Source organism: Physcomitrium patens, chromosome 15 (genome assembly GCF_059467195.1).
Source record: "Physcomitrium patens ecotype Gransden chromosome 15, ASM5946719v1, whole genome shotgun sequence".
In the NCBI taxonomy this organism is placed as follows: domain Eukaryota; kingdom Viridiplantae; phylum Streptophyta; class Bryopsida; order Funariales; family Funariaceae; genus Physcomitrium; species Physcomitrium patens.
In genome coordinates this window covers 4,005,448-4,077,536 of record NC_143424.1, presented here as the reverse complement: position 1 = coordinate 4,077,536, position 72,089 = coordinate 4,005,448, and the positions used below count along the sequence as shown (strand labels likewise).

Sequence of the window (72,089 nt, the reverse complement as noted above, 5' to 3'; positions counted from 1 at the left end):
AATGAACTTAGGGTTTATGGATGAACTTAGGGTTTTTGGATGAAATTAGGGTTTTTGGATGAACTTAGGGTTTTTGGATGAACTTAGGATTTCTGGATGAACTTAGGGTTTCTGGATGAACTTAGGATTTATGGATGAACTTAGGATTTATGGATGAACTTAGGGTTTATGAATGAACTTAGGGTTTATAAAAATTGCGTGTGAGTGAAGTTAATCCACTTGACTACTAAACGCAATTAAGGGTGGAGGAATTTAGCTCACATAAATGGTGCGTTTGTCGGAAGCCGATCTTAGAGACGTTGTCTAACAATTTTTTTTTTTTTTTTTTTTTTTTTTTTTGAGTTGAGATGATTGATTACATGGAGGAAGGAGATAATAGGAGCAAGATGATGGGGTCGTGATTGGAAGGAGCACAGCAGAAGGTATGTGGGTCCTGGGGATATCTAAGGTAGTTTGTGCTAAAAACCTTAGCATGTGATCGAGAGGCCGGTGGTATACTAATTGTGCAGGAAGTTGGAATTGCATGAGGTAAGCCATCATACATTGAATGATCTATGTTAACTTAGGATTGTAATTCGTCATTGTCGTTGCTTTGTTAGTGGGTAATGCCTTGGCAGTGAGTTGAATTGAGAACGAGGGGGGTTCTGGCCGCGAAGGCAGAATCACAGTGTCTCGTTTACTGACCGGATAAGCCCCACAACATAGGTTGTATCGTATGCCAAGATTGGACTAGCGGGCTGGTTTGCCTTGGTGAATTCCATGTCATCGCCCGTAAATACTATCTTGGTGGTTTGCATTCCCTACCCACCTGAAGGTAGGCTAGATTATTAATTATCAATTTAAAAATTTCAAAAAATAAAAAATAAAATGTGTTGGTAGGTAATGAGAGAAGGTCAGTGAGGACGTTTAGATGTTTCCGAAAACTAGAACTCAAAAACCTACTTTGAACCAAGGACTTGAACGTATTGGAAGACGTGGGGGCAAGGTCGTGGATAACAAAGAAGCAGCCCCTTCTCGGAATACACTCATTAATAGTAGAAACAATGAAGAATTTCTTGCAGGAGACATTAGAAGGAATTTAGAAAAGGCTTTAGGAGACGTCGGGGGCAGCGAGCTATTGGAGGAGTTGGAAGTGGAGGAGTTAGAGATAGAACACGTAGACCCTGAAGACGGAGTGTTTGGAGACGTGAACCTTAGGAAAGTAGGAGAACAGGATAGGACCTTGGACTTTGTGCCTGCGGTCGAAGGATTTGTTCACAAGATGGCGACGGAGCGGCTTCCAGCTTTGGATCCCTTAGTTAGGCCACGAGGTTTGCCCGTGGCTATGCCAGCAGGGCTATTAGCGGCCACAGTTCCAGGGAATCTCCCCAAGTTCTATGGTACCAAGGACGAGGATCCAACCCTACACATGGAGAGGTACATAGAGATTTTGATAACATCCCTCATTGGGAACGAGGGGTATTACCTGGTTTGGTTCCCCGGAACCTTACACGGTGAGGCTTACAATTGGTACCGGGACCATGATGAGGGACATTTTACCGCGTGGTCCCAGTTGCAAGTAGCCTTCTTAAACCACTTTAGGCCGGAGGTTGGACAAAGTACAGCCTTGAGAGCACTGGGAGCGGTACGACAGCAAAGAGACGAGGAAATGGCTAACTACATCAAGAGGTTTGACTTGGTCTGCATGCGTTATGTAGGAGGATTGTTGAATGGCGATACGTTAAAGCAACTCTTCATTGAAGGATTTGCTAATCGATCTACAATCAAGGGAATATTAGAGAGAAACCCAGCAACTTTGGAGGAAGCCAAAATAGCGGCGCGCGTTGTAGATTTAATCGAGAGAAGTTATGAAAGGCATTGGAAGAAGAAAGATGAGTCTATCCCGGGGTTTATTCCAATTAATTCCGTAAGCCAAGCGGTAGGACCAAGTACGTCAAGTACACCTCCGATAGTCGACAATGGTGCCCAATATTACAATGTCATGCCCACGACCACCAGAGCTCCGGTACCCTTATTGGCGTTACCAGAGCCACAATTGGAGAGGAGAGTGGAGGACTTGGAGAAGAAAATACAGGCCGGAAAAGAAGGTTTTCAAGACTCCATGATGAAGCAGATCCAAGCCTTGACTGAGCAGATGGCATTCATGGTAAAGAATCAAAATTCAAACACCCCACCTCCTCGGATAGAGTCTGGTAATCATAACTCGGGGGTTTGGTGCACTACTTGTGGCCAAAATGGGCATTCATCTCTTCAGTGCCGAGTAAGGCCTCAAGGTAATCCAAATCCTCAACCATACCAGCCAACACAGGGCTATGGAAGAGATAGAGGACCTCAGCAGTGGCAAGGAGGTTATCAAGGTGGTCCTCAAGGATATGGTAGAAGTGGCAAGCCTCGGAAGGAGTACCATAAGCTTTGCAGGAGATGGCATGAGCCGAGTCAGTGCTGGGATGATGGCCAACCACGGCCGTGTGGCAATTGTGGTGGCAATCAACCTACCCATGAATGTAGACAACCTGATAAGGTAATTCAACTACCACCACCAATAACAAATCCTTATGAGAACGCGCGGAATAACATGAGTGATCAGAGACGACCTCATGGTGATGATTAGAGGGGCCTAAAACCTCCTAATCTCTACTACAACTATGAGGATTTCAGACAAAACCATCAACCTCCGGAAGGGTTACAAACACGCCAAGGTTATATCTCAGTTGCCCAAAATCAACAAGGCAGCTATCGAAACTATGCAAACCAGAAACAAGGTCCATCTTCTAACCAAGATGTTAGAGTAGCAGAAGAGGTCTTATTGAAGGGTCCTGCGCCATCTCTAGCAAAGACCACAGTGGTGATTGAAGAACATGAAGCACCTTCTAATTTAGTGACTCACGAATTGAAGAAAAATGGAGGCGGTGGCCATGAGAATGCTACTTTGGCTGTGATTACCCGAGGGCAAGCTCATAGGCAATCATCAATCGATGAAGAAGACTCAGATAGTAATGAGTCTGAAGAGTTGTTGGATTTAGTAGCTCTTGAGGCGGTTGCAAAGGAGGCGGCAAGAATTTCAAGGGAGGTAGGCGCCGCGGTAGGTGCTGAAAGGTCATCTGAAGGCTCTGATCCAGGTAAAGGATTAGAATCGGGTGAATGGGAGGGTCCAGATATTCTAGAGGAGGAGTTTGGAGGGTTGGGTCGTACGACGCCAACCTCTTACCAGAAGTATGATCTCTGGAGGGACTTGCGGAGGATAAAGGCTGACATCTCAATTGCTCAACTATTGGAGATATCTCCTTTGATGAGGAAGAGTTTCAAAGAAGGATTGCCTAGGGCGAAGAGGAAGAAGAAGACTCAGAAGAGGACAGTGGCTAGGGTACAAGCATCTATTAAGCCAGTGGATGTGAAGGCAGTGGAGATCGAGGTCACTATCGTGGACAAGGTGGTTCCGAATGTGCTCATTGATGGAGGTAGTGGGCTTAACATCATGCCACTTCATACCATGAAGAAGTTGGGGCTGAATTTAACCGGACCTTCACCATTTGTATTAAACATGGTAGATCAGAGTCTTGCTAGGCCTTTAGGCCAGATCATGAACTGTAAAATCTCTACAGGAGGGGAGGATTACTTAGTGACCTTCCATGTTATCAGGATGCACACTTCCAAAGAATCTTTTCCACTTCTTTTAGGTCATCTGTGGTTGAGGATGGCCAATGCCACCATCATGTGGGGTGGTGATAAGCCCTCCATAGTTTACGGTCCACATGAAAACCCCACTAAAGTTAGAATCAAGCCTTTGATAGGACTCGATGTGGTTGACACCATATCTATTGGAGAAGGCACACCATTAAAATCCGTGGATGGGATGACGTTTGAAGTTGAGGTTCAAACCTTGAAGTGTCTTGGTCCAAATCTCTACCATTGGTCAGACAATGGAGAGTATGCCAAGTGGCTCCAGGACAACCCTGATTCTTCATCAGAATTGACGGCAGGATTGAATTTCATTGGAATGGAGTTGGACGATGGTTTGACACCTTTAATTGAGGTAGATGTCCATTTGATTGGAATAGAGGATGTTGAAGGAGTAGAGGTTTTAGAGAAAAGTGAGCATTTGGGAGGATCATTGAAATTTAAGACTGGTTCTTCGAGAATTATGGTTGGAGAAGACGTTTTCAGTTATCCCAATGTGCCTTCGGATTGGTATCGAGATAACAATGAGCAATCTCACGTTGCTAAAGAAGACTGGAAGTTTGTGACAGTGGAGTTTGAAGGAGAAGAACCAAGACAAATGAAGATGAGAAGCCAACTAGAGGATGAAGAGATCAAGGCCTATTGTGAGTTGATAAGAGAGTATCGGGAGGTCTTTGCATGGTCTTATAAGGAGTTAAAGGGGATTCCTCCTGAGATTGTAGAACATCGAATTCCCTTGATAATCGGTGCAGTGCCGATCAGGCAAAAGGAGAGGAGAATGAATCCTCAGCTTCAATTGATTGTGAAAGAGGAACTGGAGAAATTACTCCAAGCAGGTTTTATTAAACCTGTTGAGATCACAGATTGGGTCTCTCCCATGGTGCTTGTAAAGAAGAAGAATGGTAAACTTAGGGTGTGTGTGGATTATAGGAAGTTGAATTTTTGCACCTAAAAAGACCACTTTCCCTTGCCATTTATCACTAGCATCTTGGAAGAAGTGGCAGGTCACGATTTATACACATTTATGGATGGATATTCTGGATACAACCAAGTGTGTATTGCACCTGAAGATCGATACAAGACTGTATTTACAACACCTTGGGGGACGTTTGTGTGGCATGTGATGCCATTTGGATTATGTAACGCCCTTGCTACTTTCCAACGTCTGGTGATGTCTATCTTCTCAGACTTGTTATACAAATCAATGACCGTGTTCATTGATGATTTCAGCACCCAATCAGATGCAGATTCTCACATTCATTTGGTGAAAGAAAACTTAGAGAGGTGCAAGAAAGCTCGAATGGCCCTGAATCCAGAAAAAACCTATCTTGCCTTGACTAGAGGCATTTTGTTGGGATATATGGTTAGTAAGAGGGGTCGTGAGCCCGAGCCAGAAAAGGTGAAGGTAATTCAGAATTTATCACCTCCTACCAGTGTGAAGGAAGTGCAACGTGTATTGGGATACACCGGTTGGTATAGGGAGTTGATTGAAGATTACGCCACTATTATCCTTCCCATCACTAGCCTTCAGAAGAAAGGCACCAAATTTATATGGACTCAGGCTTGTAATGTTGCTTTCGAGGTTCTAAAGAAGGAATTGTCTTCTTATCCAATATTGAGGCCCCCGAGGTGGGACTTGCCTTTCCACATCTATTGTGATGCAAGTGCGGTGGCGGTTGACAGCATTCTGTGCCAACTTGTAGAAGGCCCAAGCAAAGGCAAGGATCATCCAATCGCCTACACTAATAGGCAATTAAATCTTGCAGAGAAAAATTATTCCACCACTGAGAGGGAATGTCTAGCCATGGTGTTCTCAGCTAAGAAGTTTAGACATTATCTGTTGAGCAACAAAATGGTTTTTTATGTAGATCACATGGCCATCAAGTATTTGGTTAACAAACCTGAGTTGAGCAGTCGGCTAGCTAGGTGGATCTTGTTGCTACAAGAGTTTGATTACATTGTAGAGTACAAACCTGGATCCATACACAAACAAGCAGATCACATGTCGAGATTGCCTGGAGGAATGGAGACCCACTCGATTGATGATAGATTGATAGACGAGAGTCTTTTCTTGGTGACAGCTAGACCAGTATGGTATTCTAGGATTATTGAGTTCTTGACTACTCAACAATTGCCAGTGGATTTATCCAAGGACGAGAGGCGGAAGATTCGGATCAATAGTCGTCATTTTGTGGTGTTAGGGAATCGGTTGTATCGACGTGGATTGGATGGAGTGTTAAGACGTTGTGTGATAGAAGATGAGGTTCCTTCCATTTTGTCGGCTTGTCATGACAGTGCATGTGGCGGACATTTTTCTGGCCAATTGACTGGTCAGAAAATTCTTAGGAATGGTTATTACTGGCCAACACTCTTCAAGGACGCTCATACCTATGTGAGGCGTTGTGATGCATGTCAGAGATTTGCTAGGAATGACCTTCACATGCAGTTGCTGCTTCACATTTCCCTACCATTGGTGCCATTCGAGAAGTGGGGCATCGATTATGTGGGAGAGATTCATCCTCATTCATCTCAAGGAATGGCATATATTGTAGTGGCCACTGAATATCTCACTAAGTGGGCTGAAGCGAAGGCTGTGAAGACAAATGATGCCAAGAATGTTACAATCTTTCTCTTTGAGAATGTGATTACTAGATTTGGAGTCCCGAAGATCCTTGTGAGTGATCGAGGTACTCATTTCCTCAACGAGGTGATTGAATCCATGACTGAGCGATTCCAGATTGATCACCGAAAGACTACACCCTATCACCCTCAAACCAATGGTCAGACAGAGCGAGTCAACCAAACACTTGGTACTATATTGAGGAAAACTGTTAGAGACTCCAAGCGTGATTGGGATGTGAAACTGCCAGCCGCCTTATGGGCATATAGAACAATATTTAAGGTCACCACGCAGGCTACGCCATTCTCTCTAGTCTATGGACTGGAAGCAGTTTTACCAATTGAGTTTGAGGTTCCATCCCTTCGGATTGCAGTAGATTCCAGATTGACTGAGAGAAAATCTTTAAAGACAAGGTTGTACGAGCTCGAGGCGTTGGATGAGAGCAGAAGACGAGGGGCTCAACACATTGAGGCCATCCAGAGGCGGCGCAAGGTCGTGTTTGATAAACGGAACAAGACTCGGGTCTTGCAACCTGGTATGCTAGTATTGTTACAAGATGCTCGGAAGATCGACTTTCCAAGCAAGTTTGATGCCGTATGGTTGGGTCCTTATCTTGTCAAGAAGGTGTTTTTAAACAACTCCGTGCAATTGGAGACCTTGAATGGTCAATTGTTTCCCACACGAACATCAGGTAGCAGGTGTAAAGAATATAAGACATGAGGGAGCACAATTTTGGGCAAGAGCTCCACCTTTCTATCTTATGACAAGGCGATAGTATGAACTGGCATGGTGAAAATACTTTAAAGGACAAAAATTGGCAAGTACAAGCTGGATTCGTCCCCTCATGGTAGCCAATTATGTGAGCCCAAAAGTTGGTTCACATTGTTGGTTAAACTAAAAAAATCTAAAAAAAATGAGAATTTTGATTATGTTTTGTTATAATAAGTTAGTTATAGACATTAATGTTAGTGGCTTATTGATGATTAGTAGTGGAAAGAAAAATCAAGGGAGAAGGGAGTGGAAGAAAGATAAAAAAAAAGAGCCAATAGAAAAAAAAAAAAAACAAAAAAAAACAAAAAGGCCAAGAAGAAAGAAGGAAGAAGATGAAGAGGGACAAGGAGAAGAAGAAGAAAAAGGAGAAGAAAATAATTAGAAGTAAATTTATTGTGAGGGGTTTGTCAATTTGTTGGTTCTTAATGATCTAGAACTTAGATTTGGGTGTATGAATAGTCAAACTTGATGTTTAAATATGTTTTAAACACATTGGTGGAGTTAGTTTTGTCAAAAAATGCTTCGAATTGGAGATTTTGGGCATGTCCAGTACTAAAATCGGGTTTAGGACTTAGAGTTAATGTGGGCCCTTGATCTTGATTAGGGTTGGTGGATTCGGATGGTGGAGATGTGGCCGCCACCCGTTGGTCTCTTCCTACTAGAATAAGAGGGTGGGGGTGGCCACACTCGCTCTCTCTCTTTTTTTTTTTTTTTTTTTTCTGGGGCGAAGCCATGCCAAATTGCATCCCCACGTACCCTTGTTTCTATAGAGCTGCAATTGCGCAGCTGTAGTGTATTAGTTATCTGGAAATAGAACGTCAAACTTTACCAATAGCTAGATCTTGTCGTTGGCTTCCTCGGGACAGTAGGCACGCTTTGTTTGGAAAGAAAACAAGAAAGTTGTGGTGATTTTAGTGACAAGGAGGTCAGCTGCCGGCCAGATCTGGAGGTCCGACTTTGGAAGGCGAGTGTTGGCGGACAGTATTGAATTTGGAGCTGAAACTTTTGTAGGAGATGGTTCTTGTTGTCAGCTTTGCAAGGACTATTTGCACGCTTAGATTGAGTAAAGGCCAAGGAAGTTATGGTGGTTGGAGTGAAGAGGAGTCGGCCGTGGTGAAGATGTAGCACTCCGCCAACTCAAGCTACTTTGGAAGGTCATATCTTGGAATTCACTCAACATTTTCAAGAAAAAATTGTTGGAGGTGATGCAGCTTCAATTCTAGTTTCTAGAATGCTAAAACATATGTGTTGCACAACTGGAATGGAGCAAGGGCAAGGGTTTTTGTGGCCAGGGGTGCTCTGACTAGGCCGAGAAAGTCAGGCAACTTTGAGGCAAGATTTCTCTTAGCTTAATTGTTTTTTTGTATAGAATTTTGTTGGAGGACAAGCGCTTGTAAGTCTACTTTCTAAAATAGCAAAGCTTGTTATAAACAAGTTAGTGATGCAACCATTGTAGTGGAATTCGTGCAAGGAGGTCGCTACCATGACTTGGAAGGTGGCGACTTCCAATTTTCTTTAATTTTTAGGATGAATCTTGGATGAATTAGGTCAATTGCACGAATTGTCAGTTGGATGATAAGTTGAATTATGGTTGGATGAATGAATCTTTAGATGAAAATTGGATGAACAAACTTTGAATGAATGAATGTTATAGGATGAATGAGATTTAAGGGATGGATGATTGATGAAGGGAAATTTAGGATGAATGAACTTAGGGTTTATGGATGAACTTAGGGTTTTTGGATGAACTTAGGGTTTCTAGATGAACTTAAGGTTTTTGGATGAACTTAGGGTTTCTGGATGAACTTAGGATTTATGGATGAACTTAGGATTTATAGATGAACTTAGGGTTTATGAATGAACTTAGGATTTATAAAAATTGCGTGTGAGTGAAGTTAATCCACTTGACTACTAAACGCAATTAAAGGTGGAGGAATTTAGCTCACACCACAATATAAGCCCAATCCTTTCTAACGATGACCAGTCTTTTCTTGCTAAGTAAGAGGTTTGAAATGTACTGCATCAATTTGCATATCCTCTATTTCCAAATGTATGTATTGAAGAGATGTTGGTGTTGCTATTGAATTATAGTAATATTGAGGTCTACTTGTACGGCTCTGAGATCAAAATTCAAACAAGCGATTATCGCACTTCATAGCAAAGTCAATTGCATGACTTAATGTTTGAAGATCAAGTAATTTGAGCATTAATTTTTTTACCTCATATTGTAATCCGTAGAGAAATTGGCTAATAAGTGCAGCATCATCACACTTAATATCAGTTACAAGTTGTCAAAACTGTGAAGCATACAACGTTACTAATCGATTGCCTTGTCGTAAAATATGGATCTTATTGGTTGCAATACGAATTGCATCATGTTCTCTATACATGGATCAAAACTCTGCCAAAAAAGCCTCTAGATTATCTAATATTGGATCTCGTCGTTTAAAAAAAAAATAAAAACCGTAATAATTCTGAACTTGAAAGAAGTGTACCAATGAATCTAACTTGCGATCCTAGAGTTGGATAGCTTTGGGGTTGAAGTTCAATCAGAAGTTGTACTTGATTGATAAATCCTCTAAACTTTGATTTGGTGCCATCAAACTTCTCGGGTAGGGCAATTCTTGGTTTTCTAACACTGGAAGGATATTCTACCATAGGAGAAGGAACATGATTTGGTACAAATGTTGAAGTAGCTCCAATTATTTCTATATCTTCACTTCTTGCCAATCTTATTGCTTCTTGTGGTCATAAATTGAGTTGATGCATCGCAAGCATTAAGTCCCTCAATGGCTCTTGCATTTATGCTATTGCACTCTTCATTTCAACAAGTTCTGCCATGATAATACTTAAAAAAGAAAAGATGTCTAATATTGCTCAAGACAAATAAAAGAGAGGACTTAAGAACAAAAAAAATACTAAAGACAATATTAGTTTAAAAGAGGGTAATCTGTAACTTCTAATATGCTTATATCTTATCAAGAGAAAGGGGTAATCCACTCTTAATCAAGATTAGACAAAGCTCTAATATTGTAGGTGTACTCTTGTCAATCTGTCAAGAATAAGAACATGATAAAGACAAATAAACAAGTGAGACTTCTCTCAAAGAAATGATAATTAACTGTACCACTCCAGACATTGCCATGTTAAGATGGATAGCCTACATAAGAACATTGAATCCTGTTTTAGTACATGTTATTGGCAAAAAAAACTTTGTGGCAGATATGTTGTTTAGAGCTAGATATACCTTTGAAGAGAAAATGATGGCACACGAAGGAGGTGAAGATCAAGAAGAGAAGAGTTATGGAAATTTATTTGCTACTGGTCGAATGGATTTTGGTGATAAGGTTCAAAAATTCTATAAAGATTTGTATGAAGGCAGATTGAAGGATATTGGAATTTATTTAAGTACAATGAAGAAACAAGAAGGATAGATGGATAAAACCTTCAAAGATATTAGACATCAATCTTATGATTATTTGCTTAGAGATGGATTCCTATGGAAGAGGCCAAAACGAGGTGATAAAATCCCATTGAAGATAGTATGAGATCTTGAAACTAAGTTTAAGATTTTAAGAGAATATCATGATACACTTTGAGTAGGGCACAGAGGAGTTTGGCCTACATATACCAAGATCAAGGAAAGATATTAGTGGAAGAGTTTATACAAGGATGTATAAGACTTTGTGAGTTCCTGCACAGAATGTCAACTACAATCTAAAGTTAGGTACAAAGATGGATTATATCCTACTTATCTACCTTCAATACATTTTTAATGGGTGATTGATTTGGTAGCTATGCCTTTAGAACTTTGGGGTATGAAATATTTGGTTTTGGCAAAAGAAAGTTGTCAAATTATGTTGAAGGGAGGGCTTTGAGAACCAAGACTACAAAGACAATATGCAGATTTATATTGGAAGACATCTTTAGCAGATATGGTAGCATTGGGAGGATGAGAGCTGATAGAGGAGAATTGGATGCCGTTGAAGCAAGAGAATTTTTCAATAAGTATGGAATTCAATTGAAGCTGACTACTTTTTATAATCCTAAAGCCAATGGAAAGAGTGAGAGGGGTCATCCTCCTATCATTTATGCATTGGTTAAAGCATGTAAGGATAAATCAATTTAATGGCCTAAACTGCTTCTATTTGCTTTATGGGATGATAGAACTACTCATAGTACTGTCACTAGTTATATGCCCATAGAGTTAATGTTAGGACAAAAACCTATGATGCCAACTGAAGAAACCTATCATACATGGATGTTTTTATCTTAAAAAGATGATATAAATAAAAAAAGATTATTGGAGCTTCGAATCTAATAATTGGGTAGATTACTTGAAGACCTACATATTGCAGCTGAGAGGTTAAAAAAATTAAGATTGAAAAATAAAGAAAGATTTGATAAGACTCATAGGTTGAGACCTACGTCTATAGAGATTGGAGACTGGGTTTTAGTTTATGATAGCAGCCTTGAGCATCAACATAGTATTATAAAGAAATTTACAAAAAAATGGTTTGGATTATATGTGGTGGTTACAGTCCATGATTATGCCACATATACTTTACGTGAATTAGATGGAGCTATCATAAGGATTCCAATAGCAAGGAAGAGGGTGAAGACTTTCAAGAAAAGAAATGGGTTGTTTCAAATAGCAGACCTTCAAGAATTCTTACCTCAATATTTGGACCAAGAAGATGAAGAAGAAGAGCCTATGAGTAATTTAAAGAAATTTCAAGAGGATGAAGAGGAGTAACACGTGGCATATACCGAAGGATGTGTAGGTTTTGAAAGAATGGATGTCATACTGTAATTGCTTATAATATGTAAAAATTAATTAAGACATATAATATGTTTGTAAGTCTTGATGTAGATTAGAATGGTTAGTAAATAAATTTAAAGAGAATTGATATAAAGAAATTTATTTAGAGATTTATCTATTTTGATTATAGTGTTTATATTATGTAGGATTTAGATATTTAGTATAAAGTTTAAGAGAAGGTTGGGGCCTAAAGAAGAAAATCTTAACTAATAGGAGGCTTATTGGAAGGGATGAAAGCAAGGCATGGTTAGATGAAGGCAAGGAATGGAAAACTTCATTCCTATTGGTCGAAGGCCATGCCTAATGGACTTCAAGGAGGATGCCCGAGACCTTATTAGAGATGAGGGTTTCTCTTTAGAATTCATTTGAGCTTTGGAGGCTAGGATCAGCAAGTTCAGGATTTTGAGCATAATTTGAGTGAGTAGTTTGTATGATTTCGAGTTTCTGTGAAGGAGATATAGGTGTTCAAAGTTAAGGTGTCTAATTTGTACCTACTGTCACTCTTTGAAGCATAACATATGCATACAGAGAGCAATGAAAGCTCGGCAATTGGAGTTGGAAAGGACACTTTCTTTGCTACACTTTACATATATTTTTTGACGAATTTCAAGTCTAGATGAATGAGTTATAGACATTTGAAGACAACACATGTTATTCAAAGGCAGTAAGTAAGTCATTTTGTTGATAGTAATGGTTGGAGCTATATCTTGAGTTCCTAGGTGAAGTTTTAACTCAAAATTTCCATAAGTGTGAGTTATTAAGTTAAAAAGCTATATATCAAAGTTTTATGGCATTTGAGTACTTATTTTGTGAGATATGAAGAAATTAGCACATGGGTGTATGTAAGCTAGGGTTTAAAGCTACTATTAGGGTTTTGGCAATATCTTAAGATCCGTAACGAATTTTTAGTTGAATTTTTTTTGTAGAAGTTTTTGAAAGTATATTAGTACTTCATTCAAAATTTAGGATTGTTTGGACGGTCCGATCATAGAATATGAGCTGTTGAAGTTTAGGAAATATCTCTCATAAGGATATATAAGGTTTTAAAATCTTTATCATACATTTGGGTGTTTTCTTGGTACTTGGGCTTGTGTTTTGATGTAATTTTACAAAAAGAAAAAATATTATGTATATAAACTTGGTATTTTATATCTTAGAATTGATTGAGTATTTAGTGGCAATCAAAAATCCATTACTTTCTTGAGGCAAACTCTCTCTACCCAGACAGCACTAAGTTGAACGATATGTCTATAGTCATGTAGATACATTGTTCCACCAGATCTGAGCAATCCAACCTATCTTTACCTATAAAAAACCTTAGATCTGTTGGCTAAAAAAACAAACCAAAGCTCAAACAAGTAGAGATTCAATAGTTGGACAAGCAATCCTCACCTCCAACATTAGAAGATATTTTTGTTTCAAATCCAATTGAATCAAGTCTAGGCAAGGAAGTAGAAGAGAAAGGATTGGATCCTAACTCTCCTAATTTAGTTGTAGAGGTAAATCAAGAGAAAGAAGGGTCAATACTTTCTTCTCTTCTAATGGAATGTGAAAGAAAATCTAAACCAACTCCTATACCCATCAATCCCTTGGTTCAACTAAGAAGCTTGCCAATAATAATCCCTAAGGATTTATAAGTAGCTCCTATGTCCCACAACTTCTCTATATTTAAAAAGACAAGAGACGATGATCCATTAGCATATGTAGAGAGATTCATGAAACTTTTTATGACATGTTTAATAACCCATCTAGGTTATTATCTTGTATGGTTTTCAGATACCCCAAAGGATGGAGCTTATGAATGGTATAAAAGCCACCTTCTCTAAATCTTTAAGAATAGGAATATGCTCATAAAAGCATTTTTAGAAAAATTCAAGCCCAAAGTAGGACAAAATAATGCCCTCACAATCCTTCCTTCTTTGAGATAAGGAAAGAGGGAAGAAATCATTGAATATATTTGGCGATTTGAACTTGTAGTAATTAGATTTGTGTAAATTCTTCTCCTAGATGATAGCCTCATCTATTTCTTTATTCAAGGATTTAATAGTAAGGAAATAATTTGAAAGATCTTCAAAGGAAGATCAAATAATTTAGAAGAAGCCAAAAAAATAGCTTGGATAGTAGAAGACATTAACAAGCAACAAGAGTGAATGTAGATGAAAGAAGACCATATAATCCCTAGTTTTATTCTTATACATGCACAAAATATAAGAAATTTTCAAAGATATTTGTATCAGAGTGTAGAATCTCAATTTCATTCCATAAACCACTATCTAGTACCCTTAGAGATTAGACTACTTTCTGTCCTTCCTGAGTTGATATATCCAAAAGATAAGAATAGATACAAAGAAAACTTTAAGAATGAAGTTCTTTAAAGCCAACTAGGATTTCAAAATGAACTTATATAATAAATAAAAGCTATGCAAGAATAGATGTGTCTTTTAATTAAGAATTAAAATTAAAATCAAACCCAACTTTCTATAGAATCCAATAGATACACCTTAGGGCTTTGATGCACTCAATGTGGCCAATCAGGGCATACAAGTCAATTTTATTTAAACCAGTAAAATTACCTACAAAACCAAAGAAGGCCATAATTGTATACTCCACCTTGTAAAAATCATAATATGGCAAATTTCAATTTCCAATTCCAACCTCAAAAAAATTCTAGTCAAGGATTTAAGAACCTACAATGACAAAAACATGAGGTGTATCACTTTTGGAGAAAAAGACATTTACTAGGTAGTTGTTGGATAGAAAATAAGATAGTATGTGGAAATTGTAGGAGAAAACATCCTACAAACATGTGTAGACAACCTGACAAGGTCATTCCTTTAAAGTTCTCTATAAGAAAATTATCAAAAATAAGCCCAAGATCAATTGAAGAAGGCAAGAAATCCAAATTCAAACAATACCTTACGACCTTCTAATCTGTTTTATAATTATGATAATAATTATTGAATTCCAGCACCCTCCCTCACGTCTAAATACATAGAGAGGATTTATTTCATTAAATATAGATCAACTTCAATATAGCCAACAAAACAAGAGAAAAAATTATCAAGATGTAAGGTATTTGGAAATATCAAGTGAAGAACAAGGTTCTCAAATTCTTAAAGCTCAACCATTGTCTTCTCATATACATTACATCTCTCATGGAGAAGCACCTAATAAGGATAAATGGCTTCTTAATATGCCGGCTTTGGTTGTTATGACAAGGTTTAGGTATATTAATCCTCTTCCTCACAGTTCAATTGATAGTAAAAATAATTTAGAAGATTATCTTCACTTCTCAAATTTGAATAAAGCTTCAAAGGAGGCAATAGCTGATATCAAAGATTTTAAAGAATTACTTCAAGTCCTTAAACGTAAGCCAAGTAGATTTCTAAGAAATTCAAAAGAAAATATCGAGACAAAGGAAATTTCTTCGAAGAAAGAGTGGAAAGGTTCTAGAATTTTTGACTTTGAATTTAATTCTCTACTTCAATCTAAAAGTGAGAATCAAGTTGGATCATATGATTTATGGGAAGATTTAAAAAAAACCAAGGCAAATATAATAATTGCTCAATTATTGGAGGTTTTTGCAATAATAAGAAAGAGCTTTAAAATATGCCTTTTTATTCAAAGATGTCAAAGATTTAAAACAAAAATCCAAGCCAATGTTAGAACTATTCAAGAGGCACAAGAAGTGAAGGCAATTAAGTTAGAAGTGTCTATAGTAGATAAAATCATACCTTACACCATTGTCAATGGAAGTAGTGGTTTAAACATTATGCCACTAAGAACTATGGAAAAATTAGGACTTAGTATTACTAGAACTTCTTTATTTGTAATAAATATGGCTAATCAAAGCTAAGACATATATATTGGACAAATAAGTGGTTGTAAGATGATGATATGAGGTGAAGAATACTCCTTCATATTTCATGTGATTCATATGCATCTTAGCAAAAATTCATATCCATTGCTTTTAGAAAGACCTTACTTAACGGTAGCTAAAGTAAAAATTAATTGAAAAGGTGAAAAGCCCCATATCATCTATGGGCTATGAAAAAACTTGACTAAAATCCTTATTCAATCTCAAAAATTTTCTTTAGCCAAAACTTTATCTCATTCTTCAGAAGATGAGATTTTAAGACCTCAACTACAAAAAAGATTTAAAAAGAAAGTTAGGTTCGCTCATTTGGTAGCAAAGGAGGCAGTTCATTCAAGTATAGTTCAACCAACTCCACTAAGATGTATGGGCCCTAGACTATATGACTGAGAAGATGATGGAAAATTCACACAATGGTTGAAAGATTGTCTAAGTTCAAGTACGGATGAAGTTGTGAATATAAATTTTATAGAGAGTTTTATCACTTATCAATATGATGATTTAGAAAGAGATTTAACAATCCTAGTTGATAATATAAAAATTAAAGATGTCTTTGGGATAAACTTTGATAGCACTCAAGTTCACAAGTTAGATGACTTAATAGAAGAAGGCAATCTTACTCTATTTTTATAATTTAAGTAAACTTCAAGTGATCTTACGGTTGAAAATGAAATATTTATCTATCTACAAATTCCAAATGATTGATACAAATGCCCTACAAAACAAGGTCATGTGCACAATCTTGATTGCAAATTAATAGATATATCTTTAAAGAATGAAGATCCAAAACTCATCAAAATAAGGATTCAATTGATAGAAGATGAATTGATAAGTTACAAGTTATTAATTATGGCATGTAGGGATGTATTTACATGGTCTTATAAAGATCTTAAGGGCATACTTCCAAAAGTAGCTCAACATAGAATTCATCTCCTCTCCAATTCTAATGCTGTGAGATAAAAAGAAAGAAGAATGAATTCCAATTTATAATTAATTGTCAAGGTAGAATTAGAAAAACTCCTCTAAAGAGAATTTATTCAACATGTGGAGATTATGGATTGGATTTCACCTATGGTTTTAGTCAAAAAGAAGAATGAAAAACTTTGAGTATACATAGACTACAGGAAACTTAACAAGTGCACTTAAAAAGATCATTTTTCTCTCCCTTTTATTAATACCATTTTAGAAGAAGTCACAAGTCATAAACTTCATACATTTATGGATGGATATTTGGGATATAATCAAATATCCATAGCTTAAGAAGATCATCATAAAACTGCTTTACTATGCCATGGGATACTTTTATTTATGTAGTGATGCCTTTTGGACTTTGTAATGCTCCAGCGGCATTTCTAAAAGCCATATCTTATGCCTTCTCTGACCTTTTGCACAAGTCAATGACAATGTTCATTGATGACTTTAGCATCCAATCTTCTAAGACAAAATATTTGGAATGTATTCAGGCTAGTCTTCAATGTTGTCAAAAGGCCAGGATTATAGTAAACCTTGACAAAATATTCCTAGCAGTTCAAAAGGGAGTTCTACTAGGATATGTGGTATTGAAAAAGGGTAGAGAATCCGATCCAGAAAAGATCAAAGTTATTGTAGAATTAAAACCTCCTTCTATGGTAAAAGAGGTACAAAGGACGTTGGGACACATAGGGTGGTATCAGGAAGTTATACAAGATTATGCTACCATTCTATCAACATGTCACAATAGTGCATGTAGGGGTTACTTTTTTGGAACCTTAACAGGCCAAAAAATTCTTAGAGTAGGTTATTATTGGCCTATATTATTCCAAGATACTTATAAATATACTAAAACATGTGATGTATGTCAATGGTATACTAAAAATGACCTAAAAATGAATATGCCTCTCCATATATCCCTATCTTTAGTTCCTTTTGAAAAATGGAGAATTAATTATACTAGAGAGATTCATCTCAATTTTGCTAGTGGTATAAAACATATAGTAGTAGCAATCGAATACTTGATCAAGTGGATTGAAGCAAAGGTAGTTAAAGCCAACAATGCCAAACAGGTTGCCAAATTTTTCTATGAACAAATCATCACCAGGTTTGGATGTCCAAAAATCCTAATTAATGATAGAAGCAAGGATTTCTTAAATAAAGTGATATAAGATTTGACCTTTTGATTTAAAATTGACCATAAAAAAACTACTCCTTATCACCCTCAAACAAATAGGCATACAAAAAGAGTAAATCAAACCTTGGTCAATATCCTTAGAAAAATTGTCACAACATCTAAAAAAGATTGGAATACAAAGCTCTCTGCAACCTTGTGGGCTTATAAAACAACGTTTAAAGTAACAATCTAAGAAACTCCATTTTCCTTGGTTTATGAAATAGAAGCTATTTTATCAATTGAATTTGAAATTCCTTCCCTTGAAATCACCTTAAAAGAAAGATTGTGAACTAAAAAATCTTTAATTGATAGATTAGAGCGATTAAAAGGTCTAGATGAGATTAGAAGATGGAATGCTTAACATATAAAAGCTATCCAAAGAAAGAAAAAAATTACCTTTGATAAGAGACATAAAATTAAAATCTTTAAGCATGTCATGTTAGTTCTCTTACAAGATATTAAGAGATTAGATTTTCTAAGAAAATTTAATGCCATATAATTAGGCCCCTATTTAGTTAAAGTAGTCTTTTCAAATAACTCAGTTTGGCTACAAACACTTAATGGGGAAGTTTTTCCAAGTAAAATATTTGAAAATAGATGTAAAGAATGTAAAATGTGATTTTTATCATACACAAAGTCAAATGGTTCATCCTCAAATTCATCCTTATTCAATCCCTTAAGTAGAAAATTATCAAAATTGGATAGAATTTAGAAGCTAAATCATTAGAATTTAAGATAAGCAATAATCATATTCATTTGTTTTGTCTTCTTTTCAATTTAGTTCCTTCATCAAAAAATTAGAAATATTCTAATTAAAAGAGACAAGTACTTGATGAGACTTTCATGAATATATATATATATATATATATATATATTATCTTTATAAACATCCAAAAGGCATAGAGGGGTTGGTCAAGTGAGAGGTTGTTAAGTTAGTGTTTCAAGTTTGAATCCGGTAAAAAAAAATGGGCTATCCTAATGAGCTAGTGTTAATACAGGAAAAGACCAACCTTAACAGCCAATGGATATATAGACCTTAGAAGGTTGATAATAAAATCTTCTTATATTAAAGAAGAATTTGAAAAGATCACTTTTATATTTCTTAGCTCTGATTTCTTTTTTTATATATAATGATTAAGACTTAGATTAGATTTAATTTTCTTTGTCTTCCTTATTTAGATCCATAGAAAATAAACTACTTAAGTTCTTTTAGATTAGAAGTAAAGCACTCATTCTGGTGTTGAATAGTTATTAAAATACTTTTATAGATAATTCTTCTTTTTATTCGATAGCATTTTGGAAGGTAAATTTTAGGTTCTTCTCCTTTATAAGTTATTCCAAATGGTCACCCTGTGTGAGTCATCAAATTGACTCTTTTATTATTTTAGAATAAAAATATATATTTAAAATGCTTTAAATCATAATATATAGTGAATAGTGTAGAAATACTTAGAGAAATAGAAAATTAAAATTTTAATGGTGGAAATAAAGTCTTAATAAGTCTTGGAGGCAATTATTCTTCTTGATTTAGTATTTTTATTGTATTGTTGAATATTAAGGATTTTTTATTAAGACCAATATTTATATTGGTCTTCTATCCATATGTACTACTTATAAAAACTATAAATATTAGTAGTTAGAAGAAGCATGAAAAAAAAACTTCATGTCATTTTAATTATTGATATAAAAAATAGGATTTATAATGGATTGAAATTGATTTTTATTATTATCAAAAATCATCAAGGTAGAAAAATGTATCTTTCAATTTATTTTAGTATTATAGAAATATTATAGAATTTTTTATAATTTATTTAGATTTTTTTTAGATTTTTTTAAGAATTTTTAGATAATTTTTAAGATCTTAGTAAAAATGAGTTTTATCACTTTGGGAGCCTTAATGAAGAAATGGAACAAGATTTGAGGGCCACAAAACTTTCCTAGGCTAACTAGATGTTTTTGAATACCATGGTAAGGTCAAAATTAAAAAAATATTGGTCCTTCTAGTAGAAAATAGGAGGACCATCAGCTAGGATAGTCTTTGTAGGAAGGGGAGTGCATAAGTCTCATATGGGTTATAGCACCTTAAAGGTAGTTAGGAGGATAAGACTCAGGCCTCATGGCCTCTCTTAGACACCCTTATACACTACATGTGAGCCTTGGTAAGGCTCAAACCCTTGGTCTATAAACAAGTTATTTTTGAGGTAAAATATTTTTACTTCATTTTTTAATTATTTATTTCATATCTTTAAAACTTCATAACTTATTCATAGTAATTCGGATTTATATGTTTCTTATGTCATTGGAAAGATAATAAAATTATCTATCTAAAAAATACTTTTTATTTTTTACTTTTATTTTACTAGATAAAAACATAGCGAACAGATTGTGACTTAGTTTTGGGTGTTGTAATTACTTCATGTCATTTATTTCAATTGCTTTGTGATTGTTCTTCTTTTGTTCTTATTATTTGCTTACTTCACTTCACACCACCAATTACAAGCAACTCTTAATTGAGGCCATTTCGTAACTTGGATTGATGAGTGAAAATTTATACTCATAGGTGATGTCATAGACATACAATTGAAGAAGATTTTAGAAGGTTCTAGAAGTTTTTAGAAGGTTCTATAAGGTTCTAGAAGATTTCAAATGGTTCCAAATAATTCTAGAAGGTTCTAAAAGGTTCTAAGAGGTTCCAAAAGGTTTCAGAAGATACTAGTAGGTTCTTAAAAAATTCTAGAAGATCATAAAAGGTCCTAGAAGGTTCTAAGAGGCTTTAGATGATTTAGAAAGTTGTCAAAGAAGGATCTTAAGCTTGCTTAGGGGATCCTCAATTTTGACAACTCACTTCTTGTGATTTAGCTAAGATCTTCTTGTCTTGTATCTAATTGTTGTTCTAATGTCAAGCTAATTCCGTTTCTTGGTCTTGAATCCTTGTCTTATATATGGTCCCTTATAATCATATTTTTTCTTAAGAGCCCTCACTTTGTTTCATAATAGAAGTTTTTTTAGGATAAAAAAATCACAAAGCCTTAGTTTTATTAGATTTGGAAGGTTGAACTTGTTTTATAGATGAAGATTTTTTCAAAAAATAAGAAATATCCTTTATTAAGAAAATCAAACTTGTGCATATAAAAATAATAGATGGTCATTTATTATCTTTTAAAAATATTATACATGAAAATTTTCTTTTAGATATAGTAATTAATAGTCATAATAGTTTAATAATATTTAATATTAATTTAATTTAATTTAATTTAATTATTTTAAGATTATTATGGCTAAAAATATATAACCTTTAAATAGACTTGATTTCTCATAATCTTGATTTTTTCTACAATTTAGCTCAAGATTCTACTAAGCAAGTAAAAATCTAGAAGACTAATATATTTAAACTATTTTTGATAGATACAAAAGCTTTCATGCATGCTGCAAAAGAAGGTTCAACTTTTGCTATATAGGCCACATCTATTATAGGTAGAAAAAAGATTCAAATAGCATTCCAAGTCAATATTAAGATTATGAAGATATTTTTGAAAAAAAAAATATATATATTCTTTTAGAACATTAGTTCTATGATTATTCTATCAACCTTCAAGAAAGAGCTCAACCACCATTTGAACCAATCTTTAGCCTATAACAAAACAAGTTGGCTGCAGTTATAGAGAATATTGATAATTTTTTTGCTAAGAACTTCATATGCCATTCTAAATCTCTATTAAAGACTCTTATTTTATTTGTGAAGAAAAAAGACAGATCTTTGTAGATGTGTATGGACTATTGAGGACTCAACAAAATCACTATTAAGAATAGATATCCTTTACTTTTGATTTCAAGACTTCTTCATCAATTCAATCAAGCAAAGATTTAAATCAAAATAAATCTATAATAAACATATAACTTAGTAAGTAATTTTTTAAAAATGAATAAAAAACTATATTTTGAACTAGGTATGGACATTTTGAATATAATGTCATACCTTTTAGATTCATGAATATATTAGCTACTTTTTAATATCTTATAAATGACATTTTTTGTAGATTTTTTGATGCTTTTATCATCTACTATTTAGATGATATTTTAATCTATTCTTAAAAGATAAAAAAATATGAACTTCATATTTTTTGTGTATTAAAAAAAATTAAAGATGTAAAATTACATGTCAAGATAAAATAAAATAAAATAAAATAAAAAATAAAAAATTTATTCTATACTACTAAGATTCACTTCTTATAGTACATTATTTCCAATAAAGACCTTATGATGGATCCTAAGAAGACTCAAACTATTAAACATTGGAAGATTTCCAAAATAATTAAAGATATTTTAAAAATAAATAATTTTTTTAATAATTATTAAATCTTCATCAATAATATTTTTTAGTTGTGGCTCTTTTTACACATTTGATTTGTAAAGACAAATTTCAATGGAATAAAGAAATTGAAGCATCTTTCAAAGCCTTGAAGACATCAATTATTTTTACACTAATCTTATATTGTATCAACTTCTCTAAGATATTCTTCATAGAAATAAAGGCATCAAATTTTGCTATAGATGCAATTCTATCACTAATAAGAGTAGATGATAAGCTCTATCTTATAGCTTTCTATTTTTTCTAGTAATCAAGATTAACTACAAGATCCATAAAAAAAAACTTTTTGTAATTATAGATATATTTGAAGATTAGCATCATTATCTACAAAGAGCTTCTAGTCAAGTCATTATATTTATGAATCATAAGAACCATGAGTACTTCATATCGACACATGTTTTAAATTGTTGCAAAGCTTGTTGGAGCATATCTTTATCAAGATTACTTATTAATTCAAAAAATAATAAGGTTTGTTAAATGTCCTTTCTAGGTATTCTTAGTTTGTATCAAAAAAAAATGTGGCTTTTAATCAACAAAGAATGATTTTCTTGAAATCAAAGCATTTTCATCTTCAAGGAATGAAATCAGTATTGACTATTGATTCAACTTTTTTCTAGTAAGTTCAATCAAGTATGTCATTTAATCTTCTTATTCATGATATTAAGAATAATTCTTCTAAATCTCATGATACTTTTAAGTTCAAGTTTAAGAATAATTTATTCTATTTTGAAGAATAATTATATATTCTATAAGACAAAGCACGATTATGTATTCTTTAAGTTCATCACGACTTTTCAACACCCAAATATTTTGGATATAATAAGACTTTAGAGCTTATATCTAGAGATTTTTGGTGGCTTCAAATGTGAAAGGCAATTAAAGACTATGTAGAATCATGTGACATATATTTAAGATCAAAAATTCTTCATCACTGACTTTATGGACTTCTTTAGCCAATACCTATTCCAAAACAACTATGGTCTTTTGTTTCTATGGATTTCATCATGGATATTTAAGTCTCAGATTTGTATGATTTTATATTCATAATAGTAGATTGTTTTACAAAGATGGCACATTTTGTACCATATACAAAATATATCACAAGTGAAGAAATAACTAAGTATTTCTTTGACAACATCTACTGCTATCATAAATTATCCAATGATATTATATTATATATGAAGACTCAATTTATATCAAAATTTTAGAGAATCTTTTTTAAGATTTCAAACATAGACATAAAGCTATCTTTGATCTTTTATTTTCAAACTAATGGACAAACAAAGTACATTAACTAAGTTTTGAAGTAGTGTTTGAAATGTATCATTAATTATCAATAAGATGATTGGAAAAGTTGTACTTTTATTTTTATCTATTAGGATTTTGAATCAAACTTACAATGCATTGTTCAAAACAATCAAAACTAAAATATTAATCTAATAGGTCTATTAGGCCAAAATAGGCCTGTAAGGTCTACTTGGCCCATTAATATTATGTTGTCCTATTTTGGTCCTTTAGTATTACTTTGTCCTACATTGGTCCATTAGTATTATGTTGTCCTACTTTGGCCCTTTAGTATTACTTTGTCCTACTTTGGCCCATTAATATTACTTTGGCCTACTTTGGCCTAATTCCTTGAGTGGAGAAACTGCAGGGTTTGAATGCTTCACCTGGAGACAGACCCAAATGTTGCACATTGAAGTTGATTTAGTCATTGGTCCACACATGATCAACTTCCATGATCATTGAAACCTTCTACTGCTGATGTAATGGGTGGCAGACTTTGTTTAGATCAGTATGCATAAACTTTGTCATGCTGGTAAAAAGGTCACTACGTTATTGAAAACTCAAGTGCCTAAAAAATAATACTTGTTGCCTAAGAAGATTGTAGGTGTCTTATGGAAATGGAGAATTGGGATGGTTGTTTCTTTGTAAAAGAAATACACAACTTGAAGGACTACATTGTTTAAATGTATTCTTGTAATCTTTAACTTTTGAATATGATTCCATGCTGATGTGTGGCAATGACCTTTTCAGGTATGTTTTAGATGCCTCTAAATGTAACAGTTAACTCCTGCACTGTTTGGATAGCCATTAAATGTTACTTTGTCAACTCATATAGTTCTGGATTGCCCACAGTTCTGATTTGGTGAAAAAATATCTTGACCTGGCCTGTGTTTGCCACCTTTGACTTGGTTTTCTGTGCCAAGTTTTGCTCTTGTTTTTGGTTATTTTGTAATTGCTCCACTTTAAGTTTCATGGTTTCATTAACCAAAATGTGTTAAAAATGAGCATAAGATGGTAATCTATAAATTTGATTTAGTATTTTTGAGGAAATTGCATTAGAGAATATCATAAATATTAAGTTTAACAGTAAGTTATATTTAGGTACATGCCAAATAGACCCATTATTTTACTAACCTCAACCCACCCTTAATGAAGAATGTGGTGATAATAATGACGAGCTTCTATGGCTCTCATCATAACCACTGTGCGACCACACGTAAGGTGGATGGAAAAAGCTGATACTGCTAAACTGGCTCAATGGAATGTTAGGGACGGAAAAAGGATTATATTATTTTCAGCCAACGTTGGCCAATTGAATGAGATATATATTCCTGGCCTGTATGCTGATCCTTCATCGCTGGATATATAAAGATGAAACGTGCAGAGTTGTCCGAGTAGTTGTCCGACGCAACTCTGCGTGACTTGTGCGTTGTTCATGTGTCCAGGTTTATGAAGAGGGACTGGTTTTAGATCGCACTTGAATTGATTTTGCTTTGAAAGTTCCACAGGCGTCCAGTGCTGCAGAGTTTGTCTGATACAATGGAGTCCAAGCCACTTCCACCACCTCTACCTCTACACCCCAATTTGACCTTCACACCCGTGGAGATCGACGACCTCTTCGGTGGAGGAGGCGGACCTGCCGCGGCCGCTGCACCCGCGCCTCATGTTCCTGTAGATGCACCTCAGCTCCACGCGCCTCCAGGTCCAGCTTAAGGTTGCTTCTGCAACACCGGCGTCAATCCCACTGTCCCAAGCTCCATAGTGAAGACTACGGTCTTGGTTGGGTAAGGCTTGCTGTTGACATGATCCAACAGCTTCTCAGAACCAACGAAGCCATCCATCTCTCTAAGCAAATGATGCCGCTACGTGTTCAATCGTCTCTCTAAGCCAATCATACTGTGAAGTGTTGTAGAGAAATAATTTGCATCAATTTGCATTAGAGAAATAAAGTGGGACATCGAGCATTTGATATACAAAATTGCAATGCATGTACTTCCACAGAGGTTTGTCTCAGCTGCAAGATCGCAACTCCGGTGTTTCAAATTGTTGCCATTACTGCAAAATCTCTGTGCAAGTACGTCCATAGAGGTTTTCCTTTGCTACAAAATTGGCATTCTGGAGTTTCATATTCGTTTGTCAGTTTTGCGAATTGGCTTGCCTGGTTTGCTTACCAAGTGGCTCTTAGCATGCCTATGTTGAAAGTTTTTTCTCGGGAAGTTTACATTGTCTTTTCAGTTTTGCAAGATTGCGATGTAGGTGGGTTCGTAGAAATATAGGTGATGAAGGTGATGTAGGTGATGTTTGTAGAAATGGATTTGTAGAGGTGTGTTCGTAGAGGTTTGTAGAGGTATGCTGGGATTCCGTTTGCCAAGTAGCTGCAGGTTTCCCTGTGTGGAGAACTATATCACCTAGGTGATGTAGGTGATGTTTGTAGAAATGGGTTTGTAGAGGTGTGCTTGTAGAGGCTTGCGTGTGCTGCGAATTCGTTTGCCAAGTAGCTCCAGGTTTGCCTGTGTCGAGAGCTATATCCCCAAAAGTTTATATTATTTTTTCAGTTTTGCAAAATCGCGATGTAGGTGGGTTCGTAGAGGTTGCCTGACCCGCGAAATCGTAATTCCGGAGGTCCATACTGTTTTGCCAGTTCTGCAAAATCGCGATTTGCTCCTAGTATTTCAAAACTACAAAAAAAAACAAGTAAAATGTATCACACTAAGTACCCCAGCCAAGTGCTCCGAAGAATCCCAACCAGCAGCAAATCCAGACTTGAATGTGTAGAAACATGAAAGGAGCTGAAAACTTGGTAAACCTCAAGAAACCATGCACAAGAGCAATGTTCCTGTGACCACATCAAAACGGTCGTGTCCATGGTGTCCCCTCTTGTATTGAATCAGGCTTGAAGGAACGTCACACACTTCAACCCAAAAGAGGGGTCTCACAGAGATCCCCAAGCTCCACTGCTAGTGTACAGATTCTCATTATTGAAACAACGCGGTGGAATCCACCGAGCATCGCCGCCCATAGTGGACGCTGTGTATGAAGCATGTCATGGCTCGAATGATAATGCGAAATCGGAACATGCTTGCCGCACCTTGCTACTGTGTCAAGGGTTCACTCATGCCGAGCTCTCTTCACCACCGGAACTGCACGGCTCAGCTCGGCTCCGATGCACTCTACATTGATGTACAACACCAGGCTCACTGTCTCCATGTATCAAAATGTGCTGGTCCTGCTATTGCATTGGTGCACAAACGCGAGTCTTGATGGGCTTCAGCTTCACTCCCAGACTCTCCGGTGACAGGAGCTCGGCTGCCACACAGAGGGAGCTCAGAGGGCTGCTCGGGCTGGAAGAAACAGACCTCGATGGGCGTTGATAGAAAGCATAGCCCGTGAGAAAAAGCTCAATGGGCACTAGCATGGATTGTGGCCTCTCCTCCGTGACTAAGGAACCACACCCTTCTACCTGGAAATCACACACGCGAGACGGGATCAGTACCTCGTTGCAGTGCAGGAATGCGAAGATGCTCACAGGAATAAGAGAAAACTTGTGTGTTAATCTCACCTCAATCAACGCATTGTAACGTCTGTTCATGGCATTGCTCATGTGCAGTGTTTCGTGGTGGAAAGGAGACTCTTCCCCAACTAGTATCAGCGTCCGGCACCTCAGAACTTTCAGATCCTCGGTCAAATCTCGCCTTCGATGGATTGCTTGCAGGTAGCGCATCACGTTTTCACTTCGGCCGTTGTCCATATACTGTAGACATGGACGTAAAGTTCAGGGGATCTAACTGCATTTAATGAGCACTCTTGGCAACTGACCAACACGAGCTTAAGAGTGATTAGCTTCATGCAAACACTTGTCCGAACAACGAGGGTAAGTTGCTTACTTGACACAGGGTTTTCAACATGTCTGCCCCTCCTACTGAAGCTGCTGCATCCCGTACTTCTGAACCAAAGTACCGTTTAATAAGGCTCTCCCTAACAAAATGAGTCATGCCGCAGAAGTAAAGAAGATTAATCATGGCCTGTAAGAACCAGACCCCAAACGTCAGTGCCTGTTTCATCAGGGGATAAAAAGAGAGTAAGAGCAGGCTTAGACAGAAATATCATGGTTTCATTGAAACGATGGCACATGTTTGAGGTTACCTGATTCTGCAACCATTCCGTCCAAGATGCACATTGGGCAACGGGTGACACCAAGATGAGACCTAATGCACGGTCTGGATACTTGCACTGCACAACATGAAAGACTTTTGTGAGGGCCATTCTAATCTGAGACTCCTGCACAGAACGTGGTTCTCGTTCTGAACGATTACAGGTGAGAAAGCTCAGAAAAGCAGCCATGAGAGTTTCTTTTGTTTGTTTTGAAAGATTTACCGCAAACAGGCTAAGGACATAAGCTCCAGCAGTGGCTCCTAAGCCGATCACCTCGTTGATCCCAAAATAATCTACAACTTCGGCAACTTGGTCGGCTAAATCATCAACGGATAGAAAGCCCTGATCAGGAGAAATTTCAGGTGCCCCAACCTGAAAGAGAAGACACAGCATGAAGTTCGGAGTCTTCGTTCCAGGATTTGGAAAAGCTACAAAGAAGCGTAACTTGGTGATACGCGTACAACTAAGGTTGCCTTTCGAAACTTGGAAACCACAGATACTCCTTAAAGTAGCGACGGTGCAGAATTCACACCTCGTGACCCGGTGGGTCAATATGATATATGCAAAAATTGTGGAAGAGCACCGAAGAAGCTTCAGGAGTAGAGAAAAGACCCTCGAAGCAAGACAAGTCTGCATTCAGAATCCGTGTCAGAATTTGAGTTACACCGATTTTCTAAAATCAGAAGCTACGACCTCGCTGGAATGTTTAACGATCAGAAATCATCTAAGACGCTGCAAAGCCTTAACATTTCCCAGATGACCAGAATAAGAAGCCTGCGGCTTACAATTTAGTCCCACGTCAGGGTAAGTGACGAGAGCGCACTTGTCCAGATCTCCACAAACAGTGACTGAAATGGGACCGAATGAGGTAGGTACCAAGTACTCCTGCAAACGAAACAGAACGACACGAAAATGATGAGTTCATTGCTTACTGCGTAACTGAGCTCCAGTCAAGCATTGCTAATTTGTAGGGGTCGGAAATTCAGACACAAGTTAAGAAACGAGTGCCACAATTTTCGCATGGCGTCTGCGCGTAGTGATCTAAACCCAACAACCGATACTGATAACTTACTGCTCGGAATATGGGAGAAGCTATACCATACCATTACTCCTCAGTTGCACATTCTTCATCCCCATATAAGACAATTTCAAAATCCTACTGATGGGAAAGGTCACGCGAGAGAGTAATCCACCTTTCTCTCCCCCATCAGCACACTCTGGCACGAATTCATGCTCTACTCTTTCCTTGATCTCAACTGAACGCGCACACGCAGTCTAAACTGAGCCAGAGGACGCGAGCGAGCAAGCGAGAAGTCTCCATACCTGCCCACCCCACGGCGCAATGTCCATGTCCAGAGCAACAGAATCGAGTCGCTGCTCCATTACAAGTTATCAAGTATGCTACTCTTCTCGCTCAAACTGTCGCGAAAGCTTGCCCTGCTCCTTCCTCTACATCGAACTCCCCCACATTGGTCCTCGTAGGAAGAATCTCGCAATCAGCAAACCCCTCACGTGTTCATCACTTGCAGCGCTTTAAAGCATCTGCGCAAAAGAACCCCGAAACCACCCCACTAAATCCTGGCCTCTGCCTCTCCTCCTCGGTGATCATCTCACACGCCTGACACCCCCACTGACTGCATTCACTTCCAGCAGTCGTAATGCAACCGAACAACAAAGTGGTATTGAAAGCCTCCAAAGCGACGTAGACACCCCAAGGGTACCAACTTTGCCCAACTCGTGTAGCTCTGTACTATCCAACTAGGTATGTACAATTTATTGTGGATGAGGCTACAATTGAAGATCCCTGGACACCCAGCTTAGCTGTGAGTGAAGGTGCACCTCCCGATCGGTGGTACAGTTGGTGAAATCAGCATGTCAGAGTAAGCAAGGACTGGAACAAAGCTACCTTCTGCACCATCACATGTGCAGCCACAAATTCTTGCAGACAGACGCCCTGGCTCTCCCACCTGAGAGCTAGCTGTCACAACGAGCCACCAAAGCGGAGTCCGGATACCATAAAACCGAATTTCTGGTGGACCTCGCCTCCACTCAGCTACACCTCACAACCGTCTTCAAGCACACGGAACATACGACTTCAAAGAGCACACACCAGAATCGAGTTCGAGGATGTCGAGCCATGAGTAAAATTACAATCCCGCACCCACGAAATCTACGCCAAGGACCTGGCAACAATAGCATGCAGTTGTTGAGCTTGCAACGAACGTGACGGTGACGATTAACCGCAGGAAATACCACCATACTGAGATGGTGAACGCGTGATGAAGTCTGACAGTACTTTGAGGAGAGCAAATGTGCTAGACCAGGGAGGCTACCATTTTTCGATAAAACCATTTCTTCTTCCCTTCCGGAGGTGGGACCCCGCGACTGCGATTGACGCTCGTCGTCGCCTTCCCGTTGCGGTAGCTCACTTCGTGTTTCCCAGCTTGCGTTTTTTCACTTTTCCCCCTTTCTCCCAGCTTCCAACTTTTCAACCTCTCTGCGGTTTTCCTCTCTCAATGCGGTAAGTGAAACGCCATCATGAATCGGATGCTTGGCCACCGCATGATCAATTCCCAATCCAAACCCATACCTCGCCGAGATTCCTCATTCCCCTGGTAAAACCGTTCCTCCTCCACGAGATTGCGATCAACCGGATGCGCCAAAACTGATTTCAAGCGCGTCCTGTGACAGCGGGCAGTACCAGGATTAGGGGATGGAGCAACTCGCATTGCTAATCCCGCAACAAACACTAATCGAGGCGTGTGATTTCAATTTCAGACCTACTGGGGACGATCCGTTCCAGTAGACGAAGGGAGTAGTGCCTGAACAAAGATACTGGATGAACAAACTTCATCCATCTACTAACCGAAACGTGGCATTATATTGGATGATACCACGGACGCATGCGCTGCTGTCACCTCCTCAACTAATTTCCGAGAACCGTAAACCTCGCAGGACGATTCCGACCAAGAACTGAACTTGTGAATGTGTGCATACGGCGACAATTATGCTCGTGCTCCCCAACGTAGAGGATGAAATAGGTGGAAGTTGACGAATGAGATCATTCGTCTGTCAGCCGTCAGACGGCTGTTGACTTTCCAACGAGTGGCTGTGGTGAAGGTCAAGGGCCTTGACAGGTCGGATCTGCCAGCTCAGCCTATGTGGGTCCAACACAATACGAATGTGAATCCGCCAAGTTTACCTTGCGTTTTTCAATCCAAGGTTTGGGGGTCAGTTATATTATACTAGTGGAAACTTGTGCCATTGGCAAGGAAAAAGGTGGTCAACAGCGAATATTTGTTAGTTTATTTAACGTCAGAATATCTTAAACCAGCCATTGTAGGTTTTTCAGCTAATATGAGGGTGTTATTTTTGGAAAAGGTATATTTTTTGGTGGAGAAATAGGGTTATGATGTGCTCCAAAAGAAATAAATTACAAAAGCTATAGTGGTTTAATTAATATAAAATTTCAAAGGGCTTTGCACTTTGAGCCCCTGAACCAACCCACAGATTTGCCCAAAACCATCCATAAAAACACATTAAATCACCACCTCTATTATACTAAACCACTAACTTCATCTTTGTAAAGTTTATAAATCATTGGCAGGTTTGGAATGGACTTAGAATCTTTCTACATCAAGAATGATTGGGTTTGTGCAATGGTGGCTTTTGACAAGGTCTACATGTTGGTTCAAGAACATGATATGGTTTAACTTACTTTGGTGTTATTCGTTAGAAGCTTTCAAGCTTCATACCTAGTGATCTTACAATGCTACTCTTTGCAATCTGCGACAATAGTATGCAGATTTTGATTTTTCATTGATCAAAAGTTGAGTAATTGCTTCAATTTTCCTTCACTTCTTGATAAAATAAATAAATAAACAAATAAAAATAGATATACAACCAATTAGAGATGGTTTTTGTCTCATTTAGTTTATTTTTTTGATTTATCCTCTGTTTTTTTTTATATATAAGAGACATATATTTATATTTTAGAAGATTTGTTTAGGGTTTTGAGTTGCCTTTGTAAATGAGGTTGGTGGGTAACATTGCTACTCTCTAGGAATCCGTGGTCTTGCTGACTAAAAAGCCATCCATAAATATTTATTTAGTTGTTTATCTATGTACATTTGTCAATAGAAAACTTAAGCCTGTTGCTGAAAGCTTTATTCATCAATTATTTCTAAATAAGTTGTATTTGTTTATGTTGAATCCTGATTGACATGTTCGTGTTATAGATTTTGTTTTATTTTTCTAGTGAAATCTGATTATTTTCAATTATTTGAAACTTGAAGATACAATTTTTGTTTGTTTGTTTATTTTCATTTTATTTTACAATACTTGAGGTTCTGGTTGCTTATTCTTCTGAAACGTCTCAATTTTTGAATTTAGAGAGTCTCAAAACTTACCCTGGATGTCTTTACAAACTACTCACAAGCATGTAATTTTTGAAACATAAATTGAATAAAAATAAAATTGAAAATATTAGAATAATTTTTAAAACCATGGAACTTATCATTTGTATTATTGATTTATTTTAAATTTTATTATGTAAAAAAATATAAAATTAAAAATTGTTAGGAACTTTTGAAACAAATTGTTGGGAACTTTTTAAAAAACTTTGTAAAAACTGATCAAATGATTTTATTTACCAATTAATATTCAAGACAGTTTTTTGGAAACTTCTAATGAATTTGTAATATTTAAAAGTTTTTTTTTCTCACCTTTGAGTATATGTGCATGATAATAACCATTTTGGAACTGCATTGTCTGAGGGATAATTATTAATTTGCAGCATTCATTAGTGTATAGCATCTTGATAGTAGAAATGAAGCTAGTAATTTACATACTACACTGACAACTTTGTTATGTTGTTGAACTCATAATGCATGCATGCAATTGAGAGGGAAATGTTTCCAAGTGTTAATTTTGTTGATATTATGTATTAAACAATTCATGTTCAAATATATTTTTTTTGCCAAAGAAGAGTTGTTGTATGGCATTATCCATTTATTAATTTGTTTGGAGTTTTATTGCTTATTTTATTTGTCCTTCAGTAGTTTGTGGATTTTTCTGAAATTGATTAACGATGATATTGTGTATGTTTTTGTCACCTATTTATTTATTGGTATTTAAGAAGATTTTTGCAATTTTTTACATTAATCTTTGTTGTAGCAGAGTAACTATTGCAGAGTATAATGTTTGGTCTGGGTGATTGTTGTGTGATTTTGGATGTTTGATTTAAAGCTTCGTGAAGTTTATGGAGTTTAAGCTCTTTATGAATATTTGTACCAATTCATCATACTAATCTCTTTTACTAATTTGGATCAATGTATGAAGTGCCCATTAGTTTTGCTCTTAGAATGTTTTGTAACCCAAGAAGGCGTTTTAAGATTTCTAGATCTTTTATTGAGTTGTAGATTCTTTGTATAGCAATTTTTCCTTCCCAAATTCCTTCACTAATTTGTTTTGAGGTGGTGTAGGGGGTGCATTTTGTATGGAACATGTTAACATATCACATGAGATTCAGGTTACAAAAAAATTTGTAACATGTTGAGAGATTGTCTAATGTGTTATTTTGATAATATATTCACAACACTTGAATTGCTCAAAGGTTTATTCTAGGCTCAATTATTTTTTGATGAGATTAAAAGTTCATAGTATTTTAATGTGTTAAGTAAGGAATATACTATAACATGTGTGTCTTGGAATTTTGTGGTATGAGGCAACATCATAATACCAATTTACATCTTAATTAATTAGAATGATTATGGTTAAAGGATCTTCTTTTGTTACATGATTTGCCCAATGTATTGCTTGTTTGAGATGTGTAGATGTAGGACAAGCATAATTAATGCTATATCATTTGTTTTGAAATGCATTTACAAGTGATCGAAATATTATATTTCTTACAAAAGATAAAGGATAGTGTTTTAGTGTAGCTAAGGATATAATAGGAGATGAGATGTAAGGATGGGTTATTTTGAAGATGTTTAAGATTGAATCAAATAATATTGGTGTTAGTAAGTGATGTGCAGATTTAAGTAGAATAAAATTGAAAAAATAATGATAATTTAAGTTTCATAGTATTTGAAAGGTTTTGTAGTAATTCATGTATATATATTTTAAGTTTTGTAGATGGATAAAGATTTAAATTATATTTAACACAGTTATCTAAAAATAAATAAATGGTGTGGATACTATATCACATTGTGTTCAATTCAACACATAATATGTGTTTTTTTTGTTTAGCTGAATATAAAATTTGAACCAATTTTCAGTAATTTATACAACTATTATATAATACCTTCGATTAAAATAAAATGAAAAAATCTTATATAAGAGGCATGACCTTTATTCAGATATGTTTTACAAGTATACCACAAAATAATAATACCACAATATAAAATAATTATTTTTTAAAAACATTATATGGATATGAATAAAAAAAATTATGATGAATATCTTCATTAATGCATGATATGAACATAAAATTATATCCAAAATTTAATAAAAGGATAATATTGGCATAACAGCTTCAAGTGTTATATTTATTTTATTATGATTGATTATTATACTTACATCTACTTCAACACAACCATTTAAATACAAACAAAAAATCTTTGCTTCAATTCTAAATCTAATATAATGTATTAAAAAAATATAAATAAATAAATAAATAAATAAATAAACAAGTAAATCACTTCATAAGTATAATTGAAATTAATCATCAATGGTAGCACATTGAAAGTGGGTGGAAGTCATTCTTGCTGAGGCTCTAGATTACTCCTTCTTTACTTCTACCATGGTGGCATTGACTTATCCAATTACATATGGCTACATAACCTTTGTTAATTAATAGAATTCAATGAAAATTAATTAATTATTAGAAATCAATGGTTATTAACTATGCATCATAGAATAGAGTTAGTTCCTAAAAACTTTGATTGATTTATTGAAGGTTATTAGTTCTTAGGGAATCAATTAATAAGGAGAATACTATATTTATGTTTTTAAAAATTGACAAAATCTAAGTTTAACTTGTATTTGTAAGTATTAGAGTAACTCTCATAAAATATAGAAAATATATTTATTACATATTTTAAATAGTAAAAAGATTAAGGCATAAACCTACATTTCTCTTTGCAATAAAACTTTGCTTCAAGAAGAGCATTTTACAAAAATCAATTTGCTAAATTAGCAATAATGTTTTTCACCATGATTATGATAATAAAAACAAGTGAAACAATGTCCAATACAAACCATAAATTGTTGTTTCTCTTGTTTTATCATTTATTTGGTTATGTATTTCTTTTACTTTTTTCAATATTTTTACCCACCAACTGTAGAATAACACGAGTCATTTCCTTTTTTGGATTACATTCAATTATTTTAAAAAACAAATTCAGCTGGTGTGGCAAGACCTGCTAGCATATATTTTTTTAAAGTAAAAATATAAAAAAATCCCCTTATTGTGGCTATGTCAGTTATAACGTGTATTTGTACAAAATAAATAAATAAATAATAAATGTTAAAAAATTATTCAAATGCCATTGATGAGTTATGCACTTGGAATCAAGTTCTATTTTTATAATTACAAAAAACTGCATTAGCCTCCAATTTTATATATATACATATATAATTTTATTTTTTCTTTCTATTTTCACGTTAGCTGATATAAAGACCTCTAATTGAACAGAATGACAAAAAAAATGTGTGTTCAAAATGTTTGACTGTGATATTTCGTGTTTTTCTTTTACATAGAAAATCATAACTTACATGTCCATGATTTTGCAAATATAAAATGATGTTATTTTAAATACGTATATTATTGATTTTTTTTGAAAAATCTACCATAGATAAATGTTAAGTTTTGAAAACTTAGTTGTAGTGATGAGGAATTTTATGCAATACATAATTTAGCCTTCTGTTTCTTTAATAAAAGATTATCATCATCATTTACTAAAGAAAAATATTTTTTTAATTCTGAATTGTCCACCTAATTATCACGATACGTTTTATTCAGTATGTATGAATATTTTTATATTCAAGACATGTAAATTAGCTGCAAGAAATTTTAAATATACAACATTTGTTTATTCATATATAAAAACAATATTAGATTTAGCTTTACATTTTAATATTTTTTCCAGCATAAATCCAATATCACTATTTATAGGATATGTTTATAGATTTCGAAATTTTAAAGTTTTGAGTGAAATTTTAAAAGATAAAGAAATTGTATTTAGATATTAATAGAAAAATAAATTGTAATTATTGTGAGAAAATAAAGAGGAAGTGTATTACTAAGATAGAAGTTTTATGAAGCAAATACAGAAGAGTTCTCTACCTTACTATCAAAGATTCAAGAGAACAAATGCTTAAAATGAACCTCTAGTTCTATTCTTTATATAGTAAATAAGTCTTTATATAGTGAATAAATCCATGGCCTAACCATATGGACTTTCTAGTATAAATACACAAACAACTAGCCTAGTCAACATTATTCAATTAACATGTGGACAATCATCTTATTAGGCTATATGACGTCTTGATAGGCTATAATGGCTAAATGATATTACGACCAAGAAATGGCAATTATAACTTGTTAATTGGTTAAGCGGTGTCAATTCCCCAATCTACTTTATGTCTAATAGGAGTTATACACTCTATCAACACTCCCACTTAATGATATATTTGACTAACTCAATTTGTTAATGCCCATCATCTCCTTGAATTTACAATGTTTTTCACGAGTTAGACCTTTAGTCAAAACATTTGCAACCATGTCTTGAATCTTGTAAAAAACTAAGTTAATGTTGCCACTTTCAATCTTGTCACAAACAAAGTGATGCTAAATTCTAACATGCTTAATACGAGTATGGAATGTAGGATTTCTTGAAAGAAAATTATAACTTCAATTATCACTAAAAATAGTTAAAGGACCATCTTGTAAAAATCCAATGTCTTTAAAAAAAATCTTTAAAGTCAAATTACCTCCTTTGTAGCATGAGTAGCTATCATATACTCTACTTTAGTGGTAGATAATACAAGTATTGGTTGTTTCTTGTTATTCCAACTAATTACACTACTAGCTAACAAGAATGTATAATTAGTGATTGAACATTGTGTATCAATATCTCATGCATAATTTGCATCTTAGTAATCAATTACTTATAAACTTGAAGAGCTTCTACCATATTATAGCATATGATTTGATGTGCCTTGAAGATATTGCAAAATGTATTTTCCGCTATCCAATGTTGTGGGCAAGGATTTACTATGTATTGGCTAACAACTTCCATTAGATATGAAATATTGGCCTAAGTACTTATCATTGCATAGACTAAATCGCCCATTGCATTTTAGTATAGAATCACCTTCATTGCTTCAATCTCCTCAAGAATCTGTAGACTCATATTTTTTAACAATTTATTGTTAGAATCGAAAGGTGTAGCCAAAGATTCATGATCTTTTATGCCAAACCTTTCAAGGAAATTTTCCACGTACTTTTCTTAATTGAAATAGATTTTACAAATCTTTTGATTCTTCATAATTTGTACATCTAAAATATAATAGATTTCTTCCAAATCCTTCATTTCAAACCTTTCAACTAAGTTTTTTCTTTATTTCTAAGAAAAATTCCTTGTTATTAGATAGAAGCATCAAATTATTTATATAAAATATAATAATAATGAAGAATCCATTAATTATCTAGAATACAAAAAAATTAGCATCAGCATGGTTTTTTTAAAAACTTTGTGGAGTAAAATAATCATTTATCTTCTTGTACCATGCCCTAGGAGATTGTTTGAGCCTATAGAGGGTTTTAGAAAGTCTATACACTAATTGTTCTTCATCCTCTGATATATAGCCTTCTGATTGGTCCATATATATCTCTTCTTTAAGATCTCTATTCAAGAATGTTGTCTTAACTTGCATTTGATAAACTTCCAAAACTTCAATTGCAGCTAGTGTAAGAAGTGTACAAATTGAGGTCATTTTTGTTAGTGGAGCAAAAGTCTCATTGTAATCAGTACTTTATTTTTGTACCTAACCTTTTGCATCAAGTCTTGCTTTATAGTGCTCCACTGAACTATTTGTATTATATTTGATTTTAAAAATCCATTTGCAACCAATTGATTTTTTGTTTTGTAGCAACAGAGTCAAAGTCCAAGTCTCATTATTAATGAGACTTTGATACCTAAAATCCATTGATTCTTTCTACTTCAAAGTATCATCCCTTTCTATAGTTTCAGTGATAGTAGCTGATTCTTTAGTACTTGTATAAAAAGCATGTACCATACACACTTAAGATATGAATGACTCGGAAGGAATCCAAGCCAATACTGATTCATCAGTTACATGTTATTGTGCCAAAAGTTGAGCTCTTGCATGTGTCATTATATATGAAAGTTGAAGTAGCAGTGGGATTGAAGATAGATTTAAAGCTGCATATTGTTATCCAAGTGCTCAAGCTTGTGTTCAAATATCTAAAACAAAAGATGAAGATTGATAATCTTTTTTAATGTTCAAATCTCTCATTGTATCTTTAGTGTTAATTTTTTAATTTGATGAAGATTCCATATGCTCAATTTTAATCCTTATTTTTTGAAGTTTATCAATAAAAATCTCTAAATTTCCTTCTATTTGCTTAGAGTCTTTACACTTAATAAATATAACATCACAATTCTTAATTGTGGAGCCATTTTCAACATCATACAAACAATAGCACTTAGTACCCTAAATATAGCTTAGAAATATACATTTCTTACTTTTAGGATTAATTTTTGTACATTTTTCATTTGGAATATGCAGACAAGCATTACGTCCAAAGATATAAAGGTATTGTATTGAAGGTTTTATACTTGATCAAACTTCTTCTAGTATTTTTTCTTCCACAACTATAATAGGATTTTGATTAAGAATATATGTTATAGTACTAATGGCTTCTGCCAATCATACATTCCAAAGTTATTTATGCTATAACATGCACCTTGCACTCTCAAATAATTTCCAATTCTTAAATTTTGCAACTTTATTTTTTTGAAGCATATAAGGTATAAAAAATTACCTTCAATGCCATGTTGCTCACAAAACTATTTAAAGGCCTTAGATATATACTATCCACTATTGTCACTACATAATTTTTGAATTTGTAAGCTTGTTTGTTTGTCAACTAGAGCCTTAAAAATCCTAAAGTCATCCAAGACTTTAGACTTTTGTTTCATGAAATATACAAAAAAAATTCTTAAAAAATCATCAATAAAAATAACAAATTATTTTGTTTTTCTATGAAATATTGTCTTCATAGGACCATTTATATTGAAATGTATCAATTCTAAGAATTTTGTTGCATGAGTACTACCTTTTGTTAGAAATGCATCACGATATTATTTTCCATAAAAACATTCCTTGCAAAATTCTAACTTTGTGTCCTTGCCTATGTGCAAATCAATGACTATATCATCTACTTATAGTTTTTTAAGCCCAAAATGCCAAAATGACCATATTATTCATGCCAGAGATTAGCCTTATTTGAAGTTTGTTTTGTTTCAATAACAAAAGAGTCTTTTTATCTTCATCTAAAGATCCAAATAGCTTGTATAAGCTACCATGTCTAATATCTTTGATGGTTGTATTTTCTTGTTTCATGAGATATGTATCAACATTAAAATTGACTTTACAACCTTGATCTATCATTTTGCTAACAGAAAGCAAATTCTTGGCCAATCCTTCAACATGCAAGATATCATATACATCCTTGCAAATGTTGTTTGGAAATTAGAAAAAAATCTTATCCTTCTCTTTGATGGCAAGTCTAGTATCAATTCATAAATAAATTTTAGGATCTTTTGGTAGATTTTTGTAACTTGAAAATCAACTTAAATTTCTTGTCATGTGTTGAAAAACATCATAATTGATGTACCATTCTTTATCACTCATAGTGACAGATAACACATCTACAAAGAGACATTCATCATTCTTTTGATCTTTCATGTCTATTATATTAGCTTACTCTTTTTAAAAAGTCTTTTTTTAACTTTCTTGACTTCATGTCCTTCTTCTTGGTCCAACACTCTCTCTCATAGTGAACTTTCTTACTACAATATCTACATTTGACAACCTTCTTGTGATCATGTGAAGACCATATATGAGTATGAGTATGAGAATGTGACTTGGATTTTCTTTCCACAGCTAATGTCACCTCAGAGATTGATTCCACATTCTTGTCATGAGACTCTTACTGTAATAGTTGAATTGTGACTATTTGTAATGTTAATTCCATTGGAGGTCTTGTTCCTTGTATCACCACCAATTTACGGTATGATTTTGAGAGACTCCCCAACAATGCCATTACAAAGTATGTATTAAAAATCTTTTCACCAATAGAAGAAAGTTGCTCAACCATCTTCCATAGCTTGCTTATATGCATGACAATGTTGTTACCTTCACTCATTTACATGGTCTAAAACTTACAAATCAAATATAATAGGCTCAAAGTATTTTTTACCTCGTATATTGCTTCTAAATCTTGTCAACTTATGCACTTTCTCCCTTACTTGTGGTCAGAAACTTTATACCTATAAGATATAGGCAAATTGCAAATAATGCCCTCTAATCTATATCCTTCCATTTTTCTAACTCTTTTGGATCTATAGGTGATCTAGTAGGTTTCTTATATTTTTCATAAACAACCTTTCATAAATCCTTGTCAATGAGGACAAATTAGATTTTTTCCTTCTATAAGTGTGAATTGTCTATATCAAATTTATTTATAATATAGTATTTTATTTCAATCTTATAAAAAATATGATCTAAATAGAAGAAATTGAAAAAATGAAAGAAGAAAAAGAATATGAATAGAAATGACATCTAAATAAGATTTCACACCTACTTATAGACTTTTTAAGTATTAATAAAAAAATCTTAAAGAATTTCCAAAAATACCTAAAATGTGTTTAAAATGTGTAAAATTGTATCACTAGTATTTTTTAAAAATAAAAACTTAAAATTCCAAAAATTATGATTCTACAGCTTTCTATGTGAAACTATATCCAAAAACTTTTAAAAAATCAAATTTGCAGCTCTCTAATCTTGCTAGAATTCTTTGGACTATACTAGCCCCTCTTCCACTATTGAGTCCCGCTACTATTGCCAAATCTTGTTGTTGGTGCTGTCAGGTCCCTCTTTTGTTGTCGGGTCTTATTGTTGATGGTAGATCCTATTGTTGTTGATGGTAGATCCTACTGTTGGTCTGATTAGATCAGCAGCTACAAGCTGCAACACCCATTGCTTGTAGCATTGAAATTTGAAAATGTTCTTTTTCGTTTAAAATTAATCCCTTATTGCTTCAATTATGAGCTATCAAAAACATTAGTAGCTTTAATTTTAAGCTCACTAGAGATTCAACTCCTCTCAAGCTAATGCAAAAAATAAGACCTCTTCAAAGATGATCGAAAGATCAAGTCTTATAAAACAACCTCAATTAATTCACTCAAACATGTCAAAGGATAAATCTAGAGCACCAAGGCTTCGATACCATGTGAGAAAATAAAAGAGAAGTGTATTGCTAAGATAGAAGTTTTATGAAGCAAATACAAAAGAGTTCTCTACCTTATTATCAAGGATTTAAGGGAACAAATGCTTAAAATGAACCTCTACTTCTACTCCTTATATTGTACAAATCCATGGTCTACTCACATGGACTTTCTAGTATAAACATACAAATAACTAGCCTACTCAACAATGTCCAATTGACATGTGGACACTCATTTTATTAAGCCCTATGACGGCTTGGTAGGCTACGGTGGCTAAATGATATAAAGACCAACAAATGGTGGCTACAACTTGTCAATCAGCAAAGCGGTGTCAATCGCCTAGTCTACTTTATGTCTAATAGGAATTATACACTTTATTAAAAATTATTTAATATGTATATATCAATGCATCATTAAAATTAATAATGATTAAAGTCCATTTGAGAAAACAACTATGTTACAAATGATTAAAATTATAATACTGCAAAAATTATGCTGAAGAAATTTGAAGCACCTGTTGTAACAAAATAATTAAGAATCATTAACTTCTTGAAACATAAGAGCTCTTCTCTGTGATAATATAAGTGAAAACTAAAACTATTTTGTATCAAAAAATCTGTTGTAATCTGTATGTAAAAATCAGATGAGTTTAAGCTTTTGTTCCATTTAAGAATGTAAAGGGCAAAGTTTACTTGGTTTTATGTCAAGGGCCTTTTTTTTCATTTATTTATTTATTTAGATGTAATATTTTGGATTTTTCTCAGGAAAATACTAATATAAAATGTCATACATATAACCATGTAATTTGACCTTATATATCATATATTTTATCATGTATTTGTCTGCATATGTTTGTTTAATATTTTGCATAAAGCTTTTAAATCTTATCTTTCACATGTTAAATTTTATGCTCAACTTTTAGTTCATTTGAAAGAATACCAAGCTAAGCTTAAAAATTAATATTTTAGAAATAAAATGTTAACTTGAAATGTCTCATTTTTATGAAGGATTGTATGCCACTACAAACTTTAATATAACCATAACTGCCCTGTTACAAGAATAACTCTATCAAACCTGATGCTGATGATTATTAAAATATATATATATATATATATATATATATATATATCTTTTGCAATGCACATAAAACAATATTATTTTAAAAACGATCAAATGAATAACTGGGTGTGTTATGAATGTGAGAAAAATTAGAGAAAAAATATATGCTGTAATGAATATAATCAATTTATTCTTCTAAACATCCTAAACAAATGCATTGATTAAACAACAAATTTGGCACTTATACAAGATGTGAAGAGAAATGCCATGATTTCATTGAATATCTACTACATTTATTTATAATTGCATGTAAAAAACTATTTAAAAAAAATACCTTTTGATGATCAAAAACATATCTACATAATAAAAATGCAGTAGTTGTAAAACTTATGAATACAATATTACTTTTGAGAATGCATATACTAAATCAAAGATAATTTGATGTGTGTTTTTACTTAATTTTTTTAATCTTAGCTCTAAAAAATATATTTAAATAATAATTAAAAATTACTAAATTCTTAAAGAAATATAATTTCATAAATGTGAGTACAAAGGATACCATTACAAAATAATGTACCTTGTCATTGCCAAAACAATATATATATATATATATATATATATATACACACACACATACATCAAAGATAATTATTTTCATGTGATTTAGTATTTTTTTTCGTACCAAATAAAATTACTATTGTTGTATGTATTCACAAAGTGCAAACAAATTTAAATTGGCAACATCAAATCAAAAGCATTCAGCACAAATGCTTCGTTTAGAATACGAGAGACGATGAATGAGAAATTTGTTTCATCCGACAGAAACGGATGAAAACTCAGATGTCGCATCCTCGAGCCTGGCCCCACTTGAAAAAGCACAGGCTGTGGATGCGGAGGAAGGTTCCTAGAAGGCCAGCCTATGGCCCGCCTATCCTCGTTCTAGCCCAGCAGTTAACGGGTAACCAATGGGCCCGGCTCTGTGAACGCAATCCCGGGTTAATCACCACCCAGCCCAGCCCGGCTCAGCCCAAGACGAAATCCATTGACGGAGCTGACTCTAGAAATAGACGAAATATTATCGTCGTCCACGATTCTCGTCCACGATTCTCGTCCACGATGTCTCGCTTTGGGTGCGCCTCACCCTCACGTCCACGGTAGCAATCCCCATCCCCCGCAGTTGCGAGAGCCTGTGCAGGAAATGCAGTTGCGGACGAGATTTGTGTGCGGAGATTCGAGAAGTGAGCGCAATGGCGTCTGCGTTGCATCTGCCCTTAGGTGCTGCGGCGTCGGTGTTTAGTTGGCGAGACTCGTCGACGTTTTTGGGTGGTGTTGGGGGCTTGGCAATGCCCGTGGCTGCTGCACCTGGGTTGTTGTGCCGGCGCAATGGGAACCTCGTGGTGGAATCGAAGATCCGAGAGATTTTCATGCCGGCGCTGAGCTCGACTATGACGGAGGGCAAGATTGTGTCGTGGGTTAAAAACGAGGGCGACAAGCTGAGCAAAGGTTGGGTCTGGGCGTGGTGGTAGGTGGTTTTTATTTGATTCGGTCTTTTGCAATGCTGGTTGGGATGCAATGCCGGTGGATTCGCTCGTCGATGGTGTTGGGTGGATCAATCGCCTACTTGGGAATTGGGTGAAGTTGAATGTGGGTATATGGGGTTGCATTGTTGATCGGAGTTGGCTGGCAGTAGTTTTCAGGTGAAAGCGTGGTGGTCGTGGAATCGGACAAGGCTGATATGGACGTGGAGACATTCTACGATGGATTCTTGGCGAAAATTGTGATTACGGAAGGCGAAACCGCACCCGTGGGAGCCGCAATTGGGCTGCTTGCGGAGACCGAGGAGGAGATTGCTGAAGCGAAGGCGAAGGCACAGGCAACAACACCTGTAGCCGCTCAACCCTCACCTGTAGAAGAAAAGGTTCTTTCCCCTCCCACTCCTGTTGCTACCCCTGCCCCTGTCGTGGCTGTCCAGGTCCCCACGGAGCCCGTTGCTCCTACAGCACCCAGATCGGGCAGAATTATTGCCACGCCCTATGCGAAGAAGCTTGCAAAGCAGTACAGCGTAGATCTTGCCAGTGTAGCAGGCTCTGGACCTGGTGGTCGTGTCACACCTGCGGATGTGGAGGCTGCGGCTGGCAAGACTCCTGCCCCTATCGCCTCACCTGTGGTGCAAGCTTCGGCTGCGGGTGCGGCTGCGGCAGCTCCTGCTCCCACGGCTGCTTCTGCTCAAGAATCTTCTCCAGCTCCTTTTGGTTCTGTTGCATTTACATCAATGCAGGTTGGCGTTGCCCGCAACATGGTGGAGAGTTTGTCCGTTCCTGTATTCCGTGTTGGGTACACTGTTACCACTGACGCGCTTGATGCCCTGTACAAGAAGGTAACTGATTTCTGCTCTCTTTCCAGTTGGTTTGATGTTCTGATTTCTACCCACGTTGACCTTATTCTTTAGGGATGATAATCATGTTGTAAACAGCAAGCAGTCGTTCTTTTCTACGGGTGTCTGGTTAGGGTTCGCAGTAGTGCACTGCAAGCATGTGGCTTTGGAGCAGCAGCATTTGCTTCCTCTCTAATTAGATATATGACTTGTTGGATATCAGATCAAGTCGAAGGGTGTGACGATGACAGCTCTATTAGCCAAGGCGTGTGCTCTTGCTTTGGAGAAGCACCCCGTTGTGAATGCCAGCTGCAAGGATGGGAAAAGCTTCACCTACAACGAAGACATCAACATTGCTGTCGCCGTTGCCATGGACGGTGGTCTGCTCACGCCAGTTCTGAAAAATCCCAACAAGGTTCTTTCTGAATGTCCCCCACTTACTTGATGAAGTTCTAAGGCTGTTGAAACCCGCTTTAGAAAGCACCTTCTAGTATGATACCATGTCCATAATGCCTGGATCCAGCATTGTCTGAGCGATGTTTTATGGATATGTCTGTGGAAGTAGCATGTAATGTTGTATTCATGCTTTTTACTGCATTGAATTCGCAGGTCGAGATCTATTCATTGTCTCGCTCCTGGAAGGACCTTGTCGACAAGGCTCGCGCAAAGCAACTTTCGCCAGCTGAATATAGCTCTGGTCTGAATTCTGCACTACATGGTTTAACGTGGATTCTTTTACGAAAAGTTTGGCAAAATGTTACATCATAAGAAGTAACCACATAGGTCGTGATTTAATTCACTTCGTTATTAACGTCTGCGATGCTTCCATTATTTTTGTTTGTCCTTATAGTGCAGACTTTGTCCCTTTCATTCTACTCGAGCAGCTTCTTATTTAAGTTTCCTGTCTTTGTGTCTTGATGAGCGCTTCCACGGCTTTCTCGTGGGTGTCTAAGCCAGTGCTCCTGCCTGTCGTACTGTTTTCTGATGATTATGTACTTCGTTGCAGGCACGTTTGTTTTGTCGAACCTTGGAATGTTCAATGTCGACCGATTTGATGCCATTCTGCCCCCTGGAGTAGTAAGTACACTTTTGACATCAAATTGCTTCATATTTGGCTTTTTATTTTATTTCTATATACATAAAATCCTAAGTTTATAGGCTTCTTGAGTATTTTCGAATTGAGCCGACAACACTTGGGTCACTCCCAAACAGGGTGCGATTATGGCAGTCGGAGCATCTACTCCCACGGTTGTTGCCACTGGAGATGGCCTGTTCAGTGTGAAGAATAGGATGACGGTAATTCTTCCCCTCCATGAAAACTCTTGTCTAATATCTTCGTCTCCACACAATTAAGGGCTTCTTTTGCTGATGCACCACTATTTCCTATTGTTGATATTCCCGGTTTAGTTAAAGAACATAAACCTTGTTGTAGCATCCTGACTCATTCGAGCTGCTGGAACAGGTGAATGTTACCGCAGACCACAGAATCATCTATGGCGGTGACCTAGCTGTGTTTTTGCAAACCTTTGCAGCTATCATTGAAGACCCCAAGGATCTGACATTGTGATTCTGGTAAAGAAACTTTGGCTCCCTGATATACCAGGAGCTGCTGACCCGCACAATAATTGTGTAATTTACTAGTGAGTGTGCTTCACGTTAAAATCCAGGCTGAAACTCAAAACTTCATAGAACAGGTTAGGTTGGTAGATCATTAAATTTCTACGGCAGAGCAGCATCTGAAAATTGTTATTGAAATTGGTCAGTTCAGAACAGGCCAGACTACGGAACGAGTAATAATGTAGTCCACGAGGTATGATTTGCATGCAGACCAACGAGGATTGATTGATTGATTTTTTATTTATTTATTTATTTATTTTTCCATATTTTCAGTCTGTTTCCTGTGTTCTGTCAGCAATATCCCCCTTTCCTATTGTTGTAAGTGCACTGCAGACGTCTTTAGTTTCAAGAGGGAAGTCAAAGCTGTAAGAATATAATTCAACTTTTAACTCCATGAACATATTGTTGTGAGATATCTGACTAGTTTGGGGTTTAGAGTTTTGGAACTTTTGCTCAGTATGGTTGATGCAGACAACTTTGTAGAGTAACAGTTAATTTGTAGGATCATTGCTAAGCTCAGGTTCCGTGCATTTATAAGAGGGTAAAAATAATTATTTTAGCCCTTTTAGCCTGGTTTCAAATAACAAGAGTTGGCTTAACATGTTGAGAATTGGAAGTATGAGATGATTGGAAAGATTAGTATTGTAGTTGTAAGGATTTGCAGTATATTACAAAACCAACATCACAGAATAGAGGTAGAAATATAATTGCGTGAAATATGCATTTCGTAAATTGTCAGTCATGTGTCCAAAATTTTGCAATTTGCTACTAAAAGAAAAATTGTTGACAAAGTGTACATTTTGAGTTTTAACATATATTTCTTTGCATCGCGACTATTGATAGTGCTTTAGTTCGCCTAAAGATGATTTTGAAGGTTCTAAACACGTAAAAAATATATATTTCACGTTTGAATGTAAAGTTAAATGTCACATTTCAAGCATTGAATAAAATGTAGGCCTTGTGGTAAGTTTGCAGAATGTTACAAAAATACTAGGACTCTAAAACACTAAAATACTAAAATAAAGCATAGGAAATATTTGTTTAAATTGGAATACAAAAGAAATAATTATTGAAGCTGTTAAGTGGACATTTATGGTAAAACCTATATATTTATTAGATTTAAAAAAAAAAAAAAAAAAAAAAAAAACACACAACAATAACACTTGAATGTATCTCTGTCAAGAAATGATGAAATTACACATATGTAAATAAATTTATAAATTTTCAAAGAAATATATATTACGGTAGAATATATATATTTATAAATTTATAATATATATATATATATATATATATATATATATATATACTACTATATATATATACTACCATAACTATAAAAAAATAGTCATGTATAGAATGAAGCAGCTCCTTTCTACAAACTTATAAAAAACTAGACTTCAAGCAAGTTTATTTTATTTTTTATTACAAACTCAAGTTGTCATGGTGTAATTATTGCTAAATACCTTGCTGTGACAATTTTTCAGGTTTTTATATAGTGTTGATAGAATTTTAAAGTAATAGTAATTTTTGTAGTGGTTATACTTGTTTGAAGTCTCCATTTTTTGGTTTGTGGATACAAAATATAAAAAAGAGCACCATACTTATAATTTTTTATTAAAACTTGGATGTAATAAAGTAACATGTATGATTTGGTATCTACATTTCTTTTAAAATACACTAATTATTACTATAATAACAACAACAATAACTTGCACATAAATATTCATGCTTGTTAGGCTTTGTGTATGTTTTAAACAATGCTTGAAAAGTTTTAAACAATGGTATTTGAAAAATACTACGGACACAACACAAACAATTATTGGGTTTATAATAAGATTGTTTTATTTTTATTAATTTTCTTAACATGACATGAAGAACAAAGGATTTATTGAAAAGAAAAATTGATATACACTAATGGTCTTATGTCCATACTTCTAATTCTTTGGTGATGGCTGTTGGGTTTCTTTGCATTGATGTGATTGCTGTTTGAATTTTATTTTAAAGAAAATGACAGGTCAATGATTTAGTTAAAGGCCTTTGAAGCATTTTACAAATTCTATAATAGGATTTTTAAAAGAAAAATCTACACTTTATTTTTAATGAACTGTAAAACATTGAATGTTTGATTGTTTTGTTATATATTTTTTTCTGCTTCATTATACATGTACAGATAATATACTCACAAATTGTAGACAACTTTAGAAGATTTACATCAAAAATAATTTTCAAAGTTTAATAGTTTTTTAATAGCCTCTTTTAATCTTCGAAATTATATGTATTATTTTCAAATTTTAAAATATTTTCGACACATTGTGTACCAAAAACACAACTATGCACTGTAAAAATAAAATAAAATAAAATAAAAACACAAAAACACAAAAACAAAAACAAAGAGACCATGCTGAAAGAATGGGATGGCTCTTGAAATGATGTGGTCCAACAAAGTTTCTTCGTCAATTGTAAGTCTCTATCCTTTCCCTTGCCTTCCTCATCCATTTTTTCTTCTTTCTTTCCCTTCCCCTAATAAAAATCATGTTTTTACGGTTATACATGTGAAGGGTGGCATACATCTTGGTGCCTAATGCACAAGTGTCATGAAGAAAGCCGCAACACATGGAAGTCATGGAGCTTCACAATAAGTCACAAACCTCAACTTGGGGTCCCCACCCCTTTGACAACTCCTCACTATTAACTTGGGGGTTGAAATGGTCTTCAAACCCTTTTCACACCGAGGAGGGGGGAATCATCATCCCAAGGGCGCCAGCGCATCCACCACACAACTTTCATCCATCTATGCGCGTGGCAGCTTGGCCAGTGCGAAGGACCGAGAGATTTCCTTACCCCGGTTTGCGGCGGACCGACGTGGCATTGATCAGGCGGGAAAGGGCGGGATGAGGGGGTGAGTCACCGTCTGCTCATCCTAGTCAGCCCCACCTGTCCTCCCTTTTCATCCGAATTCCAGCCTTGCTGGGTCTCTGGCCCAGTGAGCTTGCTGCATGGCAACCCCTCCAACTGTCACTTTGTGCTTCTCCCCCCTGATTCGTTCAACTTCTGGGGGGCGAATATTCCACGGCAACTCCGACGTGGCTACATCTGGCTGGTCTATGCGATACTTGGAACTTGTGAGCTTTTTATTTATTTATATTTTTTCTAAGGCTTTAACAAATTAGATTCCCTAGTTTTGTGGTATAATTAGGGGTGTCAGATGAGATGAAATTGAAAGAGGAAAAAGTGTGGAAAGAATATATATATATATATATATATATATATATGTGGCGTTAAACGTTGTGGGGAACCAAAACATCCTTGATTCCTTCAACATGCATGATTTGGAGTTGGGTGAGAGGATGTGTCTATGTGGACAAAGACAAAACCGGAGAATTAATTTTGAATATAGCAGCCTAAGAGTTTACATCTTCCAAAAAAATAAATATAGTGTGGTGGCCAGCTAGCTATCCTTGTTTTTCTCAACCATCCAAAAGTATTCCCCTTGCTGTAGTGACCTCATTTGTTACTTCCATAGTGAAAGGGTTTCTCCAGAGGAGTAGCCTCATAATATTGTTAATTACTGCAATCAAATGGGATTTTTTACAACACAGATTGATCGATTGATTGGGTATTACTAGCGTTAATATTTTTGCTTTGGCAGGAAATGGTTGAGAAATCTCCTCTTCGTTGGTGTAACTTTTGGCTGAATCATGGTTTCGAGGCACCTTCCAAACTAAAAACTGTTATACACGTGCACTACAAAACGTGAAAGTAGTTCCAAATGAAGACGAGGGGCATGGGCGAACTGCAACGAAGATCCACTTGCCAAACGGAGTAGTGGGCTCGAAGGCAATTCCTCGTCGTCGTCATTTTCGTCCCAGTTTCCGTCGTCGTCGTGACGGTCGGTGGTACTGGTTCTCTGGGTACGAAAATCTCAGCAAGCCATAAGAAAATAAAAGCGAGAGAGAGAGAGAGAGAGAGCGAGCGATATTCCCACGGCTCTCGAAAAGGAGCAAACTCGAACGGCGATGAGGAGGAGGAGGAGGAGCGTGTTCTCACCTGGCAACTCCGGCATTTAGGGTAAGACTGTCGAATTGCATCGGGTAGGTGTTGTTGCATCCATCGGACGATGGACGAAGCCGGTCAGGAGAGAGAGTTTTGATGCTCTTGCCAGTTGGGCGAACTTACGTTATCAGCACGTTCCGGGGTTTTGCGTTGAATCAGTGCGTGGTGAGCTCTGGGGTAGGAAGCTCCGAGTGAATGAATGAATGAATGAATGCTAGCCATGGTGCTGTAGTAGAAGATATTATCACATCTATTGCATTCTGATGTATATTTGCATTACTCTTTTTCTTTTGATTATTTTGGCTTTTCCGCCGCTGCACTCGGACAGAGTGGAGTGCTGCGTTCACTTTTCCCTATGTTACTTCGTCTTCTCCCTGGCGGAGCCAAAGTCCGTTTCACAATCCTTTCAATTTCTTGAGCCCTTTCCACTCCAGAGGACGAGTTGGTGTTGGTTTGGTGATGGTTCGGTTAGGCATGTAGACGGTTCTGTGAAATTGTGAGGATCTTGTTGTGAAGGAAGATTGTTAGCTGTTGTTGTTGTTGTACGGAATGGGAGGAAGTTATATTCTGTGTCTTGGAAGTGTGAATTGTTGCTAGTCTGTGGATCCGTAGTTCGGGAAGAGCGAGCGAGAGAAAGACGTCGTAATAGATTCATTCGGGAACGAGTTTGTTCGGATGGCGCGGAAGCCGAAAAAGAAGCCGGCCGGGACGAATGTTGAACTGGATTTGAAGGACGGGGAGAATCGAGATGTAGGAGAGACGACGGTGGAAAGTCCTGAAGAGGAGAAGAGGGAACTAGGTCGGGCGGAGTCGGGTGAGCGGAAAGGCATCCAGGGGGAGGACGGTGACGACGAGGAGGAGTACTATGAGGATTACGATGAAGCTTATGAGGAGGCCCTCGCAGAAGCAGATGCGGATGCGGATGCGGATGCATCGTCTTCCGAGGGTTCGCCCCCTTCCTCTCCTGGCCCTCCCCCTGTACGATATGAACCTCTGCCTTCCCCTCCTTCCTCCAAGGATGATTCTGCGTCCGACAAGCCTCTTCGAGTTTACGCAGATGGCATTTACGACCTCTTTCATTTTGGTCACGCCCGATCTCTCGAGCAGGCGAAGAAGTCGTACGTTTTTTTTTCCCCTTTAATTTTAGCATCTTCGTGGATTTATTATTCTTTCCATGTGGTTCAGGTGTTTTTTCAGCGCTTATGTCGGAGTGACAGAGTTCTTTGGATGATCGGATGGCAATTGGCTGTAATGTTCTCTTGGTTTTCACTGTATTAAAAGAAATTTTCGTTCTTAAACTTGGCCGTAAGAGTTTAGTAAATTGCAGTCAGTTGGAATTCTTTTCTCAGCTATGTAGTTATGCTCCGATTTTTCATACTGCCGCGCAATCGATTTCCCAATTATATCGTCCAGAGAACGTTTGGTGACATATTGGCTGCATTCATGACTTTGGTTCCTAAGCTCGATTCTATCCTTTTTCATCTGCATTCTTCACTAGATTCTCTTTCAATATTTCGGATTAGGCTGTCTAGCGTTTGAACAAATCTGCGGCAGTTGAATAACTGTGAGTGGATTGTTTACAATTGCTTTCGGGACGTTTGCACTGGTTCTCAGCTCGAGATTTATTGCTATTCTGTAGCGTCCATCAGGGAGAGGACAAAGTTACTTGCCGCTTAAATAGTTTTTTGTTGGGACTTGGGAATACATTCAGCTCTCCACAGTGGACTCTAGTGCAGGAGTTCTGTACATGAGGCAGTCTTTTCTTATTACGTTCACACCACTTTTACATGGACCTATTCTTGAACACATTTGATGACCTTGTTCTACACGTTTTAGCACGTTAGCAACTCCACCATTTATGTCTGTGATCATTTTTCTTTTATAGAACGTCGGAACACTTATAATGACTGAGGATTGAAGACTATTAAAATTCATTATGTCCTTAAATTCATTGATATCCTTACGAGCCCGCTATTTTCTGGCGAGGTGCCTTTTGCTTACGTTTATCAATTATTTTGGCGCAGGTTTCCGAATGTCTACCTTCTGGTTGGATGCTGTAGCGATGCTCTAACTCATATGCACAAAGGAAAAACTGTTATGAATGAAGCCGAGCGTTACGAATCACTTCGACATTGCAAGTCAGTTTCAATCATTAGCATCATTTGTTTAATTTGAACTAGCTTGCATGGAGTTAGCATTGCTAATTGGACATAATGTGAATGGTTGTAGCAGATGAGAAAACAGTTACAGTCGATTAGTTCGAGAAATTTTAAGAAGCTCGTTGTATTTATTTATTTTTTGTTTTATTTTATATTTTTTTGGTTTATTTATTTATGATGAAAAAGTAATGAAAATTAGATTGAATCTCTCCGAATGGATTTTCGTAATTTTTGTTACCTTGTTAGCTCTTTCTCTTTTATTAGGATATAAACTAAGTACTACTATTCTAGTCTGATCGAGCTCGAAAAGTTGTACTTTGAGGATATAATGCAGCTCAAGCACTGAACGCAAAAGTGTTTAAAATGTGGAATATTTTTGTTGATACGACAGGTGGGTAGACGAGGTAATTGAAAATGCACCTTGGGTCATCACAGAGGAGTTTCTCGAGAAGCACAAGATCGACTTCGTTGCTCACGATGCTCTCCCGTATGTACCTAAAATGAATCCTGTACATCTTTTCCGGATCTCTGCGCAATGAAATGTTTTGCACACAAGTCTGACTGAGAAGAGCCAACTAACTTGGAAGGTCGTGCTCTGATGACGTAGTATCCTGATCTTCTTCTCTAGAATGACGATGTATAATTGTGGTCTACTGACAGGTATGCGGATGCAACTGGTGCTGGCAAGGATGTATACGAATTCGTAAGCCTGCATTCTGTGACTCTTCAGACGTTTTTTCTGATAACAATAACAATAGTAGTAATTTCTTTTTCTTCTTTTAGTTTTTCTAAGCCCATAACGTATGTTCTCTTCTATCTTTATTACCAGGTTAAAAAGGCTGGAAAGTTTAAAGAGACAAAACGCACTGATGGAGTTTCAACCTCGGATTTGATCATGCGAATCGTTAAAGATTACAATGAATATGTTTTGCGGAATCTTGCTCGTGGATATACCCGTAAAGATCTTGGTGTTAGTTATGTAAAGGTGCGTTCTGACTTGTTCACTGGAAGCTTCCAAGTGTTGTGTATACTCAAATCAATTAGTGAGATGGTTGATAGAGCATGTGGTTAGACTTATATCTGTAATTCTTGCTGTACCTTGCAGGAAAAACAGTTGCAAGTAGGGTTGGGTATTAACAAATTGCGTCAGAAGGTGAAGGAGCAGCAGGAACGTGTGGGTCAAAAGGTGAGTGGTATACCAGTATACTCTCAGTTTCTCCTTTTCGTGTGTTGAGAGATTTAAGGCGTGAGTATTTAAACTATCAAATTATCTATTCAAGGACTACAATTTAAAGTCTTTAAGGCTATTGCTCTACAGTTGTCTCTGCACATACTAATTGTGAAGATCCATTCCTAACACCCCTGGATTCAAATTTGTCTTAGAGCCTGATCTTTCGAGCAATTTATCTTAAGCATTTCTATCTGTAACGGGAGAGAGTGCTGAAACTGCAAAGTTCAATATTTCTGTAGTATTAAGGCAAACATCATCATTTTTTTTGTGCAGTTAAATACGGTGGCCAGTGTAGCAGACTTGAATGAATGGGTAGAAAATGCTGACCGTTGGGTGAGTGGCTTCTTGGAGAAGTTCGAGGAAGGATGCCATGTCATGGTATATACTCTTTCCTGCATTCTCTTGTGCTCTAATGCCGAAAATTCTCCATTCATTAAATTTCTTATTTAGGTCAATCATAATATGTCTCTCCATGTTAGGTTCGAAGTTGATTTATTGCCATATTTTTTCCTTCAAATGTACCGAAGCCTGTACAACTTCCATGATTTGTGTTTGCATATTGTATCATGACCACATGAATTCTCTTTGCCATCAGGAATCGGCAATCAAATCACAAATTCAAAAAGGTCTATTACTGCAGCAGTCACAGATTAAACAGCGAACGGATAAGTTCTTGACCAATGGAACAAAGACTGGCAAGGAGGGGAGCTCACACCCAAAGAGGAGCGTGTCAAAGGGACATACGAAGTCATCTACTTTTTAGGAGATGCCTTTGAGAAAAACTAACTTGTACTCTTTAAACGTTCAGACTCGTGAAGGAATCCTGTTATGCACTACCCTCAACTTTGCAACTATTTCTGGAAATATAGGATTTTCTATGTGTTGACGAGAAGAAGTTCAATACTAGTTAAATTTTGTCCTTAGCTGTTGAGGTTAAGTTCCTCTCTGTCAGAGAGATTATAACTCTTCTGTTTAAGTGTCCAAACGTTTGTTTCACTATCATATGCCCAACGTTCTGAATTTCATTTGTTTTTTGTAAATGTTTCTTCAATATTATGATTTCCCATGCTTATGTGCTCGATCTGGGACTTTTGTGGGTAGCTCTTCTGGCGAGGTTTGATACAATAAAGACTCATGGGCATTCCTGAGTCATGGAAACCGCCAGCTTTTCTTTTTGTTGAAAGCAGAGACGTGGCTGTAAATAGCTGGACACGCATATTGCATACCTACTTTACGTAGGTGCCACACTCACTTAGTGCACAGTTTAGTTCTCTTCATTTGTGGTTAGATGATAATTTACTTTACTATTCCTAGAGTCATTTTTTGATGCTTCTGCTCTGTTAGCGTCTTTAATAACATTTCATCTTGTCCTTTCCGATGTTCCATCTAAATTCTTGCCAACGAAGTCCATGACGCTTCACATACATTACGTTGATCAGAGTGTTTATTTTTTCTTGGGTCTATCAATCGAGTTAGATCTGTGCTCTTCATATCTCTTGACCAAGATGTTGCCTTAAATTCTCTATCGGTTGCACACTAGTAGTCCTGCATGAGCACTGTCTTCCTATTGTATGAGCTACCGTTTCGAATCTGACTTACGAGTGTGGGATACCATGGCTGCAGGATCTAACTTTCTATTGGAGACTGGCAGACTAGCAACAAGGATTCCACAACAATACTAACCATTATCGATAGGCGCAGGGAAACTGACCCCGTACAAGAATGTACGCTCCACCGACAATGTGTGGTTGCTTGTTGGTGCTGATGATGAACAGATGGAATCAAACAGCTTTGACTGAAAGGGCTCAACCTCGTCAGAAACTAATGGGGAAGAGAGGTTCTAACTTTCGAACAAACTCACACCAACAGACTCAATGGGAAACACACTATCTATGCAGAAACTTACTGGTCAACAACCGTTGTGCATATTCTACGTTTGTTTGTAAAGAGTGCTTGCCCGTTCATGGTCTAATTGTCATCAAGTGATAATTTTTCTTTGAATAAAACTGCCTTTAAGTCTTGAAATTTCGCTTAATACATATATATATATATATATATATATATGTGTATATATTATTAATTTTTTAAAATGAAATTTCCTAAAGATTCTGTTAATGTGGTTGAAGAGTTTGCTTATAAGATTTTATTGTTACACTTTAAGAATTTTGAATATTCACTTTGTTAATTTGATGTTTATGATAATTATTTTGGCATGTTATCATGCAATCAATGTCTTATTTAAATATTTTTCATGACAACAAACCATGTTTAATGATGGTATTAACATAATTATATTTTCATGTAATTAATTCATTAGAACTATGTATTTTGAAATTTAAATATGGATAGTATAAAATTCTTAAAATTTTATTCAAAATAAAAGTATTTCTGAAAACTAAGTGCACAAACTTTGAATTCAAAGCTTGTTTAATGACATGTGACAATTAAATTTTTGCTAATCAAATAATAAGTTACTTCTAGATTGCAATTATTAGAGCAAATGTAAAGTTGAATTAAATGATTTTTTTCTTATAAACATATTATTATAGTTGTTTAAAAGATTTCTACATTTTGGAATATAAATAACAAAAAATATATACATATTATGTTAAAAAATACAAATCTTATTGAATTACAAAAGATAATAAAAATGTATATTAAATAATTAAAGTAGAAGATAAAATATTAAACATGCTTCTATAATAATAGAAAAAGAATAGCTGTTGCTAAATTCATAAAAACTAACAAATTTTAAACAATTTTTTTATTATAAAATATGTATGAGTAAAATTAAAGATGACATAAGTATTACTTCTATATACACTAATCAATATGAAAACCATGTAGAAACTTTTTAACTACTTCAATGCTTTGGATATAAGTTTCAAAATTGAGTAATCCTATTTTGATGTTTTTTTAATTCTAAAATATCTTTAGAAGTTTGGATTATTATAATGTCCATTTAATGATATTAGTAATATCAACTTATGATTTTGAAGTTTTTAAGATATTTTTAAAGCATATTATATAAATATATTCTAATTTTATTAAAAATCAATGTAATTAATTTTCTATCAAATTTTTTTTATTGAATTTTTTAAAATCATATTTTAATAAAATTATAGATAGCTTAAATATATTTCTTGATTTAAGCTTTATATGATAGTAGTTAAAAGTTCCTTTGGTTATAACTTAAATCTCACATCTTAGAAAAAAGACAACTTTGTTACTTGACCATTACTAACTATTTTATAGCTACCTTTGAATAAAATATTTAAACATCTAATATGTATAATATCAATTTTTAATAATATCACCAAAGAATAAAAGAATGGTTATAGAGGTAAAAAAATACTATTTACTAATTAAAAATTTTCTATACATATATATATATATATATATCAATTTTATAAACCTTTGTGAGATAATATAAGTTTCTTATCTTATAGTTTAGAAAACAATGGTTCTTAAGAAAAATTTGCTAAATTTTGGCACTTAATTCTATTATATAAAACATTTATAAACAAAATTATAATAATATGAAGAAAAAAAATAAGAATGTAAATAAAAAAGTATAAATGATCTACTTTATATTATATTGTACACTAGAGATGAATAATCTTGACATTAAGTTTTATATAAAATTACATTACTAGATAATTAAATTAAAAATCTAGAGAAGAGAGATGGGCTAAATACAAATTAAACTTGATTAGATAAAAGGTTATAATATTAATAGATATATCTACAAAAGTTAATAGAATATGGAAGTCAAGAAGGTGCAAAAAAAAACAATAGATGTAGAAGTCAAGGGGTTGCAAAAGTCAAGAAAAACTAGTGAGTTTTAAAATAATAGCAGTATAAAGATTTAGATGATTAGTAGATTTTAGACTTTGTATGTAAGGTAGCATGCAATGAAGGCTAGAAAAAAACAAGAGGTTTTGAGTCTTATATGGAAATTGAAAGTATAGTACACAAAAAATAAATTAGCCATGGTTATGTAGGATGTAAATTATTTCACAATAATTATATTCTTAAGTGAGATAAAAAATGCTATATAGATTTATTTTTCATATTTTTCTTAAAAATAAAATAAAATAGTGAGAGCTACAAAATTATCAAGTGGATGTTGTATATGCTTTTAAATATCTACTCTTTTATTATTATATGTAACTATTATCACAATATATATATATTTACCATCATCAATGGTTGATACTTAATTTTAATGGTTTTGATTAAAATTTATTAAAAAAAATTAAACTTAAAATTTATCTTGATATATATTCAAAAACTTTTATAGCTTTCAAAGGCATTTATTAATATCATACTTATATATTTTTAGTTATTTTAAAATCAATTCATAATTGTAAATAATTACTTATACTTTATATTATTTATTATAATCAAACCATACATAAAGAAGTAGTAGTTCTTTTTTAATAAATTTAGGAATTTATATTTTCTATAAAGAATAAAAAACATCTTTCAGTATCTTTGTAATTGTAAGTACAACATATTATTTTGGATTATATTTAGATTAAAACATAATTGAAATTATCAATATGTTTTCAAATTTTAATAGATTTAAATTGGTTGTAACATTACAATAAATTAGTTATATTAATTTACCAATTTTAAATTAAATATTATTTTGAGTTTATTTAAGTTTTTATTTTTTATAAGATTTAAAAAAAAATATTATTATTTCAAAAAATTATGATATTCTATTGATAGTATTTATAATTTGATTTAGAGACTTTGGATTTGACCAGGGATTTTATAAAAAACTTTTAAAAAATAATTACATGTATATACAATTAAATTCATAAGTTTAATAAAATAAAAATAGTTTTAGAAATAAAATTTAGGTAAGATATATCATAATTAAATATAAAGAGGATTTTAACTATAGTAATTTTACATATTTATTTAATCTTCTCATATCAAATGTAATGTTAATTTATAAATGTTTTTGATATGTTTCAATAAAAAAATTAGTACTATCAAAATAAGAAATTTAAAACAGTTTCAAAAGTAAAAATCCTGGAATTGAGATACATATCTATGATGTAAAATAATAAACATTAGGAATAGATTTTTTTTTTTTTTTAATTCTTAGCTTTCTAAAGCTTTGCAACAATACTAATACATCTTTTTGAAATAATTAAAGAAATTAGATTTATGATTTTTTATGTAATTTAAAATTAAAAAAATTATATATTATTTCATGTTTGTATCTATATTTTCAATAATAAATCAAATATTATTACATTCTTTATAAAAAAATTTATAATAACGTTTTAAAAATAAAATAAATAAATTAGCTAATATTATTGCCTTTAAAAATACAAAAAAATAATTTTTATTTTTTTTGAATAAAGATAATTTTTATTTTTTTATTTTTTTATATTTAATTTATTTAGTAGAATTTTAGAATTATTTTTAAAGTTTTATTATAAAAGATAAAAATTTCTTTAATTATTATTTTTATTCTAAAATAAATTTATAAAATAATATATATCTATAAATTTATAAAAAAATTAATAGTTTAGAGTTTAATTTATTAAAGTGAGATTAAATTTTAATTCATATAATGAGAGAAATCTAATTGATCTTATTTAATTAATCAAAGTTAATAGTCTATATATGATTATGTCAAGAACATGAATCTCAAGGAAAGAAAATCCTTAATATACTCCTATATCATTGAAAGGAACTAGAAAGTCATTCAAAGATGAGATAATATTGAACTAGAATGGCTATTGTCAAAAATAAGAAGACTAGAAAGTCTTGGAACAAGACTAAGGACTAGAAAGGCATTGACAAGAGTGAAGAAGGCTTTATTCTTGCCTCCATATATACTGTCAAGGACAAAAACTTGATAAAGACAAATAAACAAGTGAGACTTCTTTCAAAGAAAGATGAAAAAATAGAAATAACTCAATATGTATATTAAGAAAGAAACTCGAATGGCTATTGTCAAAAGACAAGAAAACTAAAGACCCTTGAAACTAAACTAGAAGCATGAAAGGAGTTGACAAGAGTGAAGAGGGCTTCATTCTTGTCTTTATATATACTATCTAATTAGGGACTATGTGGCGATTTTCTATAGGACCTCCAATATGTGTTGACTTTATAGGATACATGCCTTGACTTACAAGGTAAGTTTTGCTATGTGTGGCTGACATAATTAGCTTTTAGGAAGCTTCTATAGCAAATATTATAGAATTAACTTACTTTTATCTACTTTAACTTACTTCTACCTATTTATACATGTAATTAATGGCTTACGTGCATATGTCCGTGACATTACTCCCCTTTCTAGGGACGAGTTCTATGAAGAGCGGTCATCATATGTTGAAAAAATCTATGATGCAATGAATTGTATTCGCCACATATTTTGAGCTTTGTTCTCTTTGAAGATGATTGATAGGGCCTCTTAACCATCGATAGTGTACCATTCCAAGGCGAGAAAACCACTTAGTTATTTTATCATTGTTGAAGCCTTCACAACTTCCTTCAAATAAAATATTTGGAACACTATCAAGAATTGTTCTTACCTCTAGTAAAATCACCAAACATCGAGAGTCTCTTCCAAGGTCATAATATCAAACGCGTTCTAACTTGCCATCTATTCGAGGAAGAACATGTCATTCTTGAAGATCTTCATCTCGATTGCATCGTGTAGAATAGCTAAATAAACTTTGTGGTAAGTTACAAGTTGATTATTGACAACCTTGAAAATTAGATTGATGGTTAGGGAGTTTAGTTGGTAACAGTAGGTTGTTAGTGGAATAAATGGTTGAAAATTCAAAGGGTCATAACCTTTGGAATCTGCTGGCGGACAGATCATCTTTTTGGTAGAATAAATAGGTTGAGGAAAGAGAGATCAAAGCTAGACTGAGAGTCGTAAGCTAAGAACAAGATTGAGAGTCATAAGTCGAGAGTCAAACTGTGAGCGTCGTAAGCCAAGAACCAGACTGAGAGTCATAAGCCGAAAGCCAGACTGAGAGTCGTAAGCCAAGAGCCAGACTGAGAGTCATAAGCTGAGAGCCAGACTGAGAGTCATAAGCTGAGAGCCAGACTGAGAGTCATAAGCTGAGAGCCAGACTGAGAGTCGTAAGCCGGGGTAAGCTTGGTGCTACCTCTTTATTTTCTTTATTATTTGCTTATGAAGAATTGTGATTGAGAGAAGTATTGTTGAATTGATAATCGTAGAATAGATTATGGGTTGAATTAAGATGGACGTAGTAAGCCTCTGTGTTTTGTAGTTTGATATTTGATTTCAGATAGCAAGAATATAGTCAATTGTGACACTAACAGACCCAATTCATATAACCAGTCTTTTTCCGTATTCGAACCCACCTCTACTAATTCAATTACTTTCGTCTACTGAAGCTTGAACACAATAAGAACAACATTTTGGCACCGTTGTCGAAGAAATGATAACAATATGAAACGTTAGAAATTGATTGTATGAGAGATGGAATTATATATTGAATGAGAACATGAGAAGAACCAGTTTTAGGGTTACAAATATGTGAGTTATAATTCAAGGCAGTATTGATTTTGTAAAAAAAAATGAAAGATTATGAGTGGTAATCACGGGAGGAAGGATTATCAAAGAATAAATCGACAAGTGAAAGAAAGACAAGAGGGATTATACATAAGAAATAGCCTACGGGAATGACAAAAAAGAATTGCAGGTAAAAAAAAAAATCAAAGGAAAAAAATTCAGATTCAAATAGTAAGGAGACTAATAATAACACCAATGGCCGCGGGAGTGCCAGAAGTACCAATTGCAATATAAATGGGAGCAGTAGAAGACTGAACTATAAGTGTGGCACCATTACCTACTTTTAGTGGTTGGCCGGGCTCTGATCCCGATCACCATATATCTCAATTCTTGACAATCTGCGTGGCTAATAATGGTAGAACTGAAGACATTTGATTGAGATGGTTGCCAGCAACTTTAAAAGATACAGCTTTTGAATGGTATATTTGGCAACCAGTGGGTAGATTTTCCAATTGAGAGGCCTTAAGGAATGCCTTCCTAATACATTTTAGACCAATTGGATTTGAAGATCGACTTCGAAAAAGTTTTATGAATAGCAGGGTGTTTGCGAAGAAATTCGTAGAGTCCTATTACGGGTGGATTGTGGATATACTTTGTAAATGGTCAAATAATCAAATTCCAGATACGTTTATATTATCGATATTAATTAACAGTTTGCATCCACCAAAATTAAAAATGTTTGTAAAAGAGACTCAACCAGCTACGGTAGAAGCATTGTTGGCACAAGCAAAGGTATGGGAAGAATGTCATTATGACCAATTATTAATAGTGAGGGGCCACAATGATTCCAAGTTCAAGAAGCCAACAAATACAACCGAGAAATGTGTCGATGGATAATTATCCACAAATGGCTGCCTCCAATGTGAAGAATGTTATGTTGCAACAACCAAATAATGCTACACCACTTCAAGCAATAGCACCAATAACAATGACACCTTATTTTACATTGCCAACCTATCAACAACTGGAGTTTTTTCACAAATGCGACTGTTAAAGATCCAAATGAAGCCTTATTATTAAATTTAACAAAGAAAATGGATGAATTGGCCATGAATTTGACTAAAGATAAAGAGAAATGACATAAGCCTTTTAATACGAGACCTAATGTATGGTGTAATAATTGTAAGGAACAAAGTCATTTTGATACGAAATATCCATCACCTAGACAAACAGGTGTTCAATGTACATTTTGCGGAGGAAAGCACCTTACCCAAAACTATTGGCATTTACAAAGGCAACAACAATTCAGTAATCAGACCATGATCCCATCGACTGAGTGGAAAGTCAATCAAATTCAAATGAGAAATACATATGGATGGAATGGAAATCAATCTAATTGACAAAATCAAACATTCAATAATTTTCAAAGTTTCAATTTTAATCAAGGGTCTACATCAAACCCCCAGAACTATGGGAAGGAGCAGCAGAGGTATCAACAATATGCTCCACCGGTATCATTGAACCAAGTGCCCTCTGTTCAAATGGGACAACCAAGATCATTTTCTAACCCTACATGGAACAAGCATAGTAGGTATTTATTGGTGGAGACACCCAATATGTCGGATGGGGGTACAAGAAGACCACTTCATTGTATCTATGCAGACAGATTGGTCATTATGCCAGTGAATGTCCCAATCCCAACGCCGGTGACAATAATGTGCCAGTATGTGCGAATTATAAGCAGTCAGGACATACTTATCAGCAATATAATGCTCCGTTCAATTTCAATAATTGAGATTAGCAGATCTAAAGCAAAGAAAAAATGGAGGAGATAAATCAAGGTCCTCAAGATTCACTAGTTCATCGAGTAGAAGTAGTCTAAGTTGTCCTTACAAGAAGTTAGTAAAAGGAGAAAGGACCAATTCAACATTTGGATGATCATGAAGCAAAGAGCCAATTGTACCCAATTACAGGGCCATCCAATCCAAGTCTTGATATAGGCCCCTTATTCAATATAAGACCAGAATCGGTTGTGTACTTCAATGAGGTACTAATTATAGAGGCTTTAATTCTGTGTTGAGCTATTCCGTTCTCTACACAACTTTGGAAAACGTCCTTTCTATTGAAAGATCTTCTAAGAGGTGTGAATTCCAAGGAACTAATATCAGCCCAATTGGGAGAACAATCTTATTTGTTGAAAGAACCGATTTTACAAGCTTCGTCAAATTCAGTTCCAATAGCTTTACCAATTTCCATTATAGAGAAAACCAATTTACCTATGTCAGTGTCTAGGACTAGGAAGAAGAAACGTACATTAGAAATTACCACTAATACAAAATCATATGATATTCTAAAAGATTTGGGTACCATACAGCCCACGATCTCTATGAAGCAACTATTGGCAGTAGCACTTGAGTGCCAAACTATCTTGAATTCCTCATTAATTTATGGCAGATCTCAAAATAAAAAAATCCGAGAAATAAGTTTGAATCTTGATCTAGGTGAACCTACGATTGATGTCTCAATTGATGGAGTGTTATTATCGAGAGTGCAAGTAGACGGAGGATCTAGTGTAAATCTTATGAATGCCACTGCAATGGAGGAACTGGATTTGAATCACTTATTGCCTATTACAGTGGTTTTGAGAATGGCTGACTCCAATCGAGTTAAACCTATGGATATTTTACAAAGTATTGATACAGTAATTGCGGGAATTACCTACAAAATTGATTATATTATATTCAATTGTGAAGCTCTATATTGTCATACTTAATTTTATTGGGGCGACCGTGGTTGTATGAAGCTAAAGCTTGAAATGATTGGAGCCATGGTACGTTGACAATTGGCAAAGGTAATGATAAAATTGTGCTTCAAATGTACCCTGTCCAATATCACAGAGAAACTCAAGTGGCCTGTGCAAAATTCACGTCGGATTGTAAAGATGAGTCTATAGAAGAAGAAATTGGTGCACCTATCCCAATTTATGCTAATACAAAATAAGTTGTCGAGCACATTAGAATGAACTACTAATGTAGAGGATCGAGAGAGTACTTAGATCCTCCAGATATTATTGACGATTCTAATCATATGATTGCATATTGGATGAATAGACCGGATGTTAATCATGTTAGTGCTATGGAACTGGAGTTGGAAAGTTCTAATGTGTTGGATTTTATGAAAGATTCTGGAATTGAGTAGAACATCAGTCTAGGGACTCCTGAAATTCCACGATGTCAACCAATTAATTTAGGTATAGGGGAGGCTCTCCAAATCATTCAAATTTATGACGGTATAAAAGGCAAGGAGAAAAAAATTTGGATGGATTACTTTATAATGCATAAAATTACTTTCACATAGTCATATGCAAATTTGAAAGGAATTCCAACTAAAATTTGTGAGCATCGAATTATATTGGAGGAGAACGCTACACATGTATGCCAAAGATAACATCAACTTAATCCAAAATACTCACTTATGGTAAAAGAAGAATTGAATAAACTCTTGGAGGTTGGATTTATCTATCCAATTTCTTTCAATGAATGGGTTTCATCAATTCTTGTGGTACCAAAAAAGAATGGAAAAATTTGCATCTGTTAAGATTTCTGAAAATTAAATGCGACTACCAAGAAGGATGTTTTTTTTTTTTTTTTTTTTTTACCATTCACGGATAGTATATTGGATGCCGTCGCCGGACATGAATGTTATTCATTTCTTGATGGATTCTTCGGTTATAATCAAGTTAAGATTGCAAAAGAAGACCAGTTAAAAACTATTTTTACTACGGATTGGGGGACCTTTGCCTATAAGATTATGCCATTTGGGCTTTATAATGCACTAGCTATATTTCAAACGATAATGATGCAAGCATTCCAGGATTATCTACGAATTTTAATGGAAATATTTCTAGATGATTTTTATACATTTAGTACAAGAACCAGGAATTTAGAATGTCTAGGTCAATATTTGAATCAATGTGCCAAATATGGTGTATTTGTAGACGAGAAAGAAATAAGAAGATGAAGACAATGAAGATGATGAAGATGAAAAACTATAGAAGGTTGAAAAGATGATAGAAGGCTGAAAAACTATAAAAGGTTGAAGGCTTTTAGAATTGATAGGACCAACAATAAAAGAAATGAAGATGTTGAAGATTGGAATGATAATAATGATGAAGAATATCAACTATTGAGTGATAAGCGACAAGGTTTAAAAGAGAAGAAGGTTGGAAAAGAACAAGAAGTGCAACAAGGTGAATGTTCTTCTACAAGTGAAAGGAGATATCCTTTGAGAGAAAGAAAGCAACGTGGGAAATGGTAGAAGGATCATATCTTCTCTCAAGTAAGTGAAGAATATGCAAATGTTACTCTTCTTGCTGATCCATTGTCTTTGTGTAATGCTATGAAGTGTGAAGTTGCAATCAAATGGAAGAAAGTTATAGAAGAAGAGTACCAATCTCTTATACACAATGGTATATGGGAATTGGCACCTCTTCCAGCAAATCGATCTAGTATTGGTTGTAAGTAGGTGTTTAGGACTAAAAGAGATGCAATAGGTGTGGTAATGAGGCACAAGGCAAGATTAGTTACAAAAAGATACTCACAAGTTGTTGGAATTGATTGTAATGAGACTTATGCACCCATTGCCAAATTCATCACCATTAGGACCATTATAGCAATTAAGATAGCAATGGATTTAAAAATACACCAAATGGATGTGAAGACGACCTTTTTGAATGGAGAATTGCAAGAAGACATCTACATGGACTAACCTCAAGGATTTGTACAACAAGGCAAAGAACATCTTGTGTGCAAATTGAAGAAATCCTTGTATAGATTGAAACAATCACCAAGGACATGGTACCAACGAATTGACACCTTCTTTGTCAATGAAGAGTTTGTGACAAGTGAAGCTGATTATTCATTGTATGTGATGCAATCTAGAGAGTTCTTATTGATTGTAATCCTTTATGTTGATGATTTGATCATCTTAGCTAATAATATCGAAAAGATGGATTGGATGAAGATCAAATTAGAGAAGGAATATGAAATGAGTGATTTGGGAGAGTTGCACTATTGTTTGGGAGTGGAATTTGTAAGAGATTGTGGTAATAAGACCATTACAATGAGTCAAACTAAGTACATTGAAGAAGTGTTGAAATGATTCAACATGGAGGAGTTCAAGTCCATTGGAAGATCCTTGGAGGCAAATTTGAAGTTGATGAAGCTCACGGATGAGGAGTTTGCACAAGTTCAAGGTGAAATGCAAAGTATTCCATACAAGGCAACAGTAGGCTCACTCATGTATGCAATGGTCACCACAAACATAGATCTTGTATATGCGGTGAGTGTTGTAAGCCAACACATGTTTAAGGCTTAATCAATGCATTGGAAAATAGTAAAGAGGATATTGAGGTACTTAAAAGATACAAAAGACTTCAAATTGTACCTTGGTGGTAAGAACATTGACTTGCAAGGTTATTGTGATGAGGATTGGATTGGAGATGCAAATGATAGAAGATCCACAATATGATATGTGTTCTTCATTGGAGTAGGAGCCATTTCATGGAATTGCAAGAGACAACCTATCATTGCAAGATCAACGATGGAGGCGGAGTACATGGCAGCAAGTCATTGTGCAATGGAAGCATGTTAGATAAAGCAACTCTTAGAAGATATTAATCTAGTACAATTAAAAGAAACTCTAATTATGTATGACAATCAAGGATATCTTGCAATTGCCAAGAATCCAAAACACCACTCAAGGACCAAGCACATTGATGTTCAACATCATTTCATACGAGAGAAGATTGAAGATGGAATAATAGATATGAAGTATTGTGTTACAAATGACATGCTTGCTGATGTGCTTACAAAGGCATAAGTGAAGGATAGACATCATGATTTGATTCAGAGATTAAGATTAAAAGCCTTTTGAATATTAGCAAAGTGGAAGTCTTGAAGATCAAGAAGTACTTGCTTAGTTACAACTACATAGAGATTAAGCATAGTATGTTGCTAATAGTCAAAAGGTAGCAAAGAGTTAAAGTAAGTTATTATGGTGGCACCAAGGGTTTAGTTGGATGAGATAGAAATTGGTGTAATATCAAAAGAATGGAATTTGCCTTGCTGGTGAGCAAACCACAACCTATAAATAAAGAGTGTTGGAAGAAAGAATCATCTTTCTTCACACTTCTCTTAGACTACAATCCTTGTTGATGCTAAGTGTTTGTAGCTTTTAGACTTCTTTTCTTCAATAACTTCTACATATACATGTTTGATCTCTTAACTAAAGATAAACCTTGTTTTTTGACAAAGTTGTTATTCTCATTGCGTTCAAGCTTCAATAGACCAAAGCAATTGAACTAATAGAGGTTGGTTCAAACATAGGAAAAGACTGGTTATATGAATTGGGTTTGTTAGTGTCACAATTGACCGTATTCTGGCTATTTAAAATCAAGTATCAAACTACAAAACATCAAGGCTTACTACTTCCATCTTAATTCAATCCATAATCCATTCTACGATTATCAATTCAACAATACTTCTTTCAATCACAATTCTTCATAAGTAAATAATAAAAAAAAACAAAGATGTAGCACCAAGCTTACCCCGACTTACGACTCTCAGTCTAGCTCTCAGCTTATGACTCTCAGTCTGGCTCTTGGCTTACGACTCTCAGTCTAGCTCTCAGCTTACAACTCTTAGTCTGACTCTCGACTTACGACTCACAACCTATTTATCCTACCAAAAAGATGATCCATCGGCCAACAAATTCCAAAGGTTATGACCCTTTGAATTCTTAACTATTTATTCTACTAACAACCTACTGTTACCAACTAAACTAGCTAACCATTAGTCTAATTTTCAAGGTTGTCAATAACCAACCATTAGTCTAATTTTCAAGGTTGTCAATAACCAACCAGTAACTTACCACAAAGTTTATTTACCTATTTAACATATCTCCACTCCTAATTGTGCAGCATTCTTGTAAATATTATTTAGCCTCAAATTATAAAGATGTAGCAGCGTTGGCTTCTTCAGTCAATGGCGATGGCTTACCACCCTTTGAATTGGTGACCTTTTCCTCCTTACATCTTCATCATCTGCCTCGATGTTCGATGGTTCTCCATCCAAACGTGCCTTCAGATCTTCAATCAACAAACACAATTCTTGTCCCTAAGCTTCACGTCGGGCAATTTGGTTGTCACGCTCCTCCAACATCTTCTACCATTCTCTTGTCAGTTTCAAAGGTATCTCTGAAGATATTATCGCTGAAACTATCATATTGGTTTGTACTAAATTATTAGCCTCCTTCGCTAATGTGGCTAGTTTAGTCTCCAACACCGCAACCTCTACCTACAGCCGTTCTTGTCGTTCCTTCCAATCGATCTTCATTCTTTCTTTCTCAGACACCATGTTCGCCATCTTTTCTTTAACTATAAAAGAAAACACGATGCTTGTCAAGAGCCCCCCTCCTACTTCTTACTATGGTTCAATCAATTGGGTCGATTCTTCCTTTTGTAACAGAAAATCCGTCCCAGGTTTATGAATAATAAAGTTTAAGCCGATTACCATTGATCTGTATCATAAATTTAATATCCATAAAATCTTCCAATTGTATTGAACCATTTGGAAATCCGTCAATAATTGGATATGGCCTATGCCATCAAACTTGAAATTTTCCTGGAAAATTTTTAAATCGACTATCATAAAGAAGTACCAAATCATTTGGCATAAAAGCCTTTGGTCTAAGCTTACTATCATAATAAGTCTTCCTTTGTTTTTGAGTAGTTTCCATTATCATTAATGCATTGGCTCTAGTTTCATCCAATTTTTCCAATTCTTCTAAACGATGCTGTAATGAATCTTGATCTCCTAATCTATTATCTATAGCAATTCGTAAACTTTGGACTTCCAACTCAATAGGTTATATTGATTCCTGGCCATAAACCAATTGGAAAAAGGTAGCATTGGTAGTAACTTTATATGCAGTATGGTATGCCCATAAAGCTGCAAACAACTTAGTGTCCCAATCTGTTCCTGCTCTTGAAACTATTTTTGTTAAAATTTTATATAAAATTCCATTAGTCTTTTCTGTTTGTCCATTGGCTCTAGGATGATATGGTTTAGTCTTCCGATGTTTTATCTCGTATTTAGCCGTGAGTGCTTCGATTGTATTATTGATAAAATGAGTTTTCCGATCACTAACCAATTCTCGTGGACAACCAAGCTGTCTAATAATATTTACATACAAAAAAGTTGCTACTGTACTTGTACTATCGATATTTGTAGCTATTGCTTCAACCCATTTTGTTATGTAATCCGTTACTACCAATATATACCGTCTTTGTCTATTTCTAGAGGCTAGTACAATTGGTCCCATAAAATCAATTCTCCATTTTTCAAAAGGCGCTTGAGCCAAAATTGATACCAATGACATTGCTGAAGTTCCAGTAGGTCGATCCATTCTCTTACATGGATCACAATGACTGACGAATTGGTGGGCATCTGCAAACATTGTTGGCCACCAATAACTAGCTTGTAAAGCTTTACGAGCCGTGCTGTCCCCCACAAAATGTGCACCATAACTGTCCAAGTGGCAACCTTTCAATATAGTAGGCACTTTAGTCTGATAAATACAGTGTTGCAAAACTCCATCCTTGCCTTGTTTATATAAAGCTTTACCAATCATCATATAAGGTGCACATTTTAATATTAAGCGTCGTTTAAGCTTTTCATTGAAATTGGGTGGGAAGGTTTGAAATGTCAAGTATTGAATTATTTCACTATACTCCAGTGTAATTACATCTACCGCAAATAATTTTGCATCGAGTAGTGCATTATTAATAGGTGAATTATCCAATATATTGGATAACTGAGATAAATGGTCCGCATTGGAATTTGATTTTCCTAATCTTACCTGAATAATAAAGTCAAATTTCTGCAATAATAGAATCGATCGTGCAATATGACCACTCAATTAAGGCTTATTAATCATATATTTTAAAGCATCATGATCAACATGGAAAAAAAATTTATAACCAAGAAGATAATGTCCAAACTTTTGTACGGAATAAATCATTCCTAATGCTTCTTTTATGATTGTTGTATAATTTAATTCAACTACTACCAATTGACGACTTGCATAATAAATTGGATGATCAAAACCTCGGTCATCTTTCTAGCTAAGCATAAAATCAATCGCGACATTAGATGCATCCACATAAACTTGAAATGGTTTTGTCCAACAATGTGCCAACAATATTGGTGCTGAAACTAATTTTTGTTTCAATGTTTCAAATGCAATTGTACATTCTTTTGTCTAAAATGGACTTATCCCATTGGTGGTTTCATTAAGAGATTTGTCAAGGAAAGGCATATAACTGTGAATAGATAGATAAATCGTCGTTAATAACTGATATGGCCGACAAATGTTCGCATAACCATAACAGTGTCTAGTTGCTTTAATTCTACTATAATCTTTATTTTATCCAGATATGTAGCAAAGCCCAAACCACATAATCTTATAGCCAAAGGTCCCCCAATCCGTAGTAAAAATAGTTTTTAACTGGTCTTCTTTTGCAATCTTAACTTGATTATAACCGAAGAATCCATCAAGAAATGAATAACATTCATGTCCGGCGACGGCATCCAATATACTATCCGTGAATGGTAAAAAAAAAAAAAAAAAAAAAACATCCTTCTTGGTAGTCGCATTTAATTTTCAGAAATCTTAACAGATGCAAATTTTTCCATTCTTTTTTGGTACCACAAGAATTGATGAAACCCATTCATTGAAAGAAATTGGATAGATAAATCCAACCTCCAAGAGTTTATTCAATTCTTCTTTTACCATAAGTGAGTATTTTGGATTAAGTTGATGTTATCTTTGGCATACATGTGTAGCGTTCTCCTCCAATATAATTCGATGCTCACAAATTTTAGTTGGAATTCCTTTCAAATTTGCATATGACTATGTGAAAGTAATTTTATGCATTATAAAGTAATCCATCCAAATTTTTTTCTCCTTGCCTTTTATACCGTCATAAATTTGAATGATTTGGAGAGCCTCCCCTATACCTAAATTAATTGGTTGACATCGTGGAATTTCAGGAGTCCCTAGACTGATGTTCTACTCAATTCCAGAATCTTTCATAAAATCCAACACATTAGAACTTTCCAACTCCAGTTCCATAGCACTAACATGATTAACATCCGGTCTATTCATCCAATATGCAATCATATGATTAGAATCGTCAATAATATCTGGAGGATCTAAGTACTCTCTCGATCCTCTACATTAGTAGTTCATTCTAATGTGCTCGACAACTTATTTTGTATTAGCATAAATTGGGATAGGTGCACCAATTTCTTCTTCTATAGACTCATCTTTACAATCCGACGTGAATTTTGCACAGGCCACTTGAGTTTCTCTGTGATATTGGACAGGGTACATTTGAAGCACAATTTTATCATTACCTTTGCCAATTGTCAACGTACCATGGCTCCAATCATTTCAAGCTTTAGCTTCATACAACCACGGTCGCCCCAATAAAATTAAGTATGACAATATAGAGCTTCACAATTGAATATAATATAATCAATTTTGTAGGTAATTCCCGCAATTACTGTATCAATACTTTGTAAAATATCCATAGGTTTAACTCGATTGGAGTCAGCCATTCTCAAAACCACTGTAATAGGCAATAAGTGATTCAAATCCAGTTCCTCCATTGCAGTGGCATTCATAAGATTTACACTAGATCCTCCGTCTACTTGCACTCTCGATAATAACACTCCATCAATTGAGACATC

The 72,089-nt window shown here is 34.9% G+C and overlaps 3 protein-coding genes across 4 annotated transcripts; 2 read left to right on the top strand and 1 right to left on the bottom strand.

Moving 5' to 3' along the window:
- Positions 1-26,335: 26,335 nt before the first annotated feature.
- LOC112292227 (protein NDL2) lies at positions 26,336-29,466 on the bottom strand. Of its 2 annotated transcripts, none has more exons than XM_024540506.2 (8): positions 29,043-29,466; positions 28,505-28,604; positions 28,252-28,349; positions 27,942-28,091; positions 27,711-27,797; positions 27,452-27,589; positions 27,127-27,318; positions 26,336-27,027 (listed from the first exon to the last, which is right to left on the bottom strand). In XM_024540506.2, the coding sequence occupies exons 1-8, from the start codon at positions 29,100-29,102 to the stop codon at positions 26,797-26,799; spliced, it is 1,056 nt and encodes a 351-aa protein (XP_024396274.1). In that variant the 5' UTR covers positions 29,103-29,466; the 3' UTR covers positions 26,336-26,796. The 2 variants fall into 2 exon arrangements, with proteins under 2 accessions (XP_024396274.1, XP_090112402.1); XM_090256276.1 differs by having other exon boundaries at positions 28,823-29,128.
- Positions 29,467-43,410: 13,944 nt separating this feature from the next.
- On the top strand, positions 43,411-46,587 carry LOC112292132 (dihydrolipoyllysine-residue acetyltransferase component 5 of pyruvate dehydrogenase complex, chloroplastic). The gene is made up of 7 exons (XM_024540281.3): positions 43,411-43,822; positions 44,017-44,696; positions 44,917-45,108; positions 45,303-45,390; positions 45,700-45,770; positions 45,906-45,989; positions 46,156-46,587. Exons 1-7 carry the CDS (start codon positions 43,567-43,569, stop codon positions 46,258-46,260), a joined length of 1,476 nt encoding a protein of 491 aa, XP_024396049.1. The 5' UTR covers positions 43,411-43,566; the 3' UTR covers positions 46,261-46,587.
- A 2,431-nt stretch (positions 46,588-49,018) lies between these two features.
- LOC112292517 (uncharacterized) lies at positions 49,019-54,796 on the top strand. Its single transcript, XM_024541084.3, has 11 exons — positions 49,019-49,212; positions 49,963-49,987; positions 50,409-50,531; positions 50,979-51,484; positions 52,391-52,504; positions 52,917-53,012; positions 53,186-53,228; positions 53,355-53,510; positions 53,631-53,711; positions 54,030-54,134; positions 54,352-54,796. The coding sequence occupies exons 1-11, from the start codon at positions 49,019-49,021 to the stop codon at positions 54,517-54,519; spliced, it is 1,611 nt and encodes a 536-aa protein (XP_024396852.2). The 3' UTR covers positions 54,520-54,796.
- Positions 54,797-72,089: the final 17,293 nt, after the last annotated feature.

Bases quoted from the DNA above. Each gene is read 5' to 3' on its own strand.
- LOC112292227 (XM_024540506.2), bottom strand. From the start codon at position 29,102: ATGGAGCAGCGACTCGATTCTGTTGCTCTGGACATGGACATTGCGCCG. The intron at 28,092-28,251 runs GTGTGAATTCTG...CTTCTCTTTCAG, and splicing joins TTGACCCACCGGGTCACGAG to GTTGGGGCACCTGAAATTTC. The intron at 27,590-27,710 runs GTAACCTCAAAC...TGGTTCTTACAG, and splicing joins CGGAATGGTTGCAGAATCAG to GCCATGATTAATCTTCTTTA.
- LOC112292132 (XM_024540281.3), top strand. From the start codon at position 43,567: ATGGCGTCTGCGTTGCATCTGCCCTTAGGTGCTGCGGCGTCGGTGTTT. The intron at 45,109-45,302 runs GTTCTTTCTGAA...TTGAATTCGCAG, and splicing joins TTCTGAAAAATCCCAACAAG to GTCGAGATCTATTCATTGTC. The intron at 45,391-45,699 runs GTCTGAATTCTG...ACTTCGTTGCAG, and splicing joins GCCAGCTGAATATAGCTCTG to GCACGTTTGTTTTGTCGAAC.
- LOC112292517 (XM_024541084.3), top strand. From the start codon at position 49,019: ATGGTCTTCAAACCCTTTTCACACCGAGGAGGGGGGAATCATCATCCC. The intron at 51,485-52,390 runs GTACGTTTTTTT...ATTTTGGCGCAG, and splicing joins CTCGAGCAGGCGAAGAAGTC to GTTTCCGAATGTCTACCTTC. The intron at 53,511-53,630 runs GTGCGTTCTGAC...TGTACCTTGCAG, and splicing joins TTGGTGTTAGTTATGTAAAG to GAAAAACAGTTGCAAGTAGG.